Source organism: Dendrobates tinctorius, unplaced genomic scaffold, assembly GCF_039654945.1.
Source record: "Dendrobates tinctorius isolate UK_male_01 unplaced genomic scaffold, ASM3965494v1 ptg000132l, whole genome shotgun sequence".
Classification (NCBI taxonomy): domain Eukaryota; kingdom Metazoa; phylum Chordata; class Amphibia; order Anura; family Dendrobatidae; genus Dendrobates; species Dendrobates tinctorius.
Genome location: NW_027361800.1, coordinates 9,093,842 through 9,165,930, shown reverse-complemented (window position 1 = coordinate 9,165,930; position 72,089 = coordinate 9,093,842).

Here is a 72,089-nt window from a genome sequence, read left to right as displayed (position 1 = left end):
ATAGAGCCCAATAGCAAAAACCAGCGTTTTGAATGAAGAATCACATTTCTTGGTAGAATCATGCAGGATTGAAATTTTTGATGGTTTTTTACTCCTCTCAACAGCCCAAACAATTTTCTAAAAGGATAAGTTTGCAACTACTTTACTTTTGGAGAAAATTCAAAACATTCATTATTCAATAGGGCCCAAAATATCAAAAACCAGTGGTTTGAATGAAAACACATTTCTTGGTAGAATCGTGCAGGACTGAAATTTTTGATGTTTTTCTACTCCTCTCATGAGCCCAAACAAGTCTCTAAAAGCATGAGTTTGCAACTACTTTACTTTTGGAGAAAATTCAAAACATTCATTATTCAATAGGGCCCAAACTATCAAAAACCAGCGGTTTGAATGAACACACATTTCTTGGTAGAATCATGCAGGACTGAAATTTTTGATGTTTTTCTACTCCTCTCATGAGCCCAAACAAGTCTCTAAAAGCATGAGTTTGCAACTACTTTACTTTTGGGGAAAATTCAAAACATTCATTATTCAATAGAGCCCAATAGCAAAAACCAGCGTTTTGAATGAAGAATCACATTTCTTGGTAGAATCATGCAGGATTGAAATTTTTGATGGTTTTTTACTCCTCTCAACAGCCCAAACAAGTTTCTAAAAGGATGAGTTTGCAACTACTTTACTTTTGGAGAAAATTCAAAACATTCATTATTCAATAGGGCCCAAACTATCAAAAACCAGCGGTTTCAATGAACACACATTTCTTGGTAGAATCATGCAGGACTGAAATTTTTGATGTTTTTCTACTCCTCTCATGAGCCCAAACAAGTCTCTAAAAGCATGAGTTTGCAACTACTTTACTTTTGGAGAAAATTCAAAACATTCATTATTCAATAGAGCCCAATAGCAAAAACCAGCGTTTTGAATGAAGAATCACATTTCTTGGTAGAATCATGCAGGATTGAAATTTTTGATGGTTTTTTACTCCTCTCAACAGCCCAAACAAGTTTCTAAAAGGATGAGTTTGCAACTACTTTACTTTTGGAGAAAATTCAAAACATTCATTATTCAATAGGGCCCAAACTATCAAAAACCAGCGGTTTCAATGAACACACATTTCTTGGTAGAATCATGCAGGACTGAAATTTTTGATGTTTTTCTACTCCTCTCATGAGCCCAAACAAGTCTCTAAAAGCATGAGTTTGCAACTACTTTACTTTTGGAGAAAATTCAAAACATTCACTATTCAATAGAGCCCAATAGCAAAAATCAGGTTTTGAATGAAGAATCACATTTCTTGGTAAAATCATGCAGGATTGAAATTTTTGATGGTTTTTTACTCCTCTCAACAGCCCAAACAAGTTTCTAAAAGGATGAGTTTGCAACTACTTTACTTTTGGAGAAAATTCAAAACATTCATTATTCAATAGGGCCCAAACTATCAAAAACCAGCGGTTTCAATGAACACACATTTCTTGGTAGAATCATGCAGGACTGAAATTTTTGATGTTTTTCTACTCCTCTCATGAGCCCAAACAAGTCTCTAAAAGCATGAGTTTGCAACTACTTTACTTTTGGAGAAAATTCAAAACATTCATTATTCAATAGAGCCCAATAGCAAAAACCAGCGTTTTGAATGAAGAATCACATTTCTTGGTAGAATCATGCAGGATTGAAATTTTTGATGGTTTTTTACTCCTCTCAACAGCCCAAACAAGTTTCTAAAAGGATGAGTTTGCAACTACTTTACTTTTGGAGAAAATTCAAAACATTCATTATTCAATAGGGCCCAAACTATCAAAAACCAGCGGTTTCAATGAACACACATTTCTTGGTAGAATCATGCAGGACTGAAATTTTTGATGTTTTTCTACTCCTCTCATGAGCCCAAACAAGTCTCTAAAAGCATGAGTTTGCAACTACTTTACTTTTGGAGAAAATTCAAAACATTCATTATTCAATAGAGCCCAATAGCAAAAACCAGCGTTTTGAATGAAGAATCACATTTCTTGGTAGAATCATGCAGGATTGAAATTTTTGATGGTTTTTTACTCCTCTCAACAGCCCAACAAGTTTCTAAAAGGATGAGTTTGCAACTACTTTACTTTTGGAGAAAATTCAAAACATTCATTATTCAATAGGGCCCAAACTATCAAAAACCAGCGGTTTGAATGAACACATTTCTTGGTAGAATCATGCAGGACTGAAATTTTTGATGTTTTTCTACTCCTCTCATGAGCCCAAACAAGTCTCTAAAAGCATGAGTTTGCAACTACTTTACTTTTGGAGAAAATTCAAAACATTCACTATTCAATAGAGCCCAATAGCAAAAATCAGGTTTTGAATGAAGAATCACATTTCTTGGTAAAATCATGCAGGATTGACATTTTTGATGGTTTTTTACTCCTCTCAACAGCCCAAACAAGTTTCTAAAAGGATGAGTTTGCAACTACTTTACTTTTGGAGAAAATTCAAAACATTCATTATTCAATAGGGCCCAAACTATCAAAAACCAGCGGTTTCAATGAACACACATTTCTTGGTAGAATCATGCAGGACTGAAATTTTTGATGTTTTTCTACTCCTCTCATGAGCCCAAACAAGTCTCTAAAAGCATGAGTTTGCAACTACTTTACTTTTGGAGAAAATTCAAAACATTCATTATTCAATAGAGCCCAATAGCAAAAACCAGCGTTTTGAATGAAGAATCACATTTCTTGGTAGAATCATGCAGGATTGAAATTTTTAATGGTTTTTTACTCCTCTCAACAGCCCAAACAAGTTTCTAAAAGGATGAGTTTGCATCTACTTTACTTTTGGAGAAAATTCAAAACATTCATTATTCAATAGGGCCCAAATTATCAAAAACCAGCGGTTTCAATGAACACACATTTCTTGGTAGAATCATGCAGGACTGAAATTTTTGATGTTTTTCTACTCCTCTCATGAGCCCAAACAAGTCTCTAAAAGCATGAGTTTGCAACTACTTTACTTTTGGAGAAAATTCAAAACATTCATTATTCAATAGGGCCCAAACTATCAAAAACCAGCGGTTTGAATGAACACACATTTCTTGGTAGAATCATGCAGTACTGAAATTTTTGATGTTTTTCTACTCCTCTCATGAGCCCAAACAAGTCTCTAAAAGCATGAGTTTGCAACTACTTTACTTTTGGAGAAAATTCAAAACATTCATTATTCAATAGAGCCCAATAGCAAAAACCAGCGTTTTGAATGAAGAATCACATTTCTTGGTAGAATCATGCAGGATTGAAATTTTTGATGGTTTTTTACTCCTCTCAACAGCCCAAACAATTTTCTAAAAGGATGAGTTTGCAACTACTTTACTTTTGGAGAAAATTCAAAACATTCATTATTCAATAGGGCCCAAAATATCAAAAACCAGTGGTTTGAATGAAAACACATTTCTTGGTAGAATCGTGCAGGACTGAAATTTTTGATGTTTTTCTACTCCTCTCATGAGCCCAAACAAGTCTCTAAAAGCATGAGTTTGCAACTACTTTACTTTTGGAGAAAATTCAAAACATTCATTATTCAATAGGGCCCAAACTATCAAAAACCAGCGGTTTGAATGAACACACATTTCTTGGTAGAATCATGCAGGACTGAAATTTTTGATGTTTTTCTACTCCTCTCATGAGCCCAAACAAGTCTCTAAAAGCATGAGTTTGCAACTACTTTACTTTTGGGGAAAATTCAAAACATTCATTATTCAATAGAGCCCAATAGCAAAAACCAGCGTTTTGAATGAAGAATCACATTTCTTGGTAGAATCATGCAGGATTGAAATTTTTGATGGTTTTTTACTCCTCTCAACAGCCCAAACAAGTTTCTAAAAGGATGAGTTTGCAACTACTTTACTTTTGGAGAAAATTCAAAACATTCATTATTCAATAGGGCCCAAACTATCAAAAACCAGCGGTTTCAATGAACACACATTTCTTGGTAGAATCATGCAGGACTGAAATTTTTGATGTTTTTCTACTCCTCTCATGAGCCCAAACAAGTCTCTAAAAGCATGAGTTTGCAACTACTTTACTTTTGGAGAAAATTCAAAACATTCATTATTCAATAGAGCCCAATAGCAAAAACCAGCGTTTTGAATGAAGAATCACATTTCTTGGTAGAATCATGCAGGATTGAAATTTTTGATGGTTTTTTACTCCTCTCAACAGCCCAAACAAGTTTCTAAAAGGATGAGTTTGCAACTACTTTACTTTTGGAGAAAATTCAAAACATTCATTATTCAATAGGGCCCAAACTATCAAAAACCAGCGGTTTCAATGAACACACATTTCTTGGTAGAATCATGCAGGACTGAAATTTTTGATGTTTTTCTACTCCTCTCATGAGCCCAAACAAGTCTCTAAAAGCATGAGTTTGCAACTACTTTACTTTTGGAGAAAATTCAAAACATTCATTATTCAATAGAGCCCAATAGCAAAAACCAGTGTTTTGAATGAAGAATCACATTTCTTGGTAGAATCATGCAGGATTGAAATTTTTGATGGTTTTTTACTCCTCTCAACAGCCCAACAAGTTTCTAAAAGGATGAGTTTGCAACTACTTTACTTTTGGAGAAAATTCAAAACATTCATTATTCAATAGGGCCCAAACTATCAAAAACCAGCGGTTTGAATGAACACATTTCTTGGTAGAATCATGCAGGACTGAAATTTTTGATGTTTTTCTACTCCTCTCATGAGCCCAAACAAGTCTCTAAAAGCATGAGTTTGCAACTACTTTACTTTTGGAGAAAATTCAAAACATTCACTATTCAATAGAGCCCAATAGCAAAAATCAGGTTTTGAATGAAGAATCACATTTCTTGGTAAAATCATGCAGGATTGACATTTTTGATGGTTTTTTACTCCTCTCAACAGCCCAAACAAGTTTCTAAAAGGATGAGTTTGCAACTACTTTACTTTTGGAGAAAATTCAAAACATTCATTATTCAATAGGGCCCAAACTATCAAAAACCAGCGGTTTCAATGAACACACATTTCTTGGTAGAATCATGCAGGACTGAAATTTTTGATGTTTTTCTACTCCTCTCATGAGCCCAAACAAGTCTCTAAAAGCATGAGTTTGCAACTACTTTACTTTTGGAGAAAATTCAAAACATTCATTATTCAATAGAGCCCAATAGCAAAAACCAGCGTTTTGAATGAAGAATCACATTTCTTGGCAGAATCATGCAGAATTGAAATTTTTAATGGTTTTTTACTCCTCTCAACAGCCCAAACAAGTTTCTAAAAGGATGAGTTTGCATCTACTTTACTTTTGGAGAAAATTCAAAACATTCATTATTCAATAGGGCCCAAATTATCAAAAACCAGCGGTTTCAATGAACACACATTTCTTGGTAGAATCATGCAGGACTGAAATTTTTGATGTTTTTCTGCTCCTCTCATGAGCCCAAACAAGTCTCTAAAAGCATGAGTTTGCAACTACTTTACTTTTGGAGAAAATTCAAAACATTCATTATTCAATAGGGCCCAAACTATCAAAAACCAGCGGTTTGAATGAACACACATTTCTTGGTAGAATCATGCAGTACTGAAATTTTTGATGTTTTTCTACTCCTCTCATGAGCCCAAACAAGTCTCTAAAAGCATGAGTTTGCAACTACTTTACTTTTGGAGAAAATTCAAAACATTCATTATTCAATAGAGCCCAATAGCAAAAATCAGGTTTTGAATGAAGAATCACATTTCTTGGTAGAATCATGCAGGATTGAAATTTTTGATGGTTTTTTACTCCTCTCAACAGCCCAAACAAGTTTCTAAACGGATGAGTTTGCAACTACTTTACATTTGGAGAAAATTCAAAACATTCATTATTCAATAGGGCCCAAAATATCCAAATCCAGCGGTTTGAATGAACACACATTTCTTGGTAGAATCGTGCAGGACTGAAATTTTTGATGTTTTTCTACTCCTCTCATGAGCCCAAACAAGTCTCTAAAAGGATGAGTTTGCAACTACTTTACTTTTGGATAAAATTCAAAACATTCATTATTCAATAGAGCCCAATAGCAAAAACCAGCGTTTTGAATGAAGAATCACATTTCTTGGTAGAATCATGCAGGATTGAAATTTTTGATGGTTTTTTACTCCTCTCAACAGCCCAAACAATTTTCTAAAAGGATAAGTTTGCAACTACTTTACTTTTGGAGAAAATTCAAAACATTCATTATTCAATAGGGCCCAAAATATCAAAAACCAGTGGTTTGAATGAAAACACATTTCTTGGTAGAATCGTGCAGGACTGAAATTTTTGATGTTTTTCTACTCCTCTCATGAGCCCAAACAAGTCTCTAAAAGCATGAGTTTGCAACTACTTTACTTTTGGAGAAAATTCAAAACATTCATTATTCAATAGGGCCCAAACTATCAAAAACCAGCGGTTTGAATGAACGCTCACATTTCTTGGTAGAATCGTGCAGGACTGAAATTTTTGATTGTTTTCTACTCCTCTCATGAGCACAAACAAGACTCTAAAAGGATGAGTTTGCAACTACTTTACTTTTGGAGAAAATTCAAAACATTCATTATTCAATACAGCCCAATAGCAAAAACCAGCGTTTTGAATGAAGAATCACATTTCTTGGTAGAATCATGCAGGATTGAAATTTTTGATGGTTTTTTACTCCTCTCAACAGCCCAAACAAGTTTCTAAAAGGATAAGTTTGCAACTACTTTACTTTTGGAGAAAATTCAAAACATTCATTATTCAATAGGGCCCAAAATATCAAAAACCAGCGGTTTGAATGAACACACATTTCTTGGTAGAATCGTGCAGGACTGAAATTTTTGATGTTTTTCTACTCCTCTCATGAGCCCAAACAAGTCTCTAAAAGCATGAGTTTGCAACTACTTTACTTTTGGAGAAAATTCAAATCATTCATTATTCAATAGAACCCAATAGCAAAAATCAGCGTTTTGAATGAAGAATGACATTTCTTGGTAGAATCATGCAGGATTGAAATTTTTGATGGTTTTTTACTCCTCTCAACAGCCCAAACAAGTTTCTAAAAGGATGAGTTTGCAACTACTTTACTTTTGGAGAAAATTCAAAACATTCATTATTCAATAGGGCCCAAACTATCAAAAACCAGCGGTTTCAATGAACACACATTTCTTGGTAGAATCATGCAGGACTGAAATTTTTGATGTTTTTCTACTCCTCTCATGAGCCCAAACAAGTCTCTAAAAGCATGAGTTTGCAACTACTTTACTTTTGGAGAAAATTCAAAACATTCATTATTTAATAGAGCCCAATAGCAAAAACCAGCGTTTTGAATGAAGAATCACATTTCTTGGTAGAATCATGCAGGATTGAAATTTTTGATGGTTTTTTACTCCTCTCAACAGCCCAACAAGTTTCTAAAAGGAAGAGTTTGCAACTACTTTACTTTTGGAGAAAATTCAAAACATTCATTATTCAATAGGGCCCAAACTATCAAAAACCAGCGGTTTGAATGAACACATTTCTTGGTAGAATCATGCAGGACTGAAATTTTTGATGTTTTTCTACTCCTCTCATGAGCCCAAACAAGTCTCTAAAAGCATGAGTTTGCAACTACTTTACTTTTGGAGAAAATTCAAAACATTCATTATTCAATAGAGCCCAATAGCAAAAACCAGCGTTTTGAATGAAGAATCACATTTCTTGGTAGAATCATGCAGGATTGAAATTTTTGATGGTTTTTTACTCCTCTCAACAGCCCAAACAAGTTTCTAAAAGGATGAGTTTGCAACTACTTTACTTTTGGAGAAAATTCAAAACATTCATTATTCAATAGGGCCCAAACTATCAAAAACCAGCGGTTTCAATGAACACACATTTCTTGGTAGAATCATGCAGGACTGAAATTTTTGATGTTTTTCTACTCCTCTCATGAGCCCAAACAAGTCTCTAAAAGCATGAGTTTGCAACTACTTTACTTTTGGAGAAAATTCAAAACATTCATTATTCAATAGACCCCAATAGCAAAAACCAGCGTTTTGAATGAAGAATCACATTTCTTGGTAGAATCATGCAGGATTGAAATTTTTGATGGTTTTTTACTCCTCTCAACAGCCCAAACAAGTTTCTAAAAGGATGAGTTTGCAACTACTTTACTTTTGGAGAAAATTCAAAACATTCATTATTCAATAGGGCCCAAACTATCAAAAAACAGCGGTTTCAATGAACACACATTTCTTGGTAGAATCATGCAGGACTGAAATTTTTGATGTTTTTCTACTCCTCTCATGAGCCCAAACAAGTCTCTAAAAGCATGAGTTTGCAACTACTTTACTTTTGGAGAAAATTCAAAACATTCATTATTCAATAGGGCCCAAACTATCAAAAACCAGCGGTTTGAATGAACACACATTTCTTGGTAGAATCATGCAGTACTGAAATTTTTGATGTTTTTCTACTCCTCTCATGAGCCCAAACAAGTCTCTAAAAGCATGAGTTTGCAACAACTTTACTTTTGGAGAAAATTCAAAACATTCATTATTCAATAGAGCCCAATAGCAAAAATCAGGTTTTGAATGAAGAATCACATTTCTTGGTAGAATCATGCAGGATTGAAATTTTTGATGGTTTTTTACTCCTCTCAACAGCCCAAACAAGTTTCTAAAAGGATGAGTTTGCAACTACTTTACATTTGGAGAAAATTCAAAACATTCATTATTCAATAGGGCCCAAAATATCCAAATCCAGCGGTTTGAATGAACACACATTTCTTGGTAGAATCGTGCAGGACTGAAATTTTTGATGTTTTTCTACTCCTCTCATGAGCCCAAACAAGTCTCTAAAAGGATGAGTTTGCAACTACTTTACTTTTGGATAAAATTCAAAACATTCATTATTCAATAGAGCCCAATAGCAAAAACCAGCGTTTTGAATGAAGAATCACATTTCTTGGTAGAATCATGCAGGATTGAAATTTTTGATGGTTTTTTACTCCTCTCAACAGCCCAAACAATTTTCTAAAAGGATAAGTTTGCAACTACTTTACTTTTGGAGAAAATTCAAAACATTCATTATTCAATAGGGCCCAAATTTTCAAAAACCAGCGGTTTGAATGAAAACACATTTCTTGGTAGAATCGTGCAGGACTGAAATTTTTGATGTTTTTCTACTCCTCTCATGAGCCCAAACAAGTCTCTAAAAGCATGAGTTTGCAACTACTTTACTTTTGGAGAAAATTCAAAACATTCATTATTCAATAGGGCCCAAACTATCAAAAACCAGCGGTTTGAATGAACGCTCACATTTCTTGGTAGAATCGTGCAGGACTGAAATTTTTGATGTTTTTCTACTCCTCTCATGAGCCCAAACAAGTCTCTAAAAGCATGAGTTTGCAACTACTTTACTTTTGGAGAAAATTCAAAACATTCATTATTCAATAGAACCCAATAGCAAAAATCAGCGTTTTGAATGAAGAATGACATTTCTTGGTAGAATCATGCAGGATTGAAATTTTTGATGGTTTTTTACTCCTCTCCACAGCCCAAACAAGTTTCTAAAAGGATGAGTTTGCAACTACTTTACTTTTGGAGAAAATTCAAAACATTCATTATTCAATAGGGCCCAAAATATCAAAAACCAGCGGTTTGAATGAACACACATTTCTTGGTAGAATCATGCAGGACTGAAATTTTTGATGTTTTTCTACTCCTCTCATGAGCCCAAACAAGTGTCTAAAAGGATGAGTTTGCAACTACTTTACTTTTGGAGAAAATTCAAAACATTCATTATTCAATAGAGCCCAATAGCAAAAACCAGCGTTTTGAATGAAGAATCACATTTCTTGGTAGAATCATGCAGGATTGAAATTTTTGATGGTTTTTTACTCCTCTCAACAGCCCAAACAAGTTTCTAAAAGGATAAGTTTGCAACTACTTTACTTTTGGAGAAAATTCAAAACATTCATTATTCAATACGGCCCAAAATATCAAAAACCAGCGGTTTGAATGAACACACATTTCTTGGTAGAATCGTGCAGTACTGAAATTTTTGATGTTTTTCTACTCCTCTCATGAGACCAAACAAGTCTCTAAAAGGATGAGTTTGCAACTACTTTACTTTTGAATAAAATTCAAAACATTCATTATTCAATAGAGCCCAATAGCAAAAACCAGCGTTTTGAATGAAGAATCACATTTCTTGGTAGAATCATGCAGGATTGAAATTTTTGATGGTTTTTTACTCCTCTCAACAGCCCAAACAAGTTTCTAAAAGGATAAGTTTGCAACTACTTTACTTTTGGAGAAAAATCAAAACATTCATTATTCAATAGAGCCCAATAGCAAAACTCAGGTTTTGAATGAAGAATCACATTTCTTGGTAGAATCATGCAGGATTGAAATTTTTGATGGTTTTTTACTCCTCTCAACAGCCCAAACAAGTTTCTAAAAGGATTAGTTTGCAACTACTTTACTTTTGGAGAAAATTCAAAACATTCATTATTCAATAGGGCCCAAACTATCAAAAAACCAGCGGTTTCAATGAACACACATTTCTTGGTAGAATCATGCAGGACTGAAATTTTTGATGTTTTTCTACTCCTCTCATGAGCCCAAACAAGTCTCTAAAAGCATGAGTTTGCAACTACTTTACTTTTGGAGAAAATTCAAAACATTCATTATTCAATAGGGCCCAAACTATCAAAAACCAGCAGTTTGAATGAACACATATTTCTTGGTAGAATCATGCAGGACTGAAATTTTTGATGTTTTTCTACTCCTCTCATGAGCCCAAACAAGTCTCTAAAAGCATGAGTTTGCAACTACTTTACTTTTGGGGAAAATTCAAAACATTCATTATTCAATAGAGCCCAATAGCAAAAACCAGCGTTTTGAATGAAGAATCACATTTCTTGGTAGAATCATGCAGGATTGAAATTTTTGATGGTTTTTTACTCCTCTCAACAGCCCAAACAAGTTTCTAAAAGGATGAGTTTGCAACTACTTTACTTTTGGAGAAAATTCAAAACATTCATTATTCAATAGGGCCCAAACTATCAAAAACCAGCGGTTTCAATGAACACACATTTCTTGGTAGAATCATGCAGGACTGAAATTTTTGATGTTTTTCTACTCCTCTCATGAGCCCAAACAAGTCTCTAAAAGCATGAGTTTGCAACTACTTTACTTTTGGAGAAAATTCAAAACATTCATTATTCAATAGGGCCCAAACTATCAAAAACCAGCGGTTTGAATGAACACACATTTCTTGGTAGAATCATGCAGGACTGAAATTTTTGATGTTTTTCTACTCCTCTCATGAGCCCAAACAAGTCTCTAAAAGCATGAGTTTGCAACTACTTTACTTTTGGAGAAAATTCAAAACATTCATTATTCAATAGAGCCCAATAGCAAAAACCAGCGTTTTGAATGAAGAATCACATTTCTTGGTAGAATCATGCAGGATTGAAATTTTTGATGGTTTTTTACTCCTCTCAACAGCCCAAACAAGTTTCTAAAAGGATGAGTTTGCAACTACTTTACTTTTGGAGAAAATTCAAAACATTCATTATTCAATAGGGCCCAAACTATCAAAAACCAGCGGTTTCAATGAACACACATTTCTTGGTAGAATCATGCAGGACTGAAATTTTTGATGTTTTTCTACTCCTCTCATGAGCCCAAACAAGTCTCTAAAAGCATGAGTTTGCAACTACTTTACTTTTGGAGAAAATTCAAAACATTCATTATTCAATAGAGCCCAATAGCAAAAACCAGCGTTTTGAATGAAGAATCACATTTCTTGGTAGAATCATGCAGGATTGAAATTTTTGATGGTTTTTTACTCCTCTCAACAGCCCAAACAAGTTTCTAAAAGGATGAGTTTGCAACTACTTTACTTTTGGAGAAAATTCAAAACATTCATTATTCAATAGGGCCCAAACTATCAAAAACCAGCGGTTTCAATGAACACACATTTCTTGGTAGAATCATGCAGGACTGAAATTTTTGATGTTTTTCTACTCCTCTCATGAGCCCAAACAAGTCTCTAAAAGCATGAGTTTGCAACTACTTTACTTTTGGAGAAAATTCAAAACATTCATTATTCAATAGACCCCAATAGCAAAAACCAGCGTTTTGAATGAAGAATCACATTTCTTGGTAGAATCATGCAGGATTGAAATTTTTGATGGTTTTTTACTCCTATCAACAGCCCAAACAAGTTTCTAAAAGGATGAGTTTGCAACTACTTTACTTTTGGAGAAAATTCAAAACATTCATTATTCAATAGGGCCCAAACTATCAAAAAACAGCGGTTTCAATGAACACACATTTCTTGGTAGAATCATGCAGGACTGAAATTTTTGATGTTTTTCTACTCCTCTCATGAGCCCAAACAAGTCTCTAAAAGCATGAGTTTGCAACTACTTTACTTTTGGAGAAAATTCAAAACATTCATTATTCAATAGGGCCCAAAATATCAAAAACCAGCGGTTTGAATGAACACACATTTCTTGGTAGAATCATGCAGGACTGAAATTTTTGATGTTTTTCTACTCCTCTCATGAGCCCAAACAAGTCTCTAAAAGCATGAGTTTGCAACTACTTTACATTTGGAGAAAATTCAAAACATTCATTATTCAATAGAGCTCAATAGCAAAAACCAGCGTTTTGAATGAAGAATCACATTTCTTGGTAGAATCATGCAGGATTGAAATTTTTGATGGTTTTTTACTCCTCTCAACAGCGCAAACAAGTTTCTAAAAGGATGAGTTTGCAACTACTTTACTTTTGGAGAAAATTCAAAACATTCATTATTCAATAGGGCCCAAACTATCAAAAACCAGCCGTTTCAATGAACACACATGTCTTGGTAGAATCATGCAGGACTGAAATTTTTGATGTTGTTCTACTCATCTCATGAGCCCAAACAAGTCTCTAAAAGCATGAGTTTGCAACTACTTTACTTTTGGAGAAAATTCAAAACATTCATTATTCAATAGGGCCCAAACTATCAAAAACCAGCGGTTTGAATGAACACACATTTCTTGGTAGAATCATGCAGTACTGAAATTTTTGATGTTTTTCTACTCCTCTCATGAGCCCAAACAAGTCTCTAAAAGCATGAGTTTGCAACTACTTTACTTTTGGAGAAAATTCAAAACATTCATTATTCAATAGAGCCCAATAGCAAAAACCAGCGTTTTGAATGAAGAATCACATTTCTTGGTAGAATCATGCAGGATTGAAATTTTTGATGGTTTTTTACTCCTCTCAACAGCCCAAACAATTTTCTAAAAGGATGAGTTTGCAACTACTTTACTTTTGGAGAAAATTCAAAACATTCATTATTCAATAGGGCCCAAAATATCAAAAACCAGTGGTTTGAATGAAAACACATTTCTTGGTAGAATCGTGCAGGACTGAAATTTTTGATGTTTTTCTACTCCTCTCATGAGCCCAAACAAGTCTCTAAAAGCATGAGTTTGCAACTACTTTACTTTTGGAGAAAATTCAAAACATTCATTATTCAATAGGGCCCAAACTATCAAAAACCAGCGGTTTGAATGAACACACATTTCTTGGTAGAATCATGCAGGACTGAAATTTTTGATGTTTTTCTACTCCTCTCATGAGCCCAAACAAGTCTCTAAAAGCATGAGTTTGCAACTACTTTACTTTTGGGGAAAATTCAAAACATTCATTATTCAATAGAGCCCAATAGCAAAAACCAGCGTTTTGAATGAAGAATCACATTTCTTGGTAGAATCATGCAGGATTGAAATTTTTGATGGTTTTTTACTCCTCTCAACAGCCCAAACAAGTTTCTAAAAGGATGAGTTTGCAACTACTTTACTTTTGGAGAAAATTCAAAACATTCATTATTCAATAGGGCCCAAACTATCAAAAACCAGCGGTTTGAATGAACACATTTCTTGGTAGAATCATGCAGGACTGAAATTTTTGATGTTTTTCTACTCCTCTCATGAGCCCAAACAAGTCTCTAAAAGCATGAGTTTGCAACTACTTTACTTTTGGAGAAAATTCAAAACATTCACTATTCAATAGAGCCCAATAGCAAAAATCAGGTTTTGAATGAAGAATCACATTTCTTGGTAAAATCATGCAGGATTGAAATTTTTGATGGTTTTTTACTCCTCTCAACAGCCCAAACAAGTTTCTAAAAGGATGAGTTTGCAACTACTTTACTTTTGGAGAAAATTCAAAACATTCATTATTCAATAGGGCCCAAACTATCAAAAACCAGCGGTTTCAATGAACACACATTTCTTGGTAGAATCATGCAGGACTGAAATTTTTGATGTTTTTCTACTCCTCTCATGAGCCCAAACAAGTCTCTAAAAGCATGAGTTTGCAACTACTTTACTTTTGGAGAAAATTCAAAACATTCATTATTCAATAGAGCCCAATAGCAAAAACCAGCGTTTTGAATGAAGAATCACATTTCTTGGTAGAATCATGCAGGATTGAAATTTTTGATGGTTTTTTACTCCTCTCAACAGCCCAAACAAGTTTCTAAAAGGATGAGTTTGCAACTACTTTACTTTTGGAGAAAATTCAAAACATTCATTATTCAATAGGGCCCAAACTATCAAAAACCAGCGGTTTCAATGAACACACATTTCTTGGTAGAATCATGCAGGACTGAAATTTTTGATGTTTTTCTACTCCTCTCATGAGCCCAAACAAGTCTCTAAAAGCATGAGTTTGCAACTACTTTACTTTTGGAGAAAATTCAAAACATTCATTATTCAATAGAGCCCAATAGCAAAAACCAGTGTTTTGAATGAAGAATCACATTTCTTGGTAGAATCATGCAGGATTGAAATTTTTGATGGTTTTTTACTCCTCTCAACAGCCCAACAAGTTTCTAAAAGGATGAGTTTGCAACTACTTTACTTTTGGAGAAAATTCAAAACATTCATTATTCAATAGGGCCCAAACTATCAAAAACCAGCGGTTTGAATGAACACATTTCTTGGTAGAATCATGCAGGACTGAAATTTTTGATGTTTTTCTACTCCTCTCATGAGCCCAAACAAGTCTCTAAAAGCATGAGTTTGCAACTACTTTACTTTTGGAGAAAATTCAAAACATTCACTATTCAATAGAGCCCAATAGCAAAAATCAGGTTTTGAATGAAGAATCACATTTCTTGGTAAAATCATGCAGGATTGACATTTTTGATGGTTTTTTACTCCTCTCAACAGCCCAAACAAGTTTCTAAAAGGATGAGTTTGCAACTACTTTACTTTTGGAGAAAATTCAAAACATTCATTATTCAATAGGGCCCAAACTATCAAAAACCAGCGGTTTCAATGAACACACATTTCTTGGTAGAATCATGCAGGACTGAAATTTTTGATGTTTTTCTACTCCTCTCATGAGCCCAAACAAGTCTCTAAAAGCATGAGTTTGCAACTACTTTACTTTTGGAGAAAATTCAAAACATTCATTATTCAATAGAGCCCAATAGCAAAAACCAGCGTTTTGAATGAAGAATCACATTTCTTGGTAGAATCATGCAGAATTGAAATTTTTAATGGTTTTTTACTCCTCTCAACAGCCCAAACAAGTTTCTAAAAGGATGAGTTTGCATCTACTTTACTTTTGGAGAAAATTCAAAACATTCATTATTCAATAGGGCCCAAATTATCAAAAACCAGCGGTTTCAATGAACACACATTTCTTGGTAGAATCATGCAGGACTGAAATTTTTGATGTTTTTCTGCTCCTCTCATGAGCCCAAACAAGTCTCTAAAAGCATGAGTTTGCAACTACTTTACTTTTGGAGAAAATTCAAAACATTCATTATTCAATAGGGCCCAAACTATCAAAAACCAGCGGTTTGAATGAACACACATTTCTTGGTAGAATCATGCAGTACTGAAATTTTTGATGTTTTTCTACTCCTCTCATGAGCCCAAACAAGTCTCTAAAAGCATGAGTTTGCAACTACTTTACTTTTGGAGAAAATTCAAAACATTCATTATTCAATAGAGCCCAATAGCAAAAATCAGGTTTTGAATGAAGAATCACATTTCTTGGTAGAATCATGCAGGATTGAAATTTTTGATGGTTTTTTACTCCTCTCAACAGCCCAAACAAGTTTCTAAACGGATGAGTTTGCAACTACTTTACATTTGGAGAAAATTCAAAACATTCATTATTCAATAGGGCCCAAAATATCCAAATCCAGCGGTTTGAATGAACACACATTTCTTGGTAGAATCGTGCAGGACTGAAATTTTTGATGTTTTTCTACTCCTCTCATGAGCCCAAACAAGTCTCTAAAAGGATGAGTTTGCAACTACTTTACTTTTGGATAAAATTCAAAACATTCATTATTCAATAGAGCCCAATAGCAAAAACCAGCGTTTTGAATGAAGAATCACATTTCTTGGTAGAATCATGCAGGATTGAAATTTTTGATGGTTTTTTACTCCTCTCAACAGCCCAAACAATTTTCTAAAAGGATAAGTTTGCAACTACTTTACTTTTGGAGAAAATTCAAAACATTCATTATTCAATAGGGCCCAAAATATCAAAAACCAGTGGTTTGAATGAAAACACATTTCTTGGTAGAATCGTGCAGGACTGAAATTTTTGATGTTTTTCTACTCCTCTCATGAGCCCAAACAAGTCTCTAAAAGCATGAGTTTGCAACTACTTTACTTTTGGAGAAAATTCAAAACATTCATTATTCAATAGGGCCCAAACTATCAAAAACCAGCGGTTTGAATGAACGCTCACATTTCTTGGTAGAATCGTGCAGGACTGAAATTTTTGATTGTTTTCTACTCCTCTCATGAGCACAAACAAGACTCTAAAAGGATGAGTTTGCAACTACTTTACTTTTGGAGAAAATTCAAAACATTCATTATTCAATACAGCCCAATAGCAAAAACCAGCGTTTTGAATGAAGAATCACATTTCTTGGTAGAATCATGCAGGATTGAAATTTTTGATGGTTTTTTACTCCTCTCAACAGCCCAAACAAGTTTCTAAAAGGATAAGTTTGCAACTACTTTACTTTTGGAGAAAATTCAAAACATTCATTATTCAATAGGGCCCAAAATATCAAAAACCAGCGGTTTGAATGAACACACATTTCTTGGTAGAATCGTGCAGGACTGAAATTTTTGATGTTTTTCTACTCCTCTCATGAGCCCAAACAAGTCTCTAAAAGCATGAGTTTGCAACTACTTTACTTTTGGAGAAAATTCAAATCATTCATTATTCAATAGAACCCAATAGCAAAAATCAGCGTTTTGAATGAAGAATGACATTTCTTGGTAGAATCATGCAGGATTGAAATTTTTGATGGTTTTTTACTCCTCTCAACAGCCCAAACAAGTTTCTAAAAGGATGAGTTTGCAACTACTTTACTTTTGGAGAAAATTCAAAACATTCATTATTCAATAGGGCCCAAACTATCAAAAACCAGCGGTTTCAATGAACACACATTTCTTGGTAGAATCATGCAGGACTGAAATTTTTGATGTTTTTCTACTCCTCTCATGAGCCCAAACAAGTCTCTAAAAGCATGAGTTTGCAACTACTTTACTTTTGGAGAAAATTCAAAACATTCATTATTTAATAGAGCCCAATAGCAAAAACCAGCGTTTTGAATGAAGAATCACATTTCTTGGTAGAATCATGCAGGATTGAAATTTTTGATGGTTTTTTACTCCTCTCAACAGCCCAACAAGTTTCTAAAAGGATGAGTTTGCAACTACTTTACTTTTGGAGAAAATTCAAAACATTCATTATTCAATAGGGCCCAAACTATCAAAAACCAGCGGTTTGAATGAACACATTTCTTGGTAGAATCATGCAGGACTGAAATTTTTGATGTTTTTCTACTCCTCTCATGAGCCCAAACAAGTCTCTAAAAGCATGAGTTTGCAACTACTTTACTTTTGGAGAAAATTCAAAACATTCATTATTCAATAGAGCCCAATAGCAAAAACCAGCGTTTTGAATGAAGAATCACATTTCTTGGTAGAATCATGCAGGATTGAAATTTTTGATGGTTTTTTACTCCTCTCAACAGCCCAAACAAGTTTCTAAAAGGATGAGTTTGCAACTACTTTACTTTTGGAGAAAATTCAAAACATTCATTATTCAATAGGGCCCAAACTATCAAAAACCAGCGGTTTCAATGAACACACATTTCTTGGTAGAATCATGCAGGACTGAAATTTTTGATGTTTTTCTACTCCTCTCATGAGCCCAAACAAGTCTCTAAAAGCATGAGTTTGCAACTACTTTACTTTTGGAGAAAATTCAAAACATTCATTATTCAATAGACCCCAATAGCAAAAACCAGCGTTTTGAATGAAGAATCACATTTCTTGGTAGAATCATGCAGGATTGAAATTTTTGATGGTTTTTTACTCCTCTCAACAGCCCAAACAAGTTTCTAAAAGGATGAGTTTGCAACTACTTTACTTTTGGAGAAAATTCAAAACATTCATTATTCAATAGGGCCCAAACTATCAAAAAACAGCGGTTTCAATGAACACACATTTCTTGGTAGAATCATGCAGGACTGAAATTTTTGATGTTTTTCTACTCCTCTCATGAGCCCAAACAAGTCTCTAAAAGCATGAGTTTGCAACTACTTTACTTTTGGAGAAAATTCAAAACATTCATTATTCAATAGGGCCCAAACTATCAAAAACCAGCGGTTTGAATGAACACACATTTCTTGGTAGAATCATGCAGTACTGAAATTTTTGATGTTTTTCTACTCCTCTCATGAGCCCAAACAAGTCTCTAAAAGCATGAGTTTGCAACTACTTTACTTTTGGAGAAAATTCAAAACATTCATTATTCAATAGAGCCCAATAGCAAAAATCAGGTTTTGAATGAAGAATCACATTTCTTGGTAGAATCATGCAGGATTGAAATTTTTGATGGTTTTTTACTCCTCTCAACAGCCCAAACAAGTTTCTAAAAGGATGAGTTTGCAACTACTTTACATTTGGAGAAAATTCAAAACATTCATTATTCAATAGGGCCCAAAATATCCAAATCCAGCGGTTTGAATGAACACACATTTCTTGGTAGAATCGTGCAGGACTGAAATTTTTGATGTTTTTCTACTCCTCTCATGAGCCCAAACAAGTCTCTAAAAGGATGAGTTTGCAACTACTTTACTTTTGGATAAAATTCAAAACATTCATTATTCAATAGAGCCCAATAGCAAAAACCAGCGTTTTGAATGAAGAATCACATTTCTTGGTAGAATCATGCAGGATTGAAATTTTTGATGGTTTTTTACTCCTCTCAACAGCCCAAACAATTTTCTAAAAGGATAAGTTTGCAACTACTTTACTTTTGGAGAAAATTCAAAACATTCATTATTCAATAGGGCCCAAATTTTCAAAAACCAGCGGTTTGAATGAAAACACATTTCTTGGTAGAATCGTGCAGGACTGAAATTTTTGATGTTTTTCTACTCCTCTCATGAGCCCAAACAAGTCTCTAAAAGCATGAGTTTGCAACTACTTTACTTTTGGAGAAAATTCAAAACATTCATTATTCAATAGGGCCCAAACTATCAAAAACCAGCGGTTTGAATGAACGCTCACATTTCTTGGTAGAATCGTGCAGGACTGAAATTTTTGATGTTTTTCTACTCCTCTCATGAGCCCAAACAAGTCTCTAAAAGCATGAGTTTGCAACTACTTTACTTTTGGAGAAAATTCAAAACATTCATTATTCAATAGAACCCAATAGCAAAAATCAGCGTTTTGAATGAAGAATGACATTTCTTGGTAGAATCATGCAGGATTGAAATTTTTGATGGTTTTTTACTCCTCTCCACAGCCCAAACAAGTTTCTAAAAGGATGAGTTTGCAACTACTTTACTTTTGGAGAAAATTCAAAACATTCATTATTCAATAGGGCCCAAAATATCAAAAACCAGCGGTTTGAATGAACACACATTTCTTGGTAGAATCATGCAGGACTGAAATTTTTGATGTTTTTCTACTCCTCTCATGAGCCCAAACAAGTGTCTAAAAGGATGAGTTTGCAACTACTTTACTTTTGGAGAAAATTCAAAACATTCATTATTCAATAGAGCCCAATAGCAAAAACCAGCGTTTTGAATGAAGAATCACATTTCTTGGTAGAATCATGCAGGATTGAAATTTTTGATGGTTTTTTACTCCTCTCAACAGCCCAAACAAGTTTCTAAAAGGATAAGTTTGCAACTACTTTACTTTTGGAGAAAATTCAAAACATTCATTATTCAATACGGCCCAAAATATCAAAAACCAGCGGTTTGAATGAACACACATTTCTTGGTAGAATCGTGCAGTACTGAAATTTTTGATGTTTTTCTACTCCTCTCATGAGACCAAACAAGTCTCTAAAAGGATGAGTTTGCAACTACTTTACTTTTGAATAAAATTCAAAACATTCATTATTCAATAGAGCCCAATAGCAAAAACCAGCGTTTTGAATGAAGAATCACATTTCTTGGTAGAATCATGCAGGATTGAAATTTTTGATGGTTTTTTACTCCTCTCAACAGCCCAAACAAGTTTCTAAAAGGATAAGTTTGCAACTACTTTACTTTTGGAGAAAAATCAAAACATTCATTATTCAATAGAGCCCAATAGCAAAACTCAGGTTTTGAATGAAGAATCACATTTCTTGGTAGAATCATGCAGGATTGAAATTTTTGATGGTTTTTTACTCCTCTCAACAGCCCAAACAAGTTTCTAAAAGGATGAGTTTGCAACTACTTTACTTTTGGAGAAAATTCAAAACATTCATTATTCAATAGGGCCCAAACTATCAAAAAACCAGCGGTTTCAATGAACACACATTTCTTGGTAGAATCATGCAGGACTGAAATTTTTGATGTTTTTCTACTCCTCTCATGAGCCCAAACAAGTCTCTAAAAGCATGAGTTTGCAACTACTTTACTTTTGGAGAAAATTCAAAACATTCATTATTCAATAGGGCCCAAACTATCAAAAACCAGCAGTTTGAATGAACACACATTTCTTGGTAGAATCATGCAGGACTGAAATTTTTGATGTTTTTCTACTCCTCTCATGAGCCCAAACAAGTCTCTAAAAGCATGAGTTTGCAACTACTTTACTTTTGGGGAAAATTCAAAACATTCATTATTCAATAGAGCCCAATAGCAAAAACCAGCGTTTTGAATGAAGAATCACATTTCTTGGTAGAATCATGCAGGATTGAAATTTTTGATGGTTTTTTACTCCTCTCAACAGCCCAAACAAGTTTCTAAAAGGATGAGTTTGCAACTACTTTACTTTTGGAGAAAATTCAAAACATTCATTATTCAATAGGGCCCAAACTATCAAAAACCAGCGGTTTCAATGAACACACATTTCTTGGTAGAATCATGCAGGACTGAAATTTTTGATGTTTTTCTACTCCTCTCATGAGCCCAAACAAGTCTCTAAAAGCATGAGTTTGCAACTACTTTACTTTTGGAGAAAATTCAAAACATTCATTATTCAATAGGGCCCAAACTATCAAAAACCAGCGGTTTGAATGAACACACATTTCTTGGTAGAATCATGCAGGACTGAAATTTTTGATGTTTTTCTACTCCTCTCATGAGCCCAAACAAGTCTCTAAAAGCATGAGTTTGCAACTACTTTACTTTTGGAGAAAATTCAAAACATTCATTATTCAATAGAGCCCAATAGCAAAAACCAGCGTTTTGAATGAAGAATCACATTTCTTGGTAGAATCATGCAGGATTGAAATTTTTGATGGTTTTTTACTCCTCTCAACAGCCCAAACAAGTTTCTAAAAGGATGAGTTTGCAACTACTTTACTTTTGGAGAAAATTCAAAACATTCATTATTCAATAGGGCCCAAACTATCAAAAACCAGCGGTTTCAATGAACACACATTTCTTGGTAGAATCATGCAGGACTGAAATTTTTGATGTTTTTCTACTCCTCTCATGAGCCCAAACAAGTCTCTAAAAGCATGAGTTTGCAACTACTTTACTTTTGGAGAAAATTCAAAACATTCATTATTCAATAGAGCCCAATAGCAAAAACCAGCGTTTTGAATGAAGAATCACATTTCTTGGTAGAATCATGCAGGATTGAAATTTTTGATGGTTTTTTACTCCTCTCAACAGCCCAAACAAGTTTCTAAAAGGATGAGTTTGCAACTACTTTAGTTTTGGAGAAAATTCAAAACATTCATTATTCAATAGGGCCCAAACTATCAAAAACCAGCGGTTTCAATGAACACACATTTCTTGGTAGAATCATGCAGGACTGAAATTTTTGATGTTTTTCTACTCCTCTCATGAGCCCAAACAAGTCTCTAAAAGCATGAGTTTGCAACTACTTTACTTTTGGAGAAAATTCAAAACATTCATTATTCAATAGACCCCAATAGCAAAAACCAGCGTTTTGAATGAAGAATCACATTTCTTGGTAGAATCATGCAGGATTGAAATTTTTGATGGTTTTTTACTCCTATCAACAGCCCAAACAAGTTTCTAAAAGGATGAGTTTGCAACTACTTTACTTTTGGAGAAAATTCAAAACATTCATTATTCAATAGGGCCCAAACTATCAAAAAACAGCGGTTTCAATGAACACACATTTCTTGGTAGAATCATGCAGGACTGAAATTTTTGATGTTTTTCTACTCCTCTCATGAGCCCAAACAAGTCTCTAAAAGCATGAGTTTGCAACTACTTTACTTTTGGAGAAAATTCAAAACATTCATTATTCAATAGGGCCCAAAATATCAAAAACCAGCGGTTTGAATGAACACACATTTCTTGGTAGAATCATGCAGGACTGAAATTTTTGATGTTTTTCTACTCCTCTCATGAGCCCAAACAAGTCTCTAAAAGCATGAGTTTGCAACTACTTTACATTTGGAGAAAATTCAAAACATTCATTATTCAATAGAGCTCAATAGCAAAAACCAGCGTTTTGAATGAAGAATCACATTTCTTGGTAGAATCATGCAGGATTGAAATTTTTGATGGTTTTTTACTCCTCTCAACAGCCCAAACAAGTTTCTAAAAGGATGAGTTTGCAACTACTTTACTTTTGGAGAAAATTCAAAACATTCATTATTCAATAGGGCCCAAACTATCAAAAACCAGCCGTTTCAATGAACACACATGTCTTGGTAGAATCATGCAGGACTGAAATTTTTGATGTTGTTCTACTCATCTCATGAGCCCAAACAAGTCTCTAAAAGCATGAGTTTGCAACTACTTTACTTTTGGAGAAAATTCAAAACATTCATTATTCAATAGAGCCCAATAGCAAAAACCAGCGTTTTGAATGAAGAATCACATTTCTTGGTAGAATCATGCAGGATTGAAATTTTTGATGGTTTTTTACTCCTCTCAACAGCCCAAACAAGTTTCTAAAAGGATGAGTTTGCAACTACTTTACTTTTGGAGCAAATTCAAAACATTCATTATTCAATAGGGCCCAAACTATCAAAAACCAGCGGTTTCAATGAACACACATTTCTTGGTAGAATCATGCAGGACTGAAATTTTTGATGTTTTTCTACTCCTCTCATGAGCCCAAACAAGTCTCTAAAAGCATGAGTTTGCAACTACTTTACTTTTGGAGAAAATTCAAAACATTCATTATTCAATAGAGCCCAATAGCAAAAAACAGCGTTTTGAATGAAGAATCACATTTCTTGGTAGAATCATGCAGGATTGAAATTTTTGATGGTTTTTTACTCCTCTCAACAGCCCAAACAAGTTTCTAAAAGGATAAGTTTGCAAATACTTTACTTTTGGAGAAAATTCAAAACATTCATTATTCAATAGGGCCCAAAATATCAAAAACCAGCGGTTTGAATGAACGCTCACATTTCTTGGTAGAATCGTGCAGGACTGAAATTTTTGATGTTTTTCTACTCCTCTCATGAGCCCAAACAAGTGTCTAAAAGGATGAGTTTGCAACTACTTTACTTTTGGAGAAAATTCAAAACATTCATTATTCAATAGAGCCCAATTGCAAAAACCAGCGTTTTGAATGAAGAATCACATTTCTTGGTAGAATCATGCAGGATTGAAATTTTTGATGGTTTTTTACTCCTCTCAACAGCCCAAACAAGTTTCTAAAAGGATGAGTTTGCAACTACTTTACTTTTGGAGAAAATTCAAAACATTCATTATTCAATAGGGCCCAAAATATCAAAAACCAGCGGTTTGAATGAACACACATTTCTTGGTAGAATCGTGCAGGACTGAAATTTTTGATGTTTTTCTACTCCTCTCATAAACCCAAACAAGTCTCTAAAAGGATGAGTTTGCAACTACTTTACTTTTGGAGAAAATTCAAAACATTCATTATTCAATAGAGCCCAATAGCAAAAACCAGCGTTTTGAATGAAGAATCACATTTCTTGGTAGAATCATGCAGGATTGAAATTTTTGATGGTTTTTAACTCCTCTCAACAGCCCAAACAAGTTTCTAAAAGGGTAAGTTTGCAACTACTTTACTTTTGGAGAAAATTCAAAACATTCATTATTCAATAGGGCCCAAAATATCAAAAACCAGCAGTTTGAATGAACACACATTTCTTGGTAGAATCATGCAGGACTGAAATTTTTGATGTTTTTCTACTCTGCTCATGAGCCCAAACAAGTCTCTAAAAGCATGAGTTTGCAACTACTTTACTTTTGGAGAAAATTCAAAACATTCATTATTCAATAGAGCCCAATAGCAAAACTCAGGTTTTGAATGAAGAATCACATTTCTTGGTAGAATCATGCAGGATTGAAATTTTTGATGTTTTCTACTCCTCTCATGAGCCCAAACAAGTCTCTAAAAGCATGAGTTTGCAACTACTTTACTTTTGGAGAAAATTCAAAACATTCATTATTCAATAGAGCCCAATAGCAAAACTCAGGTTTTGAATGAAGAATCACATTTCTTGGTAGAATCATGCAGGATTGAAATTTTTGATGGTTTTTAACTCATCTCAACAGCCCAAACAAGTTTCTAAAAGGATAAGTTTGCAACTACTTTACTTTTGGAGAAAATTCAAAACATTCATTATTCAATAGGGCCCAAAATATCCAAAACCAGCGGTTTGAATGAACACACATTTCTTGGTAGAATCGTGCAGGACTGAAATTTTTGATGTTTTTCTACTCCTCTCATGAGCCCAAACAAGTCTCTAAAAGGATGAGTTTGCAACTACTTTACTTTTGGAGAAAATTCAAAACATTCATTATTCAATAGACCCCAATAGCAAAAACCAGCGTTTTGAATGAAGAATCACATTTCTTGGTAGAATCATGCAGGATTGAAATTTTTGATGGTTTTTTACTCCTATCAACAGCCCAAACAAGTTTCTAAAAGGATGAGTTTGCAACTACTTTACTTTTGGAGAAAATTCAAAACATTCATTATTCAATAGGGCCCAAACTATCAAAAAACAGCGGTTTCAATGAACACACATTTCTTGGTAGAATCATGCAGGACTGAAATTTTTGATGTTTTTCTACTCCTCTCATGAGCCCAAACAAGTCTCTAAAAGCATGAGTTTGCAACTACTTTACTTTTGGAGAAAATTCAAAACATTCATTATTCAATAGGGCCCAAAATATCAAAAACCAGCGGTTTGAATGAACACACATTTCTTGGTAGAATCATGCAGGACTGAAATTTTTGATGTTTTTCTACTCCTCTCATGAGCCCAAACAAGTCTCTAAAAGCATGAGTTTGCAACTACTTTACATTTGGAGAAAATTCAAAACATTCATTATTCAATAGAGCTCAATAGCAAAAACCAGCGTTTTGAATGAAGAATCACATTTCTTGGTAGAATCATGCAGGATTGAAATTTTTGATGGTTTTTTACTCCTCTCAACAGCCCAAACAAGTTTCTAAAAGGATGAGTTTGCAACTACTTTACTTTTGGAGAAAATTCAAAACATTCATTATTCAATAGGGCCCAAACTATCAAAAACCAGCCGTTTCAATGAACACACATGTCTTGGTAGAATCATGCAGGACTGAAATTTTTGATGTTGTTCTACTCATCTCATGAGCCCAAACAAGTCTCTAAAAGCATGAGTTTGCAACTACTTTACTTTTGGAGAAAATTCAAAACATTCATTATTCAATAGAGCCCAATAGCAAAAACCAGCGTTTTGAATGAAGAATCACATTTCTTGGTAGAATCATGCAGGATTGAAATTTTTGATGGTTTTTTACTCCTCTCAACAGCCCAAACAAGTTTCTAAAAGGATGAGTTTGCAACTACTTTACTTTTGGAGCAAATTCAAAACATTCATTATTCAATAGGGCCCAAACTATCAAAAACCAGCGGTTTCAATGAACACACATTTCTTGGTAGAATCATGCAGGACTGAAATTTTTGATGTTTTTCTACTCCTCTCATGAGCCCAAACAAGTCTCTAAAAGCATGAGTTTGCAACTACTTTACTTTTGGAGAAAATTCAAAACATTCATTATTCAATAGAGCCCAATAGCAAAAAACAGCGTTTTGAATGAAGAATCACATTTCTTGGTAGAATCATGCAGGATTGAAATTTTTGATGGTTTTTTACTCCTCTCAACAGCCCAAACAAGTTTCTAAAAGGATAAGTTTGCAAATACTTTACTTTTGGAGAAAATTCAAAACATTCATTATTCAATAGGGCCCAAAATATCAAAAACCAGCGGTTTGAATGAACGCTCACATTTCTTGGTAGAATCGTGCAGGACTGAAATTTTTGATGTTTTTCTACTCCTCTCATGAGCCCAAACAAGTGTCTAAAAGGATGAGTTTGCAACTACTTTACTTTTGGAGAAAATTCAAAACATTCATTATTCAATAGAGCCCAATTGCAAAAACCAGCGTTTTGAATGAAGAATCACATTTCTTGGTAGAATCATGCAGGATTGAAATTTTTGATGGTTTTTTACTCCTCTCAACAGCCCAAACAAGTTTCTAAAAGGATGAGTTTGCAACTACTTTACTTTTGGAGAAAATTCAAAACATTCATTATTCAATAGGGCCCAAAATATCAAAAACCAGCGGTTTGAATGAACACACATTTCTTGGTAGAATCGTGCAGGACTGAAATTTTTGATGTTTTTCTACTCCTCTCATAAACCCAAACAAGTCTCTAAAAGGATGAGTTTGCAACTACTTTACTTTTGGAGAAAATTCAAAACATTCATTATTCAATAGAGCCCAATAGCAAAAACCAGCGTTTTGAATGAAGAATCACATTTCTTGGTAGAATCATGCAGGATTGAAATTTTTGATGGTTTTTAACTCCTCTCAACAGCCCAAACAAGTTTCTAAAAGGGTAAGTTTGCAACTACTTTACTTTTGGAGAAAATTCAAAACATTCATTATTCAATAGGGCCCAAAATATCAAAAACCAGCAGTTTGAATGAACACACATTTCTTGGTAGAATCATGCAGGACTGAAATTTTTGATGTTTTTCTACTCTGCTCATGAGCCCAAACAAGTCTCTAAAAGCATGAGTTTGCAACTACTTTACTTTTGGAGAAAATTCAAAACATTCATTATTCAATAGAGCCCAATAGCAAAACTCAGGTTTTGAATGAAGAATCACATTTCTTGGTAGAATCATGCAGGATTGAAATTTTTGATGTTTTCTACTCCTCTCATGAGCCCAAACAAGTCTCTAAAAGCATGAGTTTGCAACTACTTTACTTTTGGAGAAAATTCAAAACATTCATTATTCAATAGAGCCCAATAGCAAAACTCAGGTTTTGAATGAAGAATCACATTTCTTGGTAGAATCATGCAGGATTGAAATTTTTGATGGTTTTTAACTCATCTCAACAGCCCAAACAAGTTTCTAAAAGGATAAGTTTGCAACTACTTTACTTTTGGAGAAAATTCAAAACATTCATTATTCAATAGGGCCCAAAATATCCAAAACCAGCGGTTTGAATGAACACACATTTCTTGGTAGAATCGTGCAGGACTGAAATTTTTGATGTTTTTCTACTCCTCTCATGAGCCCAAACAAGTCTCTAAAAGGATGAGTTTGCAACTACTTTACTTTTGGAGAAAATTCAAAACATTCATTATTCAATAGAGCCCAATAGCAAAAACCAGCGTTTTGAATGAAGAATCACATTTCTTGGTAGAATCATGCAGGATTGAAATTTTTGATGGTTTTTAACTCCTCTCAACAGCCCAAACAAGTTTCTAAAAGGATAAGTTTGCAACTACTTTACTTTTGGAGAAAATTCAAAACATTCATTATTCAATAGGCCCCAAAATATCAAAAACCAGCGGTTTGAATGAACACACATTTCTTGGTAGAATCATGCAGGACTGAAATTTTTGATGTTTTTCTACTCCTCTCATGAGCCCAAACAAGTCTCTAAAAGCATGAGTTTGCAACTACTTTACTTTTGGAGAAAATTCAAAACATTCATTATTCAATAGGGCCCAAACTATCAAAAACCAGCGGTTTGAATGAACGCTCACATTTCTTGGTAGAATCGTGCAAGACTGAAATTTTTGATGTTTTTTCTACTCCTCTCATGAGCACAAACAAGACTCTAAAAGGATGAGTTTGCAACTACTTTACTTTTGGAGAAAATTCAAAACATTCATTATTCAATAGAGCCCAATAGCAAAAACCAGCGTTTTGAATGAAGAATCACATTTCTTGGTAGAATCATGCAGGATTGAAATTTTTGATGGTTTTTTACTCCTCTCAACAGCCCAAACAAGTTTATAAAAGGATGAGTTTGCAACTACCTTACTTTTGGAGAAAATTCAAAACATTCATTATTCAATAGGGCCCAAACTATCAAAAACCAGCGGTTTGAATGAACACATATTTCTTGGTAGAATCATGCAGGACTGAAATTTTTGATGTTTTTCTACTCCTCTCATGAGCCCAAACAAGTCTCTAAAAGCATGAGTTTGTAACTACTTTACTTTTGGAGAAAATTCAAAACATTCATTATTCAATAGAGCCCAATAGCAAAACTCAGGTTTTGAATGAAGAATCACATTTCTTGGTAGAATCATGCAGGATTGAAATTTTTGATGGTTTTTTACTCCTCTCAACAGCCCAAACAAGTTTCTAAAAGGATGAGTTTGCAACTACTTTACATTTGGAGAAAATTCAAAACATTCATTATTCAATAGGGCCCAAAATATCCAAAACCAGCGGTTTGAATGAACACACATTTCTTGGTAGAATCGTGCAGGACTGAAATTTTTGATGTTTTTCTACTCCTCTCATGAGCCCAAACAAGTCTCTAAAAGGATGAGTTTGCAACTACTTTACTTTTGGAGAAAATTCAAAACATTCATTATTCAATAGAGCCCAATATCAAAAACCAGCGTTTTGAATGAAGAATCACATTTCTTGGTAGAATGATGAAGGATTGAAATTTTTGATGGTTTTTTACTCCTCTCAACAGCCCAAACAAGTTTCTAAAAGGATGAGTTTGCAACTACTTTACTTTTGGAGAAAATTCAAAACATTCATTATTCAATAGGGCCCAAAATATCCAAAACCAGCGGTTTGAATGAACACACATTTCTTGGTAGAATCGTGCAGGACTGAAATTTTTGATGTTTTTCTACTCCTCTCATGAAGCCAAACAAGTCTCTAAAAGGATGAGTTTGCAACTACTCTACTTTTGGAGAAAATTCAAAACATTCATTATTCAATAGAGCCCAATAGCAAAAACCAGCGTTTTGAATGAAGAATCACATTTCTTGGTAGAATCATGCAGGATTGAAATTTTTGATGGTTTTTAACTCCTCTCAACAGCCCAAACAAGTTTCTAAAAGGATAAGTTTGCAACTACTTTACTTTTGGAGAAAATTCAAAACATTCATTATTCAATAGGGCCCAAAATATCAAAAAACAGCGGTTTGAAAGAACACACATTTCTTGGTAGAATCATGCAGGACTGAAATTTTTGATGTTTTTCTACTCCTCTCATGAGCCCAAACAAGTCTCTAAAAGCATGAGTTTGCAACTACTTTACTTTTGGAGAAAATTCAAAACATTCATTATTCAATAGAACCCAATAGCAAAAATCAGCGTTTTGAATGAAGAATAACATTTCTTGGTAGAATCATGCAGGATTGAAATTTTTGATGGTTTTTTACTCCTCTCAACAGCCAAAACAAGTTTCTAAAAGGATGAGTTTGCAACTACTTTACTTTTGGAGAAAATTCAAAACATTCATTATTCAATAGGGCCCAAAATATCCAAAACCAGCGGTTTGAATGAACACACATTTCTTGGTAGAATCGTGCAGGACTGAAATTTTTGATGTTTTTCTACTCCTCTCATGAGACCAAACAAGTGTCTAAAAGGATGAGTTTGCAACTACTTTACTTTTGGAGAAAATTCAAAACATTCATTATTCAATAGAGCCCAATAGCAAAAACCAGCGTTTTGAATGAAGAATCACATTTCTTGGTAGAATCATGCAGGATTGAAATTTTTGATGGTTTCTTACTCCTCTCAACAGCCCAAACAAGTTTCTAAAAGGATAAGTTTGCAACTACTTTACTTTTGGAGAAAATTCAAAACATTCATTATTCAATAGGGCCCAAAATATCAAAAACCAGCGGTTTGAATGAACACACATTTCTTGGTAGAATCGTGCAGGACTGAAATTTTTGATGTTTTTCTACTCCTCTCATGAGACCAAACAAGTCTCTAAAAGGATGAGTTTGCAACTACTTTACTTTTGAATAAAATTCAAAACATTCATTATTCAATAGAGCCCAATAGCAAAAACCAGCGTTTTGAATGAAGAATCACATTTCTTGGTAGAATCATGCAGGATTGAAATTTTTGATGGTTTTTTACTCCTCTCAACAGCCCAAACAAGTTTCTAAAAGGATAAGTTTGCAACTACTTTACTTTTGGAGAAAATTCAAAACATTCATTATTCAATAGGGCCCAAAATATCCAAAACCAGCGGTTTGAATGAACACACATTTCTTGGTAGAATCGTGCAGGACTGAAATTTTTGATGTTTTTCTACTCCTCTCATGAGCCCAAACAAGTCTCTAAAAGGATGAGTTTGCAACTACTTTACTTTTGGAGAAAATTCAAAACATTCATTATTCAATAGAGCCCAATAGCAAAACTCAGGTTTTGAATGAAGAATCACATTTCTTGGTAGAATCATGCAGGATTGAAATTTTTGATGGTTTTTTACTCCTCTCAACAGCCCAAACAAGTTTCTAAAAGGATGAGTTTGCAACTACTTTACTTTTGGAGAAAATTCAAAACATTCATTATTCAATAGGGCCCAAAATATCAAAAACCAGCGGTTTGAATGAACACACATTTCTTGGTAGAATCGTGCAGGACTGAAATTTTTGATGTTTTTCTACTCCTCTCATAAACCCAAACAAGTCTCTAAAAGGATGAGTTTGCAACTATTTTACTTTTGGAGAAAATTCAAAACATTCATTATTCAATAGAGCCCAATAGCAAAAACCAGCGTTTTGAATGAAGAATCACATTTCTTGGTAGAATCATGCAGGATTGAAATTTTTGATGGTTTTTAACTCCTCTCAACAGCCCAAACAAGTTTCTAAAAGGATAAGTTTGCAACTACTTTACTTTTGGAGAAAATTCAAAACATTCATTATTCAATAGGGCCCAAAATATCAAAAACCAGCAGTTTGAATGAACACACATTTCTTGGTAGAATCATGCTGGACTGAAATTTTTGATGTTTTTCTACTCCTCTCATGAGCCCAAACAAGTCTCTAAAAGCATGAGTTTGCAACTACTTTACTTTTGGAGCAAATTCAAAACATTCATTATTCAATAGACCCCAATAGCAAAAACCAGCGTTTTGAATGAAGAATCACATTTCTTGGTAGAATCATGCAGGATTGAAATTTTTGATGGTTTTTTACTCCTATCAACAGCCCAAACAAGTTTCTAAAAGGATGAGTTTGCAACTACTTTACTTTTGGAGAAAATTCAAAACATTCATTATTCAATAGGGCCCAAACTATCAAAAAACAGCGGTTTCAATGAACACACATTTCTTGGTAGAATCATGCAGGACTGAAATTTTTGATGTTTTTCTACTCCTCTCATGAGCCCAAACAAGTCTCTAAAAGCATGAGTTTGCAACTACTTTACTTTTGGAGAAAATTCAAAACATTCATTATTCAATAGGGCCCAAAATATCAAAAACCAGCGGTTTGAATGAACACACATTTCTTGGTAGAATCATGCAGGACTGAAATTTTTGATGTTTTTCTACTCCTCTCATGAGCCCAAACAAGTCTCTAAAAGCATGAGTTTGCAACTACTTTACATTTGGAGAAAATTCAAAACATTCATTATTCAATAGAGCTCAATAGCAAAAACCAGCGTTTTGAATGAAGAATCACATTTCTTGGTAGAATCATGCAGGATTGAAATTTTTGATGGTTTTTTACTCCTCTCAACAGCCCAAACAAGTTTCTAAAAGGATGAGTTTGCAACTACTTTACTTTTGGAGAAAATTCAAAACATTCATTATTCAATAGGGCCCAAACTATCAAAAACCAGCCGTTTCAATGAACACACATGTCTTGGTAGAATCATGCAGGACTGAAATTTTTGATGTTGTTCTACTCATCTCATGAGCCCAAACAAGTCTCTAAAAGCATGAGTTTGCAACTACTTTACTTTTGGAGAAAATTCAAAACATTCATTATTCAATAGAGCCCAATAGCAAAAACCAGCGTTTTGAATGAAGAATCACATTTCTTGGTAGAATCATGCAGGATTGAAATTTTTGATGGTTTTTTACTCCTCTCAACAGCCCAAACAAGTTTCTAAAAGGATGAGTTTGCAACTACTTTACTTTTGGAGCAAATTCAAAACATTCATTATTCAATAGGGCCCAAACTATCAAAAACCAGCGGTTTCAATGAACACACATTTCTTGGTAGAATCATGCAGGACTGAAATTTTTGATGTTTTTCTACTCCTCTCATGAGCCCAAACAAGTCTCTAAAAGCATGAGTTTGCAACTACTTTACTTTTGGAGAAAATTCAAAACATTCATTATTCAATAGAGCCCAATAGCAAAAACCAGCGTTTTGAATGAAGAATCACATTTCTTGGTAGAATCATGCAGGATTGAAATTTTTGATGGTTTTTTACTCCTCTCAACAGCCCAAACAAGTTTCTAAAAGGATAAGTTTGCAAATACTTTACTTTTGGAGAAAATTCAAAACATTCATTATTCAATAGGGCCCAAAATATCAAAAACCAGCGGTTTGAATGAACGCTCACATTTCTTGGTAGAATCGTGCAGGACTGAAATTTTTGATGTTTTTCTACTCCTCTCATGAGCCCAAACAAGTGTCTAAAAGGATGAGTTTGCAACTACTTTACTTTTGGAGAAAATTCAAAACATTCATTATTCAATAGAGCCCAATAGCAAAAACCAGCGTTTTGAATGAAGAATCACATTTCTTGGTAGAATCATGCAGGATTGAAATTTTTGATGGTTTTTTACTCCTCTCAACAGCCCAAACAAGTTTCTAAAAGGATAAGTTTGCAACTACTTTACTTTTGGAGAAAATTCAAAACATTCATTATTCAATAGGGCCCAAAATATCAAAAACCAGCGGTTTGAATGAACACACATTTCTTGGTAGAATCGTGCAGGACTGAAATTTTTGATGTTTTTCTACTCCTCTCATGAGCCCAAACAAGTCTCTAAAAGGATGAGTTTGCAACTACTTTACTTTTGGAGAAAATTCAAAACATTCATTATTCAATAGAGCCCAATAGCAAAACTCAGGTTTTGAATGAAGAATCACATTTCTTGGTAGAATCATGCAGGATTGAAATTTTTAATGGTTTTTTACTCCTCTCAACAGCCCAAACAAGTTTCTAAAAGGATGAGTTTGCAACTACTTTACTTTTGGAGAAAATTCAAAACATTCATTATTCAATAGGCCCCAAAATATCAAAAACCAGCGGTTTGAATGAACACACATTTCTTGGTAGAATCATGCAGGACTGAAATTTTTGATGTTTTTCTACTCCTCTCATGAGCCCAAACAAGTCTCTAAAAGCATGAGTTTGCAACTACTTTACTTTTGGAGAAAATTCAAAACATTCATTATTCAATAGGGCCCAAACTATCAAAAACCAGCGGTTTGAATGAACGCTCACATTTCTTGGTAGAATCGTGCAAGACTGAAATTTTTGATGTTTTTTCTACTCCTCTCATGAGCACAAACAAGACTCTAAAAGGATGAGTTTGCAACTACTTTACTTTTGGAGAAAATTCAAAACATTCATTATTCAATAGAGCCCAATAGCAAAAACCAGCGTTTTGAATGAAGAATCACATTTCTTGGTAGAATCATGCAGGATTGAAATTTTTGATGGTTTTTTACTCCTCTCAACAGCCCAAACAAGTTTATAAAAGGATGAGTTTGCAACTACCTTACTTTTGGAGAAAATTCAAAACATTCATTATTCAATAGGGCCCAAACTATCAAAAACCAGCGGTTTGAATGAACACATATTTCTTGGTAGAATCATGCAGGACTGAAATTTTTGATGTTTTTCTACTCCTCTCATGAGCCCAAACAAGTCTCTAAAAGCATGAGTTTGTAACTACTTTACTTTTGGAGAAAATTCAAAACATTCATTATTCAATAGAGCCCAATAGCAAAACTCAGGTTTTGAATGAAGAATCACATTTCTTGGTAGAATCATGCAGGATTGAAATTTTTGATGGTTTTTTACTCCTCTCAACAGCCCAAACAAGTTTCTAAAAGGATGAGTTTGCAACTACTTTACATTTGGAGAAAATTCAAAACATTCATTATTCAATAGGGCCCAAAATATCCAAAACCAGCGGTTTGAATGAACACACATTTCTTGGTAGAATCGTGCAGGACTGAAATTTTTGATGTTTTTCTACTCCTCTCATGAGCCCAAACAAGTCTCTAAAAGGATGAGTTTGCAACTACTTTACTTTTGGAGAAAATTCAAAACATTCATTATTCAATAGAGCCCAATAGCAAAAACCAGCGTTTTGAATGAAGAATCACATTTCTTGGTAGAATGATGAAGGATTGAAATTTTTGATGGTTTTTTACTCCTCTCAACAGCCCAAACAAGTTTCTAAAAGGATGAGTTTGCAACTACTTTACTTTTGGAGAAAATTCAAAACATTCATTATTCAATAGGGCCCAAAATATCCAAAACCAGCGGTTTGAATGAACACACATTTCTTGGTAGAATCGTGCAGGACTGAAATTTTTGATGTTTTTCTACTCCTCTCATGAAGCCAAACAAGTCTCTAAAAGGATGAGTTTGCAACTACTCTACTTTTGGAGAAAATTCAAAACATTCATTATTCAATAGAGCCCAATAGCAAAAACCAGCGTTTTGAATGAAGAATCACATTTCTTGGTAGAATCATGCAGGATTGAAATTTTTGATGGTTTTTAACTCCTCTCAACAGCCCAAACAAGTTTCTAAAAGGATAAGTTTGCAACTACTTTACTTTTGGAGAAAATTCAAAACATTCATTATTCAATAGGGCCCAAAATATCAAAAAACAGCGGTTTGAATGAACACACATTTCTTGGTAGAATCATGCAGGACTGAAATTTTTGATGTTTTTCTACTCCTCTCATGAGCCCAAACAAGTCTCTAAAAGCATGAGTTTGCAACTACTTTACTTTTGGAGAAAATTCAAAACATTCATTATTCAATAGAACCCAATAGCAAAAATCAGCGTTTTGAATGAAGAATAACATTTCTTGGTAGAATCATGCAGGATTGAAATTTTTGATGGTTTTTTACTCCTCTCAACAGCCCAAACAAGTTTCTAAAAGGATGAGTTTGCAACTACTTTACTTTTGGAGAAAATTCAAAACATTCATTATTCAATAGGGCCCAAAATATCCAAAACCAGCGGTTTGAATGAACACACATTTCTTGGTAGAATCGTGCAGGACTGAAATTTTTGATGTTTTTCTACTCCACTCATGAGACCAAACAAGTGTCTAAAAGGATGAGTTTGCAACTACTTTACTTTTGGAGAAAATTCAAAACATTCATTATTCAATAGAGCCCAATAGCAAAAACCAGCGTTTTGAATGAAGAATCACATTTCTTGGTAGAATCATGCAGGATTGAAATTTTTGATGGTTTCTTACTCCTCTCAACAGCCCAAACAAGTTTCTAAAAGGATAAGTTTGCAACTACTTTACTTTTGGAGAAAATTCAAAACATTCATTATTCAATAGGGCCCAAAATATCAAAAACCAGCGGTTTGAATGAACACACATTTCTTGGTAGAATCGTGCAGGACTGAAATTTTTGATGTTTTTCTACTCCTCTCATGAGACCAAACAAGTCTCTAAAAGGATGAGTTTGCAACTACTTTACTTTTGAATAAAATTCAAAACATTCATTATTCAATAGAGCCCAATAGCAAAAACCAGCGTTTTGAATGAAGAATCACATTTCTTGGTAGAATCATGCAGGATTGAAATTTTTGATGGTTTTTTACTCCTCTCAACAGCCCAAACAAGTTTCTAAAAGGATAAGTTTGCAACTACTTTACTTTTGGAGAAAATTCAAAACATTCATTATTCAATAGGGCCCAAAATATCCAAAACCAGCGGTTTGAATGAACACACATTTCTTGGTAGAATCGTGCAGGACTGAAATTTTTGATGTTTTTCTACTCCTCTCATGAGCCCAAACAAGTCTCTAAAAGGATGAGTTTGCAACTACTTTACTTTTGGAGAAAATTCAAAACATTCATTATTCAATAGAGCCCAATAGCAAAACTCAGGTTTTGAATGAAGAATCACATTTCTTGGTAGAATCATGCAGGATTGAAATTTTTGATGGTTTTTTACTCCTCTCAACAGCCCAAACAAGTTTCTAAAAGGATGAGTTTGCAACTACTTTACTTTTGGAGAAAATTCAAAACATTCATTATTCAATAGGGCCCAAAATATCAAAAACCAGCGGTTTGAATGAACACACATTTCTTGGTAGAATCGTGCAGGACTGAAATTTTTGATGTTTTTCTACTCCTCTCATAAACCCAAACAAGTCTCTAAAAGGATGAGTTTGCAACTACTTTACTTTTGGAGAAAATTCAAAACATTCATTATTCAATAGAGCCCAATAGCAAAAACCAGCGTTTTGAATGAAGAATCACATTTCTTGGTAGAATCATGCAGGATTGAAATTTTTGATGGTTTTTAACTCCTCTCAACAGCCCAAACAAGTTTCTAAAAGGATAAGTTTGCAACTACTTTACTTTTGGAGAAAATTCAAAACATTCATTATTCAATAGGGCCCAAAATATCAAAAACCAGCAGTTTGAATGAACACACATTTCTTGGTAGAATCATGCTGGACTGAAATTTTTGATGTTTTTCTACTCCTCTCATGAGCCCAAACAAGTCTCTAAAAGCATGAGTTTGCAACTACTTTACTTTTGGAGAAAATTCAAAACATTCATTATTCAATAGGGCCCAAACTATCAAAAACCAGCGGTTTGAATGAACACACATTTCTTGGTAGAATCCTGCAGGACTGAAATTTTTGATGTTTTTCTACTCCTCTCATGAGCCCAAACAAGTCTCTAAAAGCATGAGTTTGCAACTACTTTACTTTTGGAGAAAATTCAAAACATTCATTATTCAATAGACCCCAATAGCAAAAACCAGCGTTTTGAATGAAGAATCACATTTCTTGGTAGAATCATGCAGGATTGAAATTTTTGATGGTGTTTTACTCCTATCAACAGCCCAAACAAGTTTCTAAAAGGATGAGTTTGCAACTACTTTACTTTTGGAGAAAATTCAAAACATTCATTATTCAATAGGGCCCAAACTATCAAAAAACAGCGGTTTCAATGAACACACATTTCTTGGTAGAATCATGCAGGACTGAAATTTTTGATGTTTTTCTACTCCTCTCATGAGCCCAAACAAGTCTCTAAAAGCATGAGTTTGCAACTACTTTACTTTTGGAGAAAATTCAAAACATTCATTATTCAATAGGGCCCAAAATATCAAAAACCAGCGGTTTGAATGAACACACATTTCTTGGTAGAATCATGCAGGACTGAAATTTTTGATGTTTTTCTACTCCTCTCATGAGCCCAAACAAGTCTCTAAAAGCATGAGTTTGCAACTACTTTACATTTGGAGAAAATTCAAAACATTCATTATTCAATAGAGCTCAATAGCAAAAACCAGCGTTTTGAATGAAGAATCACATTTCTTGGTAGAATCATGCAGGATTGAAATTTTTGATGGTTTTTTACTCCTCTCAACAGCCCAAACAAGTTTCTAAAAGGATGAGTTTGCAACTACTTTACTTTTGGAGAAAATTCAAAACATTCATTATTCAATAGGGCCCAAACTATCAAAAACCAGCCGTTTCAATGAACACACATGTCTTGGTAGAATCATGCAGGACTGAAATTTTTGATGTTGTTCTACTCATCTCATGAGCCCAAACAAGTCTCTAAAAGCATGAGTTTGCAACTACTTTACTTTTGGAGAAAATTCAAAACATTCATTATTCAATAGAGCCCAATAGCAAAAACCAGCGTTTTGAATGAAGAATCACATTTCTTGGTAGAATCATGCAGGATTGAAATTTTTGATGGTTTTTTACTCCTCTCAACAGCCCAAACAAGTTTCTAAAAGGATGAGTTTGCAACTACTTTACTTTTGGAGCAAATTCAAAACATTCATTATTCAATAGGGCCCAAACTATCAAAAACCAGCGGTTTCAATGAACACACATTTCTTGGTAGAATCATGCAGGACTGAAATTTTTGATGTTTTTCTACTCCTCTCATGAGCCCAAACAAGTCTCTAAAAGCATGAGTTTGCAACTACTTTACTTTTGGAGAAAATTCAAAACATTCATTATTCAATAGAGCCCAATAGCAAAAACCAGCGTTTTGAATGAAGAATCACATTTCTTGGTAGAATCATGCAGGATTGAAATTTTTGATGGTTTTTTACTCCTCTCAACAGCCCAAACAAGTTTCTAAAAGGATAAGTTTGCAAATACTTTACTTTTGGAGAAAATTCAAAACATTCATTATTCAATAGGGCCCAAAATATCAAAAACCAGCGGTTTGAATGAACGCTCACATTTCTTGGTAGAATCGTGCAGGACTGAAATTTTTGATGTTTTTCTACTCCTCTCATGAGCCCAAACAAGTGTCTAAAAGGATGAGTTTGCAACTACTTTACTTTTGGAGAAAATTCAAAACATTCATCATTCAATAGAGCCCAATAGCAAAAACCAGCGTTTTGAATGAAGAATCACATTTCTTGGTAGAATCATGCAGGATTGAAATTTTTGATGGTTTTTTACTCCTCTCAACAGCCCAAACAAGTTTCTAAAAGGATAAGTTTGCAACTACTTTACTTTTGGAGAAAATTCAAAACATTCATTATTCAATAGGGCCCAAAATATCAAAAACCAGCGGTTTGAATGAACACACATTTCTTGGTAGAATCGTGCAGGACTGAAATTTTTGATGTTTTTCTACTCCTCTCATGAGACCAAACAAGTCTCTAAAAGGATGAGTTAGCAACTACTTTACTTTTGAATAAAATTCAAAACATTCATTATTCAATAGAGCCCAATAGCAAAAACCAGCGTTTTGAATGAAGAATCACATTTCTTGGTAGAATCATGCAGGATTGAAATTTTTGATGGTTTTTTACTCCTCTCAACAGCCCAAACAAGTTTCTAAAAGGATAAGTTTGCAACTACTTTACTTTTGGAGAAAATTCAAAACATTCATTATTCAATAGGGCCCAAAATATACAAAACCAGCGGTTTGAATGAACACACATTTCTTGGAAGAATCGTGCAGGACTGAAATTTTTGATGTTTTTCTACTCCTCTCATGAGCCCAAACAAGTCTCTAAAAGGATGAGTTTGCAACTACTTTACTTTTGGAGAAAATTCAAAACATTCATTATTCAATAGAGCCCAATAGCAAAACTCAGGTTTTGAATGAAGAATCACATTTCTTGGTAGAATCATGCAGGATTGAAATTTTTGATGGTTTTTTACTCCTCTCAACAGCCCAAACAAGTTTCTAAAAGGATGAGTTTGCAACTACTTTACTTTTGGAGAAAATTCAAAACATTCATTATTCAATAGGGCCCAAAATATCAAAAACCAGCGGTTTGAATGAACACACATTTCTTGGTAGAATCGTGCAGGACTGAAATTTTTGATGTTTTTCTACTCCTCTCATAAACCCAAACAAGTCTCTAAAAGGATGAGTTTGCAACTACTTTACTTTTGGAGAAAATTCAAAACATTCATTATTCAATAGAGCCCAATAGCAAAAACCAGCGTTTTGAATGAAGAATCACATTTCTTGGTAGAATCATGCAGGATTGAAATTTTTGATGGTTTTTAACTCCTCTCAACAGCCCAAACAAGTTTCTAAAAGGGTAAGTTTGCAACTACTTTACTTTTGGAGAAAATTCAAAACATTCATTATTCAATAGGGCCCAAAATATCAAAAACCAGCAGTTTGAATGAACACACATTTCTTGGTAGAATCATGCAGGACTGAAATTTTTGATGTTTTTCTACTCCGCTCATGAGCCCAAACAAGTCTCTAAAAGCATGAGTTTGCAACTACTTTACTTTTGGAGAAAATTCAAAACATTCATTATTCAATAGAGCCCAATAGCAAAACTCAGGTTTTGAATGAAGAATCACATTTCTTGGTAGAATCATGCAGGATTGAAATTTTTGATGTTTTCTACTCCTCTCATGAGCCCAAACAAGTCTCTAAAAGCATGAGTTTGCAACTACTTTACTTTTGGAGAAAATTCAAAACATTCATTATTCAATAGAGCCCAATAGCAAAACTCAGGTTTTGAATGAAGAATCACATTTCTTGGTAGAATCATGCAGGATTGAAATTTTTGATGGTTTTTAACTCATCTCAACAGCCCAAACAAGTTTCTAAAAGGATAAGTTTGCAACTACTTTACTTTTGGAGAAAATTCAAAACATTCATTATTCAATAGGGCCCAAAATATCCAAAACCAGCGGTTTGAATGAACACACATTTCTTGGTAGAATCGTGCAGGACTGAAATTTTTGATGTTTTTCTACTCCTCTCATGAGACCAAACAAGTCTCTAAAAGGATGAGTTTGCAACTACTTTACTTTTGGAGAAAATTCAAAACATTCATTATTCAATAGAGCCCAATAGCAAAAACCAGCGTTTTGAATGAAGAATCACATTTCTTGGTAGAATCATGCAGGATTGAAATTTTTGATGTTTTTAACTCCTCTCAACAGCCCAAACAAGTTTCTAAAAGGATAAGTTTGCAACTACTTTACTTTTGGAGAAAATTCAAAACATTCATTATTCAATAGGCCCCAAAATATCAAAAACCAGCGGTTTGAATGAACACACATTTCTTGGTAGAATCATGCAGGACTGAAATTTTTGATGTTTTTCTACTCCTCTCATGAGCCCAAACAAGTCTCTAAAAGCATGAGTTTGCAACTACTTTACTTTTGGAGAAAATTCAAAACATTCATTATTCAATAGGGCCCAAACTATCAAAAACCAGCGGTTTGAATGAACGCTCACATTTCTTGGTAGAATCGTGCAAGACTGAAATTTTTGATGTTTTTCTACTCCTCTCATGAGCACAAACAAGACTCTAAAAGGATGAGTTTGCAACTACTTTACTTTTGGAGAAAATTCAAAACATTCATTATTCAATAGAGCCCAATAGCAAAAACCAGCGTTTTGAATGAAGAATCACATTTCTTGGTAGAATCATGCAGGATTGAAATTTTTGATGGTTTTTTACTCCTCTCAACAGCCCAAACAAGTTTATAAAAGGATGAGTTTGCAACTACCTTACTTTTGGAGAAAATTCAAAACATTCATTATTCAATAGGGCCCAAACTATCAAAAACCAGCGGTTTGAATGAACACATATTTCTTGGTAGAATCATGCAGGACTGAAATTTTTGATGTTTTTCTACTCCTCTCATGAGCCCAAACAAGTCTCTAAAAGCATGAGTTTGTAACTACTTTACTTTTGGAGAAAATTCAAAACATTCATTATTCAATAGAGCCCAATAGCAAAACTCAGGTTTTGAATGAAGAATCACATTTCTTGGTAGAATCATGCAGGATTGAAATTTTTGATGGTTTTTTACTCCTCTCAACAGCCCAAACAAGTTTCTAAAAGGATGAGTTTGCAACTACTTTACATTTGGAGAAAATTCAAAACATTCATTATTCAATAGGGCCCAAAATATCCAAAACCAGCGGTTTGAATGAACACACATTTCTTGGTAGAATCGTGCAGGACTGAAATTTTTGATGTTTTTCTACTCCTCTCATGAGCCCAAACAAGTCTCTAAAAGGATGAGTTTGCAACTACTTTACTTTTGGAGAAAATTCAAAACATTCATTATTCAATAGAGCCCAATAGCAAAAACCAGCGTTTTGAATGAAGAATCACATTTCTTGGTAGAATGATGAAGGATTGAAATTTTTGATGGTTTTTTACTCCTCTCAACAGCCCAAACAAGTTTCTAAAAGGATGAGTTTGCAACTACTTTACTTTTGGAGAAAATTCAAAACATTCATTATTCAATAGGGCCCAAAATTTCCAAAACCAGCGGTTTGAATGAACACACATTTCTTGGTAGAATCGTGCAGGACTGAAATTTTTGATGTTTTTCTACTCCTCTCATGAGACCAAACAAGTCTCTAAAAGGATGAGTTTGCAACTACTTTACTTTTGAATAAAATTCAAAACATTCATTATTCAATAGAGCCCAATAGCAAAAACCAGCGTTTTGAATGAAGAATCACATTTCTTGGTAGAATCATGCAGGATTGAAATTTTTGATGGTTTTTTACTCCTCTCAACAGCCCAAACAAGTTTCTAAAAGGATAAGTTTGCAACTACTTTACTTTTGGAGAAAATTCAAAACATTCATTATTCAATAGGGCCCAAAATATCCAAAACCAGCGGTTTGAATGAACACACATTTCTTGGTAGAATCGTGCAGGATTGAAATTTTTGATGTTTTTCTACTCCTCTCATGAGCCCAAACAAGTCTCTAAAAGGATGAGTTTGCAACTACTTTACTTTTGGAGAAAATTCAAAACATTCATTATTCAATAGAGCCCAATAGCAAAACTCAGGTTTTGAATGAAGAATCACATTTCTTGGTAGAATCATGCAGGATTGAAATTTTTGACGGTTTTTTACTCCTCTCAACAGCCCAAACAAGTTTCTAAAAGGATGAGTTTGCAACTACTTTACTTTTGGAGAAAATTCAAAACATTCATTATTCAATAGGGCCCAAAATATCAAAAACCAGCGGTTTGAATGAACACACATTTCTTGGTAGAATCGTGCAGGACTGAAATTTTTGATGTTTTTCTACTCCTCTCATAAACCCAAACAAGTCTCTAAAAGGATGAGTTTGCAACTACTTTACTTTTGGAGAAAATTCAAAACATTCATTATTCAATAGAGCCCAATAGCAAAAACCAGCGTTTTGAATGAAGAATCACATTTCTTGGTAGAATCATGCAGGATTGAAATTTTTGATGGTTTTTAACTCCTCTCAACAGCCCAAACAAGTTTCTAAAAGGATAAGTTTGCAACTACTTTACTTTTGGAGAAAATTCAAAACATTCATTATTCAATAGGGCCCAAAATATCAAAAACCAGCAGTTTGAATGAACACACATTTCTTGGTAGAATCATGCAGGACTGAAATTTTTGATGTTTTTCTACTCCTCTCATGAGCCCAAACAAGTCTCTAAAAGCATGAGTTTGCAACTACTTTACTTTTGGAGAAAATTCAAAACATTCATTATTCAATAGGGCCCAAACTATCAAAAACCAGCGGTTTGAATGAACACACATTTCTTGGTAGAATCATGCAGGACTGAAATTTTTGATGTTTTTCTACTCCTCTCATGAGCCCAAACAAGTCTCTAAAAGCATGAGTTTGCAACTACTTTACTTTTGGAGAAAATTCAAAACATTCATTATTCAATAGAGCCCAATAGCAAAAACCAGCGTTTTGAATGAAGAATCACATTTCTTGGTAGAATCATGCAGGATTGAAATTTTTAATGGTTTTTTACTCCTCTCAACAGCCCAAACAAGTTTCTAAAAGGATGAGTTTGCAACTACTTTACTTTTGGAGAAAATTCAAAACATTCATTATTCAATAGGGCCCAAACTATCAAAAACCAGCGGTTTCAATGAACACACATTTCTTGGTAGAATCATGCAGGACTGAAATTTTTGATGTTTTTCTACTCCTCTCATGAGCCCAAACAAGTCTCTAAAAGCATGAGTTTGCAACTACTTTACTTTTGGAGAAAATTCAAAACATTCATTATTCAATAGAGCCCAATAGCAAAAACCAGCGTTTTGAATGAAGAATCACATTTCTTGGTAGAATCATGCAGGATTGAAATTTTTGATGGTTTTTTACTCCTCTCAACAGCCCAAACAAGTTTCTAAAAGGATGAGTTTGCAACTACTTTACTTTTGGAGAAAATTCAAAACATTCATTATTCAATAGGGCCCAAACTATCAAAAAACAGCGGTTTCAATGAACACACATTTCTTGGTAGAATCATGCAGGACTGAAATTTTTGATGTTTTTCTACTCCTCTCATGAGCCCAAACAAGTCTCTAAAAGCATGAGTTTGCAACTACTTTACTTTTGGAGAAAATTCAAAACATTCATTATTCAATAGACCCCAATAGCAAAAACCAGCGTTTTGAATGAAGAATCACATTTCTTGGTAGAATCATGTAGGATTGAAATTTTTGATGGTTTTTTACTCCTATCAACAGCCCAAACAAGTTTCTAAAAGGATGAGTTTGCAACTACTTTACTTTCGGAGAAAATTCAAAACATTCATTATTCAATAGGGCCCAAACTATCAAAAAACAGCGGTTTCAATGAACACACATTTCTTGGTAGAATCATGCAGGACTGAAATTTTTGATGTTTTTCTACTCCTCTCATGAGCCCAAACAAGTCTCTAAAAGCATGAGTTTGCAACTACTTTACTTTTGGAGAAAATTCAAAACATTCATTATTCAATAGGGCCCAAAATATCAAAAACCAGCGGTTTGAATGAACACACATTTCTTGGTAGAATCATGCAGGACTGAAATTTTTGATGTTTTTCTACTCCTCTCATGAGCCCAAACAAGTCTCTAAAAGCATGAGTTTGCAACTACTTTACATTTGGAGAAAATTCAAAACATTCATTATTCAATAGAGCTCAATAGCAAAAACCAGCGTTTTGAATGAAGAATCACATTTCTTGGTAGAATCATGCAGGATTGAAATTTTTGATGGTTTTTTACTCCTCTCAACAGCCCAAACAAGTTTCTAAAAGGATGAGTTTGCAACTACTTTACTTTTGGAGAAAATTCAAAACATTCATTATTCAATAGGGCCCAAACTATCAAAAACCAGCCGTTTCAATGAACACACATGTCTTGGTAGAATCATGCAGGACTGAAATTTTTGATGTTGTTCTACTCATCTCATGAGCCCAAACAAGTCTCTAAAAGCATGAGTTTGCAACTACTTTACTTTTGGAGAAAATTCAAAACATTCATTATTCAATAGAGCCCAATAGCAAAAACCAGCGTTTTGAATGAAGAATCACATTTCTTGGTAGAATCATGCAGGATTGAAATTTTTGATGGTTTTTTACTCCTCTCAACAGCCCAAACAAGTTTCTAAAAGGATGAGTTTGCAACTACTTTACTTTTGGAGCAAATTCAAAACATTCATTATTCAATAGGGCCCAAACTATCAAAAACCAGCGGTTTCAATGAACACACATTTCTTGGTAGAATCATGCAGGACTGAAATTTTTGATGTTTTTCTACTCCTCTCATGAGCCCAAACAAGTCTCTAAAAGCATGAGTTTGCAACTACTTTACTTTTGGAGAAAATTCAAAACATTCATTATTCAATAGAGCCCAATAGCAAAAACCAGCGTTTTGAATGAAGAATCACATTTCTTGGTAGAATCATGCAGGATTGAAATTTTTGATGGTTTTTTACTCCTCTCAACAGCCCAAACAAGTTTCTAAAAGGATAAGTTTGCAAATACTTTACTTTTGGAGAAAATTCAAAACATTCATTATTCAATAGGGCCCAAAATATCAAAAACCAGCGGTTTGAATGAACGCTCACATTTCTTGGTAGAATCGTGCAGGACTGAAATTTTTGATGTTTTTCTACTCCTCTCATGAGCCCAAACAAGTGTCTAAAAGGATGAGTTTGCAACTACTTTACTTTTGGAGAAAATTCAAAACATTCATTATTCAATAGAGCCCAATAGCAAAAACCAGCGTTTTGAATGAAGAATCACATTTCTTGGTAGAATCATGCAGGATTGAAATTTTTGATGGTTTTTTACTCCTCTCAACAGCCCAAACAAGTTTCTAAAAGGATAAGTTTGCAACTACTTTACTTTTGGAGAAAATTCAAAACATTCATTATTCAATAGGGCCCAAAATATCAAAAACCAGCGGTTTGAATGAACACACATTTCTTGGTAGAATCGTGCAGGACTGAAATTTTTGATGTTTTTCTACTCCTCTCATGAGACCAAACAAGTCTCTAAAAGGATGAGTTAGCAACTACTTTACTTTTGAATAAAATTCAAAACATTCATTATTCAATAGAGCCCAATAGCAAAAACCAGCGTTTTGAATGAAGAATCACATTTCTTGGTAGAATCATGCAGGATTGAAATTTTTGATGGTTTTTTACTCCTCTCAACAGCCCAAACAAGTTTCTAAAAGGATAAGTTTGCAACTACTTTACTTTTGGAGAAAATTCAAAACATTCATTATTCAATAGGGCCCAAAATATACAAAACCAGCGGTTTGAATGAACACACATTTCTTGGTAGAATCGTGCAGGACTGAAATTTTTGATGTTTTTCTACTCCTCTCATGAGCCCAAACAAGTCTCTAAAAGGATGAGTTTGCAACTACTTTACTTTTGGAGAAAATTCAAAACATTCATTATTCAATAGAGCCCAATAGCAAAACTCAGGTTTTGAATGAAGAATCACATTTCTTGGTAGAATCATGCAGGATTGAAATTTTTGATGGTTTTTTACTCCTCTCAACAGCCCAAACAAGTTTCTAAAAGGATGAGTTTGCAACTACTTTACTTTTGGAGAAAATTCAAAACATTCATTATTCAATAGGGCCCAAAATATCAAAAACCAGCGGTTTGAATGAACACACATTTCTTGGTAGAATCGTGCAGGACTGAAATTTTTGATGTTGTTCTACTCCTCTCATAAACCCAAACAAGTCTCTAAAAGGATGAGTTTGCAACTACTTTACTTTTGGAGAAAATTCAAAACATTCATTATTCAATAGAGCCCAATAGCAAAAACCAGCGTTTTGAATGAAGAATCACATTTCTTGGTAGAATCATGCAGGATTGAAATTTTTGATGGTTTTTAACTCCTCTCAACAGCCCAAACAAGTTTCTAAAAGGGTAAGTTTGCAACTACTTTACTTTTGGAGAAAATTCAAAACATTCATTATTCAATAGGGCCCAAAATATCAAAAACCAGCAGTTTGAATGAACACACATTTCTTGGTAGAATCATGCAGGACTGAAATTTTTGATGTTTTTCTACTCCGCTCATGAGCCCAAACAAGTCTCTAAAAGCATGAGTTTGCAACTACTTTACTTTTGGAGAAAATTCAAAACATTCATTATTCAATAGAGCCCAATAGCAAAACTCAGGTTTTGAATGAAGAATCACATTTCTTGGTAGAATCATGCAGGATTGAAATTTTTGATGTTTTTCTACTCCTCTCATGAGCCCAAACAAGTCTCTAAAAGCATGAGTTTGCAACTACTTTACTTTTGGAGAAAATTCAAAACATTCATTATTCAATAGAGCCCAATAGCAAAACTCAGGTTTTGAATGAAGAATCACATTTCTTGGTAGAATCATGCAGGATTGAAATTTTTGATGGTTTTTAACTCATCTCAACAGCCCAAACAAGTTTCTAAAAGGATAAGTTTGCAACTACTTTACTTTTGGAGAAAATTCAAAACATTCATTATTCAATAGGGCCCAAAATATCCAAAACCAGCGGTTTGAATGAACACACATTTCTTGGTAGAATCGTGCAGGACTGAAATTTTTGATGTTTTTCTACTCCTCTCATGAGCCCAAACAAGTCTCTAAAAGGATGAGTTTGCAACTACTTTACTTTTGGAGAAAATTCAAAACATTCATTATTCAATAGAGCCCAATAGCAAAAACCAGCGTTTTGAATGAAGAATCACATTTCTTGGTAGAATCATGCAGGATTGAAATTTTTGATGGTTTTTAACTCCTCTCAACAGCCCAAACAAGTTTCTAAAAGGATAAGTTTGCAACTACTTTACTTTTGGAGAAAATTCAAAACATTCATTATTCAATAGGCCCCAAAATATCAAAAACCAGCGGTTTGAATGAACACACATTTCTTGGTAGAATCATGCAGGACTGAAATTTTTGATGTTTTTCTACTCCTCTCATGAGCCCAAACAAGTCTCTAAAAGCATGAGTTTGCAACTACTTTACTTTTGGAGAAAATTCAAAACATTCATTATTCAATAGGGCCCAAACTATCAAAAACCAGCGGTTTGAATGAACGCTCACATTTCTTGGTAGAATCGTGCAAGACTGAAATTTTTGATGTTTTTCTACTCCTCTCATGAGCACAAACAAGACTCTAAAAGGATGAGTTTGCAACTACTTTACTTTTGGAGAAAATTCAAAACATTCATTATTCAATAGAGCCCAATAGCAAAAACCAGCGTTTTGAATGAAGAATCACATTTCTTGGTAGAATCATGCAGGATTTAAATTTTTGATGGTTTTTTACTCCTCTCAACAGCCCAAACAAGTTTATAAAAGGATGAGTTTGCAACTACCTTACTTTTGGAGAAAATTCAAAACATTCATTATTCAATAGGGCCCAAACTATCAAAAACCAGCGGTTTGAATGAACACATATTTCTTGGTAGAATCATGCAGGACTGAAATTTTTGATGTTTTTCTACTCCTCTCATGAGCCCAAACAAGTCTCTAAAAGCATGAGTTTGTAACTACTTTACTTTTGGAGAAAATTCAAAACATTCATTATTCAATAGAGCCCAATAGCAAAACTCAGGTTTTGAATGAAGAATCACATTTCTTGGTAGAATCATGCAGGATTGAAATTTTTGATGGTTTTTTACTCCTCTCAACAGCCCAAACAAGTTTCTAAAAGGATGAGTTTGCAACTACTTTACATTTGGAGAAAATTCAAAACATTCATTATTCAATAGGGCCCAAAATATCCAAAACCAGCGGTTTGAATGAACACACATTTCTTGGTAGAATCGTGCAGGACTGAAATTTTTGATGTTTTTCTACTCCTCTCATGAGCCCAAACAAGTCTCTAAAAGGATGAGTTTGCAACTACTTTACTTTTGGAGAAAATTCAAAACATTCATTATTCAATAGAGCCCAATAGCAAAAACCAGCGTTTTGAATGAAGAATCACATTTCTTGGTAGAATGATGAAGGATTGAAATTTTTGATGGTTTTTTACTCCTCTCAACAGCCCAAACAAGTTTCTAAAAGGATGAGTTTGCAACTACTTTACTTTTGGAGAAAATTCAAAACATTCATTATTCAATAGGGCCCAAAATATCCAAAACCAGCGGTTTGAATGAACACACATTTCTTGGTAGAATCGTGCAGGACTGAAATTTTTGATGTTTTTCTACTCCTCTCATGAAGCCAAACAAGTCTCTAAAAGGATGAGTTTGCAACTACTCTACTTTTGGAGAAAATTCAAAACATTCATTATTCAATAGAGCCCAATAGCAAAAACCAGCGTTTTGAATGAAGAATCACATTTCTTGGTAGAATCATGCAGGATTGAAATTTTTGATGGTTTTTAACTCCTCTCAACAGCCCAAACAAGTTTCTAAAAGGATAAGTTTGCAACTACTTTACTTTTGGAGAAAATTCAAAACATTCATTATTCAATAGGGCCCAAAATATCAAAAACCAGCGGTTTGAATGAACACACATTTCTTGGTAGAATTAATGCAGGACTGAAATTTTTGATGTTTTTCTACTCCTCTCATGAGCCCAAACAAGTCTCTAAAAGCATGAGTTTGCAACTACTTTACTTTTGGAGAAAATTCAAAACATTCATTATTCAATAGAACCCAATAGCAAAAATCAGCGTTTTGAATGAAGAATAACATTTCTTGGTAGAATCATGCAGGATTGAAATTTTTGATGGTTTTTTACTCCTCTCAACAGCCCAAACAAGTTTCTAAAAGGATGAGTTTGCAACTACTTTACTTTTGGAGAAAATTCAAAACATTCATTATTCAATAGGGCCCAAAATATCCAAAACCAGCGGTTTGAATGAACACACATTTCTTGGTAGAATCGTGCAGGACTGAAATTTTTGATGTTTTTCTACTCCTCTCATGAGCCCAAACAAGTCTCTAAAAGGATGAGTTTGCAACTACTTTACTTTTGGAGAAAATGCAAAACATTCATTATTCAATAGAGCCCAATAGCAAAAACCAGCGTTTTGAATGAAGAATCACATTTCTTGGTAGAATCATGCAGGATTGAAATTTTTGATTTTTTTTAACTCCTCTCAACAGCCCAAACAAGTTTCTAAAAGGATGAGTTTGCAACTACTTTACTTTTGGAGAAAATTCAAAACATTCATTATTCAATAGGGCCCAAACTATCAAAAACCAGCGGTTTGAATGAACACACATTTCTTGGTAGAATCATGCAGGACTGAAATTTTTGATGTTTTTCTACTCCTCTCATGAGCCCAAACAAGTCTCTAAAAGCATGAGTTTGCAACTACTTTACTTTTGGAGAAAATTCAAAACATTCATTATTCAATAGAACCCAATAGCAAAATTCAGTGTTTTGAATGAAGAATAACATTTCTTGGTAGAATCATGCAGGATTGAAATTTTTGATGGATTTTTACTCCTCTCAACAGCCCAAACAAGTTTCTAAAAGGATGATTTTGCAAATACTTTACTTTTGGAGAAAATTCAAAACATTCATTATTCAATAGGGCCCAAAATATCAAAAACCAGCGGTTTGAATGAACGCTCACATTTCTTGGTAGAATCGTGCAGGACTGAAATTTTTGATGTTTTTCTACTCCTCTCATGAGCCCAAACAAGTGTCTAAAAGGATGAGTTTGCAACTACTTTACTTTTGGAGAAAATTCAAAACATTCATTATTCAATAGAGCCCAATAGCAAAAACCAGCGTTTTGAATGAAGAATCACATTTCTTGGTAGAATCATGCAGGATTGAAATTTTTGATGGTTTTTTACTCCTCTCAACAGCCCAAACAAGTTTCTAAAAGGATAAGTTTGCAACTACTTTACTTTTGGAGAAAATTCAAAACATTCATTATTCAATAGGGCCCAAAATATCAAAAACCAGCGGTTTGAATGAACACACATTTCTTGGTAGAATCGTGCAGGACTGAAATTTTTGATGTTTTTCTACTCCTCTCATGAGACCAAACAAGTCTCTAAAAGGATGAGTTTGCAACTACTTTACTTTTGAATAAAATTCAAAACATTCATTATTCAATAGAGCCCAATAGCAAAAACCAGCGTTTTGAATGAAGAATCACATTTCTTGGTAGAATCATGCAGGATTGAAATTTTTGATGGTTTTTTACTCCACTCAACAGCCCAAACAAGTTTCTAAAAGGATAAGTTTGCAACTACTTTACTTTTGGAGAAAATTCAAAACATTCATTATTCAATAGGGCCCAAAATATCCAAAACCAGCGGTTTGAATGAACACACATTTCTTGGTAGAATCGTGCAGGACTGAAATTTTTGATGTTTTTCTACTCCTCTCATGAGCCCAAACAAGTCTCTAAAAGGATGAGTTTGCAACTACTTTACTTTTGGAGAAAATTCAAAACATTCATTATTCAATAGAGCCCAATAGCAAAACTCAGGTTTTGAATGAAGAATCACATTTCTTGGTAGAATCATGCAGGATTGAAATTTTTGATGGTTTTTTACTCCTCTCAACAGCCCAAACAAGTTTCTAAAAGGATGAGTTTGCAACTACTTTACGAGAAAATTCAAAACATTCATTATTCAATAGGGCCCAAAATATCAAAAACCAGCGGTTTGAATGAACACACATTTCTTGGTAGAATCGTGCAGGACTGAAATTTTTGATGTTTTTGTACTCCTCTCATAAACCCAAACAAGTCTCTAAAAGGATGAGTTTGCAACTACTTTACTTTTGGAGAAAATTCAAAACATTCATTATTCAATAGAGCCCAATAGCAAAAACCAGCGTTTTGAATGAAGAATCACATTTCTTGGTAGAATCATGCAGGATTGAAATTTTTGATGGTTTTTAACTCCTCTCAACAGCCCAAACAAGTTTCTAAAAGGATAAGTTTGCAACTACTTTACTTTTGGAGAAAATTCAAAACATTCATTATTCAATAGGGCCCAAAATATCAAAAACCAGCAGTTTGAATGAACACACATTTCTTGGTAGAATCATGCAGGACTGAAATTTTTGATGTTTTTCTACTCCGCTCATGAGCCCAAACAAGTCTCTAAAAGCATGAGTTTGCAACTACTTTACTTTTGGAGAAAATTCAAAACATTCATTATTCAATAGAGCCCAATAGCAAAACTCAGGTTTTGAATGAAGAATCACATTTCTTGGTAGAATCATGCAGGATTGAAATTTTTGATGTTTTTCTACTCCTCTCATGAGCCCAAACAAGTCTCTAAAAGCATGAGTTTGCAACTACTTTACTTTTGGAGAAAATTCAAAACATTCATTATTCAATAGAGCCCAATAGCAAAACTCAGGTTTTGAATGAAGAATCACATTTCTTGGTAGAATCATGCAGGATTGAAATTTTTGATGGTTTTTAACTCACCTCAACAGCCCAAACAAGTTTCTAAAAGGATAAGTTTGCAACTACTTTACTTTTGGAGAAAATTCAATTGCAACTACTTTACTTTTGGAGAAAATTCAAAACATTCATTATTCAATAGGGCCCAAAATATCAAAAACCAGCGGTTTGAATGAACACACATTTCTTGGTAGAATCATGCAGGACTGAAATTTTTGATGTTTTTCTACTCCTCTCATGAGCCCAAACAAGTCTCTAAAAGCATGAGTTTGCAACTACTTTACTTTTGGAGAAAATTCAAAACATTCATTATTCAATAGAACCCAATAGCAAAAATCAGCGTTTTGAATGAAGAATAACATTTCTTGGTAGAATCATGCAGGATTGAAATTTTTGATGGTTTTTTACTCCTCTCAACAGCCCAAACAAGTTTCTAAAAGGATGAGTTTGCAACTACTTTACTTTTGGAGAAAATTCAAAACATTCATTATTCAATAGGGCCCAAAATATCCAAAACCAGCGGTTTGAATGAACACACATTTCTTGGTAGAATCGTGCAGGACTGAAATTTTTGATGTTTTTCTACTCCTCTCATGAGCCCAAACAAGTCTCTAAAAGGATGAGTTTGCAACTACTTTACTTTTGGAGAAAATGCAAAACATTCATTATTCAATAGAGCCCAATAGCAAAAACCAGCGTTTTGAATGAAGAATCACATTTCTTGGTAGAATCATGCAGGATTGAAATTTTTGATTTTTTTTAACTCCTCTCAACAGCCCAAACAAGTTTCTAAAAGGATGAGTTTGCAACTACTTTACTTTTGGAGAAAATTCAAAACATTCTTTATTCAATAGGGCCCAAACTATCAAAAACCAGCGGTTTGAATGAACACACATTTCTTGGTAGAATCATGCAGGACTGAAATTTTTGATGTTTTTCTACTCCTCTCATGAGCCCAAACAAGTCTCTAAAAGCATGAGTTTGCAACTACTTTACTTTTGGAGAAAATTCAAAACATTCATTATTCAATAGAACCCAATAGCAAAATTCAGTGTTTTGAATGAAGAATAACATTTCTTGGTAGAATCATGCAGGATTGAAATTTTTGATGGATTTTTACTCCTCTCAACAGCCCAAACAAGTTTCTAAAAGGATGATTTTGCAAATACTTTACTTTTGGAGAAAATTCAAAACATTCATTATTCAATAGGGCCCAAAATATCAAAAACCAGCGGTTTGAATGAACGCTCACATTTCTTGGTAGAATCGTGCAGGACTGAAATTTTTGATGTTTTTCTACTCCTCTCATGAGCCCAAACAAGTGTCTAAAAGGATGAGTTTGCAACTACTTTACTTTTGGAGAAAATTCAAAACATTCATTATTCAATAGAGCCCAATAGCAAAAACCAGCGTTTTGAATGAAGAATCACATTTCTTGGTAGAATCATGCAGGATTGAAATTTTTGATGGTTTTTTACTCCTCTCAACAGCCCAAACAAGTTTCTAAAAGGATAAGTTTGCAACTACTTTACTTTTGGAGAAAATTCAAAACATTCATTATTCAATAGGGCCCAAAATATCAAAAACCAGCGGTTTGAATGAACACACATTTCTTGGTAGAATCGTGCAGGACTGAAATTTTTGATGTTTTTCTACTCCTCTCATGAGACCAAACAAGTCTCTAAAAGGATGAGTTTGCAACTACTTTACTTTTGAATAAAATTCAAAACATTCATTATTCAATAGAGCCCAATAGCAAAAACCAGCGTTTTGAATGAAGAATCACATTTCTTGGTAGAATCATGCAGGATTGAAATTTTTGATGGTTTTTTACTCCTCTCAACAGCCCAAACAAGTTTCTAAAAGGATAAGTTTGCAACTACTTTACTTTTGGAGAAAATTCAAAACATTCATTATTCAATAGGGCCCAAAATATCCAAAACCAGCGGTTTGAATGAACACACATTTCTTGGTAGAATCGTGCAGGACTGAAATTTTTGATGTTTTTCTACTCCTCTCATGAGCCCAAACAAGTCTCTAAAAGGATGAGTTTGCAACTACTTTACTTTTGGAGAAAATTCAAAACATTCATTATTCAATAGAGCCCAATAGCAAAACTCAGGTTTTGAATGAAGAATCACATTTCTTGGTAGAATCATGCAGGATTGAAATTTTTGATGGTTTTTTACTCCTCTCAACAGCCCAAACAAGTTTCTAAAAGGATGAGTTTGCAACTACTTTACGAGAAAATTCAAAACATTCATTATTCAATAGGGCCCAAAATATCAAAAACCAGCGGTTTGAATGAACACACATTTCTTGGTAGAATCGTGCAGGACTGAAATTTTTGATGTTTTTGTACTCCTCTCATAAACCCAAACAAGTCTCTAAAAGGATGAGTTTGCAACTACTTTACTTTTGGAGAAAATTCAAAACATTCATTATTCAATAGAGCCCAATAGCAAAAACCAGCGTTTTGAATGAAGAATCACATTTCTTGGTAGAATCATGCAGGATTGAAATTTTTGATGGTTTTTAACTCCTCTCAACAGCCCAAACAAGTTTCTAAAAGGATAAGTTTGCAACTACTTTACTTTTGGAGAAAATTCAAAACATTCATTATTCAATAGGGCCCAAAATATCAAAAACCAGCAGTTTGAATGAACACACATTTCTTGGTAGAATCATGCAGGACTGAAATTTTTGATGTTTTTCTACTCCGCTCATGAGCCCAAACAAGTCTCTAAAAGCATGAGTTTGCAACTACTTTACTTTTGGAGAAAATTCAAAACATTCATTATTCAATAGAGCCCAATAGCAAAGCTCAGGTTTTGAATGAAGAATCACATTTCTTGGTAGAATCATGCAGGATTGAAATTTTTGATGTTTTTCTACTCCTCTCATGAGCCCAAACAAGTCTCTAAAAGCATGAGTTTGCAACTACTTTACTTTTGGAGAAAATTCAAAACATTCATTATTCAATAGAGCCCAATAGCAAAACTCAGGTTTTGAATGAAGAATCACATTTCTTGGTAGAATCATGCAGGATTGAAATTTTTGATGGTTTTTAACTCACCTCAACAGCCCAAACAAGTTTCTAAAAGGATAAGTTTGCAACTACTTTACTTTTGGAGAAAATTCAAAACATTCATTATTCAATAGGGCCCAAAATATCCAAAACCAGCGGTTTGAATGAACACACATTTCTTGGTAGAATCGTGCAGGACTGAAATTTTTGATGTTTTTCTACTCCTCTCATGAGCCCAAACAAGTCTCTAAAAGGATGAGTTTGCAACTACTTTACTTTTGGAGAAAATTCAAAACATTCATTATTCAATAGAGCCCAATAGCAAAAACCAGCGTTTTGAATGAAGAATCACATTTCTTGGTAGAATCATGCAGGATTGAAATTTTTGATGGTTTTTAACTCCTCTCAACAGCCCAAACAAGTTTCTAAAAGGATAAGTTTGCAACTACTTTACTTTTGGAGAAAATTCAAAACATTCATTATTCAATAGGGCCCAAAATATCAAAAACCAGCGGTTTGAATGAACACACATTTCTTGGTAGAATCATGCAGGACTGAAATTTTTGATGTTTTTCTACTCCTCTCATGAGCCCAAACAAGTCTCTAAAAGCATGAGTTTGCAACTACTTTACTTTTGGAGAAAATTGAAAACATTCATTATTCAATAGAGCCCAATAGCAAAACTCAGGTTTTGAATGAAGAATCACATTTCTTGGTAGAATCATGCAGGATTGAAATTTTTGATGGTTTTTTACTCCTCTCAACAGCCCAAACAAGTTTCTATAAGGATAAGATTGCAACTACTTTACTTTTGGAGAAAATTCAAAACATTCATTATTCAATAGGGCCCAAAATATCAAAAACCAGCGGTTTGAATGAAAACACATTTCTTGGTAGAATCGTGCAGGACTGAAATTTTTGATGTTTTTCTACTCCTCTCATGAGCCCAAACAAGTCTCTAAAAGCATGAGTTTGCAACTACTTTACTTTTGGAGAAAATTCAAAACATTCATTATTCAATAGGGCCCAAACTATCAAAAACCAGCGGTTTGAATGAACGCTCACATTTCTTGGTAGAATCGTGCAAGACTGAAATTTTTGATGTTTTTCTACTCCTCTCATGAGCACAAACAAGACTCTAAAAGGATGAGTTTGCAACTACTTTACTTTTGGAGAAAATTCAAGACATTCATTATTCAATAGAGCCCAATAGCAAAAACCAGCGTTTTGAATGAAGAATCACATTTCTTGGTAGAATCATGCAGGATTGAAATTTTTGATGTTTTTTTACTCCTCTCAACAGCCCAAACAAGTTTCTAAAAGGATGAGTTTGCAACTACTTTACTTTTGGAGAAAATTCAAAACATTCATTATTCAATAGGGCCCAAAATATCCAAAACCAGCGGTTTGAATGAACACACATTTCTTGGTAGAATCGTGCAGGACTGAAATTTTTGATGTTTTTCTACTCCTCTCATGAGCCCAAACAAGTCTCTAAAAGGATGAGTTTGCAACTACTTTACTTTTGGAGAAAATTCAAAACATTCATTATTCAATAGAGCCCAATAGCAAAAACCAGCGTTTTGAATGAAGAATCACATTTCTTGGTAGAATGATGCAGGATTGAAATTTTTGATGGTTTTTTACTCCTCTCAACAGCCCAAACAAGTTTCTAAAAGGATAAGTTTGCAACTACTTTACTTTTGGAGAAAATTCAAAACATTCATTATTCAATAGGGCCCAAAATATCAAAAACCAGCGGTTTGAATGAACACACATTTCTTGGTAGAATCGTGCAGGACTGAAATTTTTGATGTTTTTCTACTCCTCTCATGAGACCAAACAAGTCTCTAAAAGGATGAGTTTGCAACTACTTTACTTTTGGATAAAATTCAAAACATTCATTATTCAATAGAGCCCAATAGCAAAAACCAGCGTTTTGAATGAAGAATCACATTTCTTGGTAGAATCATGCAGGATTGAAATTTTGATGGTTTTTTACTCCTCTCAACAGCCCAAACAAGTTTCTAAAAGGATGAGTTTGCAACTACTTTACTTTTGGAGAAAATTCAAAACATTCATTATTCAATAGGGCCCAAAATATCCAAAACCAGCGGTTTGAATGAACACACATTTCTTGGTAGAATCGTGCAGGACTGAAATTTTTGATGTTTTTCTACTCCTCTCATGAAGCCAAACAAGTCTCTAAAAGGATGAGTTTGCAACTACTCTACTTTTGGAGAAAATTCAAAACATTCATTATTCAATAGAGCCCAATAGCAAAAACCAGCGTTTTGAATGAAGAATCACATTTCTTGGTAGAATCATGCAGGATTGAAATTTTTGATGGTTTTTAACTCCTCTCAACAGCCCAAACAAGTTTCTAAAAGGATAAGTTTGCAACTACTTTACTTTTGGAGAAAATTCAAAACATTCATTATTCAATAGGGCCCAAACTATCAAAAACCAGCGGTTTGAATGAACACACATTTCTTGGTAGAATCATGCAGGACTGAAATTTTTGATGTTTTTCTACTCCTCTCATGAGCCCAAACAAGTCTCTAAAAGCATGAGTTTGCAACTACTTTACTTTTGGAGAAAATTCAAAACATTCATTATTCAATAGAACCCAATAGCAAAAATCAGCGTTTTGAATGAAGAATAACATTTCTTGGTAGAATCATGCAGGATTGAAATTTTTGATGGTTTTTTACTCCTCTCAACAGCCCAAACAAGTTTCTAAAAGGATAAGTTTGCAACTACTTTACTTTTGGAGAAAATTCAAAACATTCATTATTCAACAGGGCCCAAAATATCCAAAACCAGCGGTTTGAATGAACACACATTTCTTGGTAGAATCGTGCAGGACTGAAATTTTTGATGTTTTTCTACTCCTCTCATGAGCCCAAACAAGTCTCTAAAAGGATGAGTTTGCAACTACTTTACTTTTGGAGAACATGCAAAACATTCATTATTCAATAGAGCCCAATAGCAAAAACCAGCGTTTTGAATGAAGAATCACATTTCTTGGTAGAATCATGCAGGATTGAAATTTTTGATGGTTTTTAACTCCTCTCAACAGCCCAAACAAGTTTCTAAAAGGATAAGTTTGCAACTACTTTACTTTTGGAGAAAATTCAAAACATTCATTATTCAATAGGGCCCAAAATATCAAAAACCAGTGGTTTGAATGAACACACATTTCTTGGTAGAATCATGCAGGACTGAAATTTTTGATGTTTTTCTACTCCTCTCATGAGCCCAAACAAGTCTCTAAAAGCATGAGTTTGCAACTACTTTACTTTTGGAGAAAATTCAAAACATTCATTATTCAATAGAACCCAATAGCAAAAATCAGCGTTTTGAATGAAGAATAACATTTCTTGGTAGAATCATGCAGGATTGAAATTTTTGATGGATTTTTACTCCTCTCAACAGCCCAAACAAGTTTCTAAAAGGATGAGTTTGCAACTACTTTACTTTTGGAGAAAATTCAAAACATTCATTATTCAATAGGGCCCAAAATATCAAAAACCAGCGGTTTGAATGAACACACATTTCTTGGTAGAATCATGCAGGACTGAAATTTTTGATGTTTTTCTACTCCTCTCATGAGCCCAAACAAGTCTCTAAAAGCATGAGTTTGCAACTACTTTACTTTTGGAGAAAATTCAAAACATTCATTATTCAATAGAGCCCAAGAGCAAAACTCAGGTTTTGAATGAAGAATCACATTTCTTGGTAGAATCATGCAGGATTGAAATTTTTGATGGTTTTTTACTCCTCTCAACAGCCCAAGCAAGTTTCTAAAAGGATAAGTTTGCAACTACTTTACTTTTGGAGAAAATTCAAAACATTCATTATTCAATAGGGCCCAAAATATCAAAAACCAGCGGTTTGAATGAAAACACATTTCTTGGTAGAATCGTGCAGGACTGAAATTTTTGATGTTTTTCTACTCCTCTCATGAGCCCAAACAAGTCTCTAAAAGCATGAGTTTGCAACTACTTTACTTTTGGAGAAAATTCAAAACATTCATTATTCAATAGGGCCCAAAATATCCAAAACCAGCGGTTTGAATGAACACACATTTCTTGGTAGAATCGTGCAGGACTGAAATTTTTGATGTTTTTCTACTCCTCTCATGAAGCCAAACAAGTCTCTAAAAGGATGAGTTTGCAACTACTCTACTTTTGGAGAATATTCAAAACATTCATTATTCAATAGAGCCCAATAGCAAAAACCAGCGTTTTGAATGAAAAATCACATTTCTTGGTAGAATCATGCAGGATTGAAATTTTTGATGGTTTTTAACTCCTCTCAACAGCCCAAACAAGTTTCTAAAAGGATAAGTTTGCAACTACTTTACTTTTGGAGAAAATTCAAAACATTCATTATTCAATAGGGCCCAAAATATCAAAAACCAGCGGTTTGAATGAACACACATTCCTTGGTAGAATCATGCAGGACTGAAATTTTTGATGTTTTTCTACTCCTCTCATGAGCCCAAACAAGTCTCTAAAAGCATGAGTTTGCAACTACTTTACTTTTGGAGAAAATTCAAAACATTCATTATTCAATAGAGCCCAAGAGCAAAACTCAGGTTTTGAATGAAGAATCACATTTCTTGGTAGAATCATGCAGGATTGAAATTTTTGATGGTTTTTTACTCCTCTCAACAGCCCAAGCAAGTTTCTGAAAGGATAAGTTTGCAACTACTTTACTTTTGGAGAAAATTCAAAACATTCATTATTCAATAGGGCCCAAACTATCAAAAACCAGCGGTTTGAATGAACACACATTTCTTGGTAGAATCATGCAGGACTGAAATTTTTGATGTTTTTCTACTCCTCTCATGAGCCCAAACAAGTCTCTAAAAGCATGAGTTTGCAACTACTTTACTTTTGGAGAAAATTCAAAACATTCATTATTCAATAGAGCCCAATAGCAAAACTCAGGTTTTGAATGAAGAATCACATTTCTTGGTAGAATCATGCAGGATTGAAATTTTTGATGATTTTTTACTCCTCTCAACAGCCCAAACAAGTTTCTAAAAGGATGAGTTTGCAACTACTTTACATTTGGAGAAAATTCAAAACATTCATTATTCAATAGGGCCCAAAATGTCCAAAACCAGCGGTTTGAATGAACACACATTTCTTGGTAGAATCGTGCAGGACAGAAATTTTTGATGTTTTTCTACTCCTCTAATGAGCCCAAACAAGTCTCTAAAAGGATGAGTTTGCAACTACTTTACTTTTGGAGAAAATTCAAAACATTCATTATTCAATAGAGCCCAATAGCAAAAACCAGCGTTTTGAATGAAGAATCACATTTCTTGGTAGAATCATGAAGGACTGAAATTTTTGATGGTTTTTACTCCTCTCAACAGCCCAAACAAGTTTCTAAAAGGATAAGTTTGCAACTATTTTACTTTTGGAGAAAATTCAAAACATTCATTATTCAATAGGGCCCAAAATATCAAAAACCAGCGGTTTGAATGAACACACATTTCTTGGTAGAATCGTGCAGGACTGAAATTTTTGATGTTTTTCTACTCCTCTCATGAGACCAAACAAGTCTCTAAAAGGATGAGTTTGCAACTACTTTACTTTTGGATAAAATTCAAAACATTCATTATTTAATAGAGCCCAATAGCAAAAACCAGCGTTTTGAATGAAGAATCACATTTCTTGGTAGAATCATGCAGGATTGAAATTTTTGATGGTTTTTTACTCCTCTCAACAGCCCAAACAAGTTTCTAAAAGGATGAGTGTGCAACTACTTTACTTTTGGAGAAAATTCAAAACATTCATTATTCAATAGGGCCCAAAATATCAAAAACCAGCGGTTTGAATGAACACACATTTCTTGGTAGAATCGTGCAGGTCTGAAATTTTTGATGTTTTTCTACTCCTCTCATGAGCCCAAACAAGTCTCTAAAAGCATGAGTTTGCAACTACTTTACTTTTGGAGAAAATTCAAAACATTCATTATTCAATAGAACCCAATAGCAAAAATCAGCGTTTTGAATGAAGAATAACATATCTTGGTAGAATCATGCAGGATTGAAATTTTTGATGGTTTTTTACTCCTCTCAACAGCCCAAACAAGTTTCTAAAAGGATGAGTTTGCAACTACTTTACTTTTGGAGAAAATTCAAAACATTCATTATTCAATAGGGCCCAAAATATCCAAAACCAGCGGTTTGAATGAACACACATTTCTTGGTAGAATCGTGCAGGACTGAAATTTTTGATGTTTTTCTACTCCTCTCATGAAGCCAAACAAGTCTCTAAAAGGATGAGTTTGCAACTACTCTACTTTTGGAGAATATTCAAAACATTCATTATTCAATAGAGCCCAATAGCAAAAACCATCGTTTTGAATGAAAAATCACATTTCTTGGTAGAATCATGCAGGATTGAAATTTTTGATGGTTTTTAACTCCTCTCAACAGCCCAAACAAGTTTCTAAAAGGATAAGTTTGCAACTACTTTACTTTTGGAGAAAATTCAAAACATTCATTATTCAATAGGGCCCAAAATATCAAAAACCAGCGGTTTGAATGAACACACATTCCTTGGTAGAATCATGCAGGACTGAAATTTTTGATGTTTTTCTACTCCTCTCATGAGCCCAAACAAGTCTCTAAAAGCATGAGTTTGCAACTACTTTACTTTTGGAGAAAATTCAAAACATTCATTATTCAATAGAGCCCAAGAGCAAAACTCAGGTTTTGAATGAAGAATCACATTTCTTGGTAGAATCATGCAGGATTGAAATTTTTGATGGTTTTTTACTCCTCTCAACAGCCCAAGCAAGTTTCTAAAAGGATAAGTTTGCAACTACTTTACTTTTGGAGAAAATTCAAAACATTCATTATTCAATAGGGCCCAAACTATCAAAAACCAGCGGTTTGAATGAACACACATTTCTTGGTAGAATCATGCAGGACTGAAATTTTTGATGTTTTTCTACTCCTCTCATGAGCCCAAACAAGTCTCTAAAAGCATGAGTTTGCAACTACTTTACTTTTGGAGAAAATTCAAAACATTCATTATTCAATAGAGCCCAATAGCAAAACTCAGGTTTTGAATGAAGAATCACATTTCTTGGTAGAATCATGCAGGATTGAAATTTTTGATGATTTTTTACTCCTCTCAACAGCCCAAACAAGTTTCTAAAAGGATGAGTTTGCAACTACTTTACATTTGGAGAAAATTCAAAACATTCATTATTCAATAGGGCCCAAAATGTCCAAAACCAGCGGTTTGAATGAACACACATTTCTTGGTAGAATCGTGCAGGACAGAAATTTTTGATGTTTTTCTACTCCTCTAATGAGCCCAAACAAGTCTCTAAAAGGATGAGTTTGCAACTACTTTACTTTTGGAGAAAATTCAAAACATTCATTATTCAATAGAGCCCAATAGCAAAAACCAGCGTTTTGAATGAAGAATCACATTTCTTGGTAGAATCATGAAGGACTGAAATTTTTGATGGTTTTTACTCCTCTCAACAGCCCAAACAAGTTTCTAAAAGGATAAGTTTGCAACTATTTTACTTTTGGAGAAAATTCAAAACATTCATTATTCAATAGGGCCCAAAATATCAAAAACCAGCGGTTTGAATGAACACACATTTCTTGGTAGAATCGTGCAGGACTGAAATTTTTGATGTTTTTCTACTCCTCTCATGAGACCAAACAAGTCTCTAAAAGGATGAGTTTGCAACTACTTTACTTTTGGATAAAATTCAAAACATTCATTATTTAATAGAGCCCAATAGCAAAAACCAGCGTTTTGAATGAAGAATCACATTTCTTGGTAGAATCATGCAGGATTGAAATTTTTGATGGTTTTTTACTCCTCTCAACAGCCCAAACAAGTTTCTAAAAGGATGAGTGTGCAACTACTTTACTTTTGGAGAAAATTCAAAACATTCATTATTCAATAGGGCCCAAAATATCAAAAACCAGCGGTTTGAATGAACACACATTTCTTGGTAGAATCGTGCAGGTCTGAAATTTTTGATGTTTTTCTACTCCTCTCATGAGCCCAAACAAGTCTCTAAAAGCATGAGTTTGCAACTACTTTACTTTTGGAGAAAATTCAAAACATTCATTATTCAATAGAACCCAATAGCAAAAATCAGCGTTTTGAATGAAGAATAACATATCTTGGTAGAATCATGCAGGATTGAAATTTTTGATGGTTTTTTACTCCTCTCAACAGCCCAAACAAGTTTCTAAAAGGATGAGTTTGCAACTACTTTACTTTTGGAGAAAATTCAAAACATTCATTATTCAATAGGGCCCAAAATATCAAAAACCAGCGGTTTGAATGAACACACATTTCTTGGTAGAATCGTGCAGGACTGAAATTTTTGATGTTTTTCTACTCCTCTCATGAGCCCAAACAAGTCTCTAAAAGCATGAGTTTGCAACTACTTTACTTTTGGAGAAAATTCAAAACATTCATTATTCAATAGAACCCAATAGCAAAAATCAGCGTTTTGAATGAAGAATAACATTTCTTGGTAGAATCATGCAGGATTGAAATTTTTGATGGTTTTTTACTCCTCTCAACAGCCCAAACAAGTTTCTAAAAGGATGAGTTTGCAACTACTTTACTTTTGGAGAAAATTCAAAACATTCATTATTCAATAGGGCCCAAAATATCAAAAACCAGCGGTTTGAATGAACACACATTTCTTGGTAGAATCATGCAGGACTGAAATTTTTGATGTTTTTCTACTCCTCTCATGAGCCCAAACAAGTCTCTAAAAGCATGAGTTTGCAACTACTTTACTTTTGGAGAAAATTCAAAACATTCATTATTCAATAGAGCCCAGTAGCAAAAACCAGCGTTTTGAATGAAGAACCACATTTCTTGGTAGAATCATGCAGGATTGAAATTTTTGATGGTTTTTTACTCCTCTCAACAGCCCAAACAAGTTTCTAAAAGGATAAGTTTGCAACTATTTTACTTTTGGAGAAAATTCAAAACATTCATTATTCAATAGGGCCCAAACTATCAAAAACCAGCGGTTTGAATGAACACACATTTCTTGGTAGAATCATGCAGGACTGAAATTTTTGATGTTTTTCTACTCCTCTCATGAGCCCAAACAAGTCTCTAAAAGCATGAGTTTGCAACTACTTTACTTTTGGAGAACATTCAAAACATTCATTATTCAATAGAGCCCAATAGCAAAACTCAGGTTTTGAATGAAGAATCACATTTCTTGGTAGAATCATGCAGGATTGAAATTTTTGATGGTTTTTTACTCCTCTCAACAGCCCAAACAAGTTTCTATAAGGATAAGATTGCAACTACTTTACTTTTGGAGAAAATTCAAAACATTCATTATTCAATAGGGCCCAAAATATCAAAAACCAGCGGTTTGAATGAAAACACATTTCTTGGTAGAATCGTGCAGGACTGAAATTATTGATGTTTTTCTACTCCTCTCATGAGCCCAAACAAGTCTCTAAAAGCATGAGTTTGCAACTACTTTACTTTTGGAGAAAATTCAAAACATTCATTATTCAATAGGGCCCAAACTATCAAAAACCAGCGGTTTGAATGAACGCTCACATTTCTTGGTAGAATCGTGCAAGACTGAAATTTTTGATGTTTTTCTACTCCTCTCATGAGCACAAACAAGACTCTAAAAGGATGAGTTTGCAACTACTTTACTTTTGGAGAAAATTCAAAACATTCATTATTCAATAGAGCCCAATAGCAAAAACCAGCGTTTTGAATGAAGAATCACATTTCTTGGTAGAATCATGCAGGATTGAAATTTTTGATGGTTTTTTACTCCTCTCAACAGCAAAAACAAGTTTCTAAAAGGATAAGTTTGCAACTACTTTACTTTTGGAGAAAGTTCAAAACATTCATTATTCAATAGGGCCCAAAATATCAAAAACCAGCGGTTTGAATGAACACACATTTCTTGGTAGAATCGTGCAGGACTGAAATTTTTGATGTTTTTCTACTCCTCTCATGAGCCCAAACAAGTCTCTAAAAGCATGAGTTTGCAACTACTTTACTTTTGGAGAAAATTCAAAACATTCATTATTCAATAGAACCCAATAGCAAAAATCAGCGTTTTGAATGAAGAATGACATTTCTTGGTAGAATCATGCAGGATTGAAATTTTTGATGGTTTTTTACTCCTCTCAACAGCCCAAACAAGTTTCTAAAAGGATGAGTTTGCAACTACCTTACTTTTGGAGAAAATTCAAAACATTCATTATTCAATAGGGCCCAAACTATCAAAAACCAGCGGTTTGAATGAACACATATTTCTTGGTAGAATCATGCAGGACTGAAATTTTTGATGTTTTTCTACTCCTCTCATGAGCCCAAACAAGTCTCTAAAAGCATGAGTTTGCAACTACTTTACTTTTGGAGAAAATTCAAAACATTCATTATTCAATAGAGCCCAATAGCAAAACTCAGGTTTTGAATGAAGAATCACATTTCTTGGTAGAATCATGCAGGATTGAAATTTTTGATGGTTTTTTACTCCTCTCAACAGCCCAAACAAGTTTTTAAAAGGATGAGTTTGCAACTACTTTACATTTGGAGAAAATTCAAAACATTCATTATTCAATAGGGCCCAAAATATCCAAAACCAGCGGTTTGAATGAACACACATTTCTTGGTAGAATCGTGCAGGACTGAAATTTTTGATGTTTTTCTACTCCTCTCATGAGCCCAAACAAGTCTCTAAAAGGATGAGTTTGCAACTACTTTACTTTTGGAGAAAATTCAAAACATTCATTATTCAATAGAACCCAATAGCAAAAATCAGCGTTTTGAATGAAGAATGACATTTCTTGGTAGAATCATGCAGGATTGAAATTTTTGATGGTTTTTTACTCCTCTCAACAGCCCAAACAAGTTTCTAAAAGGATGAGTTTGCAACTACCTTACTTTTGGAGAAAATTCAAAACATTCATTATTCAATAGGGCCCAAACTATCAAAAACCAGCGGTTTGAATGAACACATATTTCTTGGTAGAATCATGCAGGACTGAAATTTTTGATGTTTTTCTACTCCTCTCATGAGCCCAAACAAGTCTCTAAAAGCATGAGTTTGCAACTACTTTACTTTTGGAGAAAATTCAAAACATTCATTATTCAATAGAGCCCAATAGCAAAACTCAGGTTTTGAATGAAGAATCACATTTCTTGGTAGAATCATGCAGGATTGAAATTTTTGATGGTTTTTTACTCCTCTCAACAGCCCAAACAAGTTTTTAAAAGGATGAGTTTGCAACTACTTTACATTTGGAGAAAATTCAAAACATTCATTATTCAATAGGGCCCAAAATATCCAAAACCAGCGGTTTGAATGAACACACATTTCTTGGTAGAATCGTGCAGGACTGAAATTTTTGATGTTTTTCTACTCCTCTCATGAGCCCAAACAAGTCTCTAAAAGGATGAGTTTGCAACTACTTTACTTTTGGAGAAAATTCAAAACATTCATTATTCAATAGAGCCCAATAGCAAAAACCAGCGTTTTGAATGAAGAATCACATTTCTTGGTAGAATGATGCAGGATTGAAATTTTTGATGGTTTTTTACTCCTCTCAACAGCCAAAACAAGTTTCTAAAAGGATAAGTTTGCAACTACTTTACTTTTGGAGAAAATTCAAAACATTCATTATTCAATAGGGCCCAAAATATCAAAAACCAGCGGTTTGAATGAACACACATTTCTTGGTAGAATCGTGCAGGACTGAAATTTTTGATGTTTTTCTACTCCTCTCATGAGACCAAACAAGTCTCTAAAAGGATGAGTTTGCAACTACTTTACTTTTGGATAAAATTCAAAACATTCATTATTCAATAGAGCCCAATAGCAAAAACCAGCGTTTTGAATGAAGAATCACATTTCTTGGTAGAATCATGCAGGATTGAAATTTTTGATGGTTTTTTACTCCTCTCAACAGCCCAAACAAGATTCTAAAAGGATGAGTTTGCAACTACTTTACTTTTGGAGAAAATTCAAAACATTCATTATTCAATAGGGCCCAAAATATCCAAAACCAGCGGTTTGAATGAACACACATTTCTTGGTAGAATCGTGCAGGACTGAAATTTTTGATGCTTTTCTACTCCTCTCATGAAGCCAAACAAGTCTCTAAAAGGATGAGTTTGCAACTACTCTACTTTTGGAGAAAATTCAAAACATTCATTATTCAATAGAGCCCAATAGCAAAAACCAGCGTTTTGAATGAAGAATCACATTTCTTGGTAGAATCATGCAGGATTGAAATTTTTGATGGTTTTTAACTCCTCTCAACAGCCCAAACAAGTTTCTAAAAGGATAAGTTTGCAACTACTTTACTTTTGGAGAAAATTCAAAACATTCATTATTCAATAGGGCCCAAAATATCAAAAACCAGCGGTTTGAATGAACACACATTTCTTGGTAGAATCATGCAGGACTGAAATTTTTGATGTTTTTCTACTCCTCTCATGAGCCCAAACAAGTCTCTAAAAGCATGAGTTTGCAACTACTTTACTTTTGGAGAAAATTCAAAACATTCATTATTCAATAGAACCCAATAGCAAAAATCAGCGTTTTGAATGAAGAATAACATTTCTTGGTAGAATCATGCAGGATTGAAATTTTTGATGGTTTTTTACTCCTCTCAACAGCCCAAACAAGTTTCTAAAAGGATGAGTTTGCAACTACTTTACTTTTGGAGAAAATTCAAAACATTCATTATTCAATAGGGCCCAAAATATCCAAAACCAGCGGTTTGAATGAACACACATTTCTTGGTAGAATCGTGCAGGACTGAAATTTTTGATGTTTTTCTACTCCTCTCATGAGCCCAAACAAGTCTCTAAAAGGATGAGTTTGCAACTACTTTACTTTTGGAGAAAATGCAAAACATTCATTATTCAATAGAGCCCAATAGCAAAAACCAGCATTTTGAATGAAGAATCACATTTCTTGGTAGAATCATGCAGGATTGAAATTTTTGATGGTTTTTAACTCATCTCAACAGCCCAAACAAGTTTCTAAAAGGATAAGTTTGCAACTACTTTACTTTTGGAGAAAATTCAAAACATTCATTATTCAATAGGGCCCAAAATATCAAAAACCAGCGGTTTGAATGAACACACATTTCTTGGTAGAATCATGCAGGACTGAAATTTTTGATGTTTTTCTACTCCTCTCATGAGCCCAAACAAGTCTCTAAAAGCATGAGTTTGCAACTACTTTACTTTTGGAGAAAATTCAAAACATTCATTATTCAATAGGGCCCAAACTATCAAAAACCAGCGGTTTGAATGAACACACATTTCTTGGTAGAATCATGCAGGACTGAAATTTTTGATGTTTTTCTACTCCTCTCATGAGCCCAAACAAGTCTCTAAAAGCATGAGTTTGCAACTACTTTACTTTTGGGGAAAATTCAAAACATTCATTATTCAATAGAGCCCAATAGCAAAAACCAGCGTTTTGAATGAAGAATCACATTTCTTGGTAGAATCATGCAGGATTGAAATTTTTGATGGTTTTTTACTCCTCTCAACAGCCCAAACAAGTTTCTAAAAGGATGAGTTTGCAGCTACTTTACTTTTGGAGAAAATTCAAAACATTCATTATTCAATAGGGCCCAAAATATCAAAAACCAGTGGTTTCAATGAACACACATTTCTTGGTAGAATCATGCAGGACTGAAATTTTTGATGTTTTTCTACTCCTCTCATGAGCCCAAACAAGTCTCTAAAAGCATGAGTTTGCAACTACTTTACTTTTGGAGAAAATTCAAAACATTCATTATTCAATAGAGCCCAATAGCAAAAACCAGCGTTTTGAATGAAGAATCACATTTCTTGGTAGAATCATGCAGGATTGAAATTTTTGATGGTTTTTTACTCCTCTCAACAGCCCAAACAAGTTTCTAAAAGGATGAGTTTGCAACTACTTTACTTTTGGAGAAAATTCAAAACATTCATTATTCAATAGGGCCCAAACTATCAAAAACCAGCGGTTTCAATGAACACACATTTCTTGGTAGAATCATGCAGGACTGAAATTTTTGATGTTTTTCTACTCCTCTCATGAGCCCAAACAAGTCTCTAAAAGCATGAGTTTGCAACTACTTTACTTTTGGAGAAAATTCAAAACATTCATTATTCAATAGGGCCCAAACTATCAAAAACCAGCGGTTTGAATGAACACACATTTCTTGGTAGAATCATGCAGGACTGAAATTTTTGATGTTTTTCTACTCCTCTCATGAGCCCAAACAAGTCTCTAAAAGCATGAGTTTGCAACTACTTTACTTTTGGAGAAAATTCAAAACATTCATTATTCAAAAGAGCCCAATAGCAAAAACCAGCGTTTTGAATGAAGAATCACATTTCTTGGTAGAATCATGCAGGATTGAAATTTTTAATGGTTTTTTACTCCTCTCAACAGCCCAAACAAGTTTCTAAAAGGATGAGTTTGCAACTACTTTACTTTTGGAGAAAATTCAAAACATTCATTATTCAATAGGGCCCAAACTATCAAAAACCAGCGGTTTCAATGAACACACATTTCTTGGTAGAATCATGCAGGACTGAAATTTTTGATGTTTTTCTACTCCTCTCATGAGCCCAAACAAGTCTCTAAAAGCATGAGTTTGCAACTACTTTACTTTTGGAGAAAATTCAAAACATTCATTATTCAATAGAGCCCAATAGCAAAAACCAGCTTTTTGAATGAAGAATCACATTTCTTGGTAGAATCATGCAGGATTGAAATTTTTGATGGTTTTTTACTCCTCTCAACAGCCCAAACAAGTTTCTAAAAGGATGAGTTTGCAACTACTTTACTTTTGGAGAAAATTCAAAACATTCATTATTCAATAGGGCCCAAACTATCAAAAACCAGCGGTTTCAATGAACACACATTTCTTGGTAGAATCATGCAGGACTGAAATTTTTGATGTTTTTCTACTCCTCTCATGAGCCCAAACAAGTCTCTAAAAGCATGAGTTTGCAACTACTTTACTTTTGGAGAAAATTCAAAACATTCATTATTCAATAGAGCCCAATAGCAAAAACCAGCGTTTTGAATGAAGAATCACATTTCTTGGTAGAATCATGCAGGATTGAAATTTTTGATGGTTTTTTACTCCTCTCAACAGCCCAAACAAGTTTCTAAAAGGATGAGTTTGCAACTACTTTACTTTTGGAGCAAATTCAAAACATTCATTATTCAATAGGGCCCAAACTATCAAAAACCAGCGGTTTCAATGAACACACATTTCTTGGTAGAATCATGCAGGACTGAAATTTTTGATGTTTTTCTACTCCTCTCATGAGCCCAAACAAGTCTCTAAAAGCATGAGTTTGCAACTACTTTACTTTTGGAGAAAATTCAAAACATTCATTATTCATTAGAGCCCAATAGCAAAAACCAGCGTTTTGAATGAAGAATCACATTTCTTGGTAGAATCATGCAGGATTGAAATTTTTGATGGTTTTTTACTCCTCTCAACAGCCCAAACAAGTTTCTAAAAGGATGAGTTTGCAAATACTTTACTTTTGGAGAAAATTCAAAACATTCATTATTCAATAGGGCCCAAAATATCAAAAACCAGCGGTTTGAATGAACGCTCACATTTCTTGGTAGAATCGTGCAGGACTGAAATTTTTGATGTTTTTCTACTCCTCTCATGAGCCCAAACAAGTGTCTAAAAGGATGAGTTTGCAACTACTTTACTTTTGGAGAAAATTCAAAACATTCATTATTCAATAGAGCCCAATAGCAAAAACCAGCGTTTTGAATGAAGAATCACATTTCTTGGTAGAATCATGCAGGATTGAAATTTTTGATGGTTTTTTACTCCTCTCAAAAGCCCAAACAAGTTTCTAAAAGGATAAGTTTGCAACTACTTTAATTTTGGAGAAAATTCAAAACATTCATTATTCAATAG